At 37.2% G+C, this 72,089-nt stretch overlaps 2 protein-coding genes and 2 pseudogenes across 2 annotated transcripts; 3 read left to right on the top strand and 1 right to left on the bottom strand.

Annotated features, from left to right (window-relative positions):
• Positions 1 to 2,938: 2,938 nt before the first annotated feature.
• HYAL4 (hyaluronidase 4) lies at positions 2,939 to 21,755 on the top strand. Its single transcript, XM_039860781.1, has 4 exons — positions 2,939 to 3,020; positions 11,719 to 12,717; positions 18,892 to 18,981; positions 20,587 to 21,755. Exons 2-4 carry the CDS (start codon positions 11,764 to 11,766, stop codon positions 20,971 to 20,973), a joined length of 1,431 nt encoding a protein of 476 aa, XP_039716715.1. The 5' UTR covers positions 2,939 to 3,020; positions 11,719 to 11,763; the 3' UTR covers positions 20,974 to 21,755.
• On the bottom strand, positions 8,941 to 9,059 carry LOC120601275 (uncharacterized; annotated as a pseudogene).
• Positions 21,756 to 51,361: 29,606 nt separating the features above from the next.
• SPAM1 (sperm adhesion molecule 1) lies at positions 51,362 to 67,976 on the top strand. Its single transcript, XM_039860669.1, has 4 exons — positions 51,362 to 52,316; positions 52,774 to 52,863; positions 56,879 to 57,269; positions 67,795 to 67,976. Exons 1-4 carry the CDS (start codon positions 51,363 to 51,365, stop codon positions 67,974 to 67,976), a joined length of 1,617 nt encoding a protein of 538 aa, XP_039716603.1. The 5' UTR covers position 51,362.
• A 249-nt stretch (positions 67,977 to 68,225) lies between these two features.
• LOC120601059 (60S ribosomal protein L4-like) lies at positions 68,226 to 69,484 on the top strand (annotated as a pseudogene).
• The last annotated feature ends 2,605 nt before the right edge of the window (positions 69,485 to 72,089 follow it).

Genomic DNA, 72,089 nt, shown 5'->3' with positions numbered 1-72,089 from the left:
AATGTTGGTATGCTTGATATTGTCCTAGAGACCCCTTAAACTATCTTCATTTTTTCTAGATTCTTTTTTCTTGATTCTGTTCTAATTGGATGTTTTCTGCTACCTTATCTTCCAAATCATTGCTTTGGTCCTCTGCTTCATCTAATTTACTGTTGATTCTCTCTAATGTATTATTTCAGTTATTATATTCATTATTTATAACCAGTTCTTTTTTATGCTTTCTATCTGTTTTTATGTTTTCTGTCTCTTTGTTGAAGTTCTCACTGAGATCATTGAATATCCTTATAACTAATGTTTTGAACTCTGCATCTGGTAGATTGCTTGTCTCCATTTTGTTTAGTTCTTTTTCTGGAGCCTTGTTTTATTCTTTCACATGAGACATGTATCTTTGTCTTCCCATTTTGGCTGCCTCCCTGTGTTTGTTTCTATGTATTAGGTAGAACTTCTATGTCTCCCAGTCTTGGTAGAGTGGCCTTATGTAGTAGGTGTCCTGTGGGGCGCAGTGGTGCAGTCTTCCTGGTCACCTGAGCTGGGTGATCCAGGTGTGTCCCTTGTATGTATTGTGTGTATCCTCTTGTTGTAGTTGAGCCTTGATAGCTATTTGCACATCAATGGGAAGGACTGACCCTCAGGCTGATTGGTTGTGAGGACTGGCCGTGACTACAGTGGAGGAACTGTTGTTCAGGGGCTGATGCTAGGAAGCAGGATTTGCTTTAGCAGGGCTCTGGTGCCTGTCCAGTCTTCTCATTGGGTGTGTCACTTGTGGAGGTGGTTGGTTGGTTCTCTGGTGTGGTCTGAAGCTGGCCACCAGGTATATTGGTTCTGGGGCCTCTTGGGAGGGGCTTTGTTGCAGGCTAAAGTCAGCCACTGTCCATGTCTTGCCTCAGGCCACTTGGTATGAGCTACAAAGTGATCTGCAGATGGTTGCCACTTGTGCTGGTCTTAGAGGTGCAAACTAAAGCTGGCTGCCAGCAGTGCAAGGCACATCAAGGCCAGATGCTGCTTGTTTGGGGTTTGTGAATCTTTGAGAGATTTTAGGAAAGTCCATAGCATGAACCAAGACAGACCGTTTGTATGGAAAAGATACTGGATGCTGCTTGGGTGAACCCACAAGTTGGGTGGGGCTGGGTCTCAGGATCACCAGGGCCAATGACCAGTGTTAGTCAGGTTGATGGAGACTCAGATATAGTGCCTGCCTACATCTGCACACTGGGTGGGGGTAGGGTTCAACAAAGGAACATAGCTTCTGTCAACACCTCTGTCTGGGAGAGAACTGCCCCTCCAGGCCTGAAGCCAGACAATCCAGTTCCTCCCCATATATCCTTGGTGCCTTTCAAGCTGCTGTCCCAGCACTGGAGCTCAGAGCCAGTGAGTTCATCAGCAAGTAAGTCTGTGCACAGGTCCTTTAAGAGGAGCACTTGGGAGTCCAGCTGCCCTCTGTCTGTCTCACTTAGCCACACTCTCTGTTGGTTTTCATAACTAAAAGCTGTGGGGACTTCTCTTCCCAGCACTGGAATCCCAAGCTGGGAAGACTGGTGTGGGGCTGGGATAACCGCACTCCTCAGGGGGGACTTCTGCAGCCCCCTTATTTTTTACCACCACACGTGGGTATGGGAACAGCCCATTCAGTTTCAATATCCCTCCTACCAGTCTTGACATGGCTTCTTCTGTATGTCCTTAGTTATAGGACTTCTGCTCGGCTGGACTTCAGGAGATTCTCAATGATTCTATAGTTTGGTTGTAATTTCAAGGTGGTTGTAGGAGAAGGCAAGCACAACTTTTACCTACTCAGCTGTCTTGACCAGAGCCAACAGGATTCTTATATTGAATGAAGGATGGACTGTACCCTGTGAAAGGGGCTGAGGTGTGTTGATCACATTTCATCTAGAGCATATGAGTAGAAAACAGGTTGGCAAGAACCCTCATAATTATTAAAGTAAGGAGAAAATTGTCAAGGAAGAGAAATGTAATTCCATCAAGAGTTGAGCAGCCTTTCTTTTTTCATCCCCTTCATGCCTCTAGGGAGACCCAGCTGTATTCAATTCAGCTCTCTTTTAGTCCTTGGTCCAACAGCCAAACTCTGAACCGTATGTAGAAAGATCTTTCTCTACATTTAAATGTCCTGGGGTCAAATGTCTCTGTTACTTGTCATTCTACATATTCTGGGAAGTCGAATGATGTGAATGGTTCTGCTATACTGAAAGCAATATTTTAACTGATTGTTCTGATACTTGGTCCTGCATGTGTTTCTGTGTTTTTGTTTGTTTGTTTGTTTGTTTATTGTTTGTTTGTTTATTCATTTTTCTCTCCAATGGAAGGGGCAGTTCATACCTCTTGTGTAAGTTTCTATTGTTTAAAAATTTCCGATTCAGTTTAATCTGTTTTCAGTCTTTGAGTAATGTCACCCTTCTTGTTTTCAACTTTATATTGTACTTTTTCTAAGAACGTGTACTGAAGATGACACAGTAAATACATGTGCTCAATTCATTATCTTAAACCACTAATTCTAGTAAATCAATGTATTTACTCAGGGTGATATCAATACCTCACTAAGAGTATTTACTCAGGGTGATATCAATACCTCACTAAGAGTTATTTTATTATCATCAAGGATAGGACATTAGGATTTATTTTTTAAATAATATGTACTGTAGTACACAAAATACTTGACCCCTTTTTCTCCCTTTAATCTGGAAATCTTTTAAATATACAGGTTGTTTTTTTTTTTTACCTCTGTATTTTCCAACTCAAGTCTCAATCAAAGTTTTCTTTCTTCCCTCTTAAGTCAGTAAATTTAAATTGAGTATTTTCAGAAAGCAATGGTCACTTATACCAATATACTTTTAAAGAGAGTTTGACTTTGGTTATAAAGAGATTTAATGCAAGCCTCCAGTTTAACTTGGAGGACTGAGTCACTCTTGTAATAACATGTTTCTCTGAACCACCACAGGGCATCTTTTGCCATTCAACCTCTGCTTTGCATCAGGTGACTAAAAGACAAGCAGCAAACAAAAGCCAAGGTAAAGTACACTTTTTGTTCCATTTGAAAAAATTTAAGGAGTTTTTAGAAATATGCTTTTTTAGGAGCATCAGAAAAAAATTAATTAAAAACAATTTAATTTAAAAAATTCAATTTCTTGGAATACCCTAATTTATCTTCTGGACTATCTTTATTAACTTTGCAAATATAATACCTTTCAAAATGTGAGCTTGCTTTTATGTACCTAACTCCCTAAAAATACATTTGTCACTGATAGATTAAATTTCAGTTATTTTAAAATTTATTATAACTTTATATTTGTAAATGATTCTCACTTTAATAACTATTCAAGATTTGTCTTCATTTCTTCTCTACATGCACAATTTCTCTTAAAGCCCCTTTTTGCAGTATATTGCAGTATGTTATAAACTAATACTTGGAATAGCATCAAAATATAGTCCTTAAAGCAGGTTAGTAAACTGTAAATCAGCCATAGGAACATATAGCTTTATGAGAGAACCACACTTTAATATTTTTTATAACTGATAGTTGTGAAGAATTCCTCAAGCTAACTTTATAGACATTACTAATTTTCTTTAGAATATAAGTGCATGTCTTTTTTTAATAAAGATTTTATTTTTGCATAGTCTTCAATCAAGTATGTTTTTAAAGATGTGGTCTATAGTTATCATACCTAACATTATGGACAGTATTAGAGGACTAGGACTGTTATTTGGAACAAATATTGCATTTTTTAGGAAACATGGATCATTTCAGGAGATGAATATTTTTTGGTCATAAAAATAGGTTTTAAAATTTCTTTGCAAATGCTAACAAAGAGACCGAATATTTAGAGATGATAACCAACAAGCACTTCAAATAAGAAAATTTGTTAGTAATTGGAAAGAGAATCTGTACATATTGATACATATAGGCATATCTATATTTTCCAGAAAAGAAAAGAAAGTACCAAACAATATGAGAAAAATAAATCTTAAATAATTGAATCAATTGGAGAGAGAAATCTCAATCAAGAAATTTTCTAACGATGGAGAAAAAAGCTGTGTACTTCAGTGGCTATGCATATCAAAGATAAAGTGAAAGATTTGAAAAATTATGAGTTCAATAAGATAGTTTAGGCGATAAAACTTGATATCTCTAACTCCTTCTTTGCCAGCTCCTGAGTAACTAACTTTAATCTAGAACCTTTGTTAACTGAAATATTTATCTTACTCATATATACATTATTGCAGAAATATCTAAGGATGCTGAATCACATGATTTATTTCGGCCTTGCTAGTAAATTAAAATTCAGTTTGATGGTGGAAAGATCTCTTGTTGAAGTAATCATAAATTCTTAACATTTAAGTAGAGTTGCAAGCAGAGTCAAAAAGGTGTTAAATGGAGAAAGTTAAGAAAACAAAAACATAACAAGTTATAAAAATTCTTGTACAGAGATTCAGGGTTCTTATTCTTTTTATTTTTTTGAGAATCATAATGTATAATGTATTTTCTTAGCAATAAACTTCTATGTGAACTTGATTCTTGGGAAAATCTTTAGCAAATTTAGTAATTAAAGTTATATTTATACTTACATCATCTTTTATAATTATTTGCTGAAACCTTAGTCTCCTTAGTTTAGCATATTCCTTGAATTTTTCTACTTATAATAGAATTGCAGATGATGCAAATTTCTATCAGGAATAATCTAGTTATGTTTTTCACAGAATGAAGCTTTTCAGCTAAGGAGAGGTCTAATGTTCATAATAGGTCCAAATGAATGAATTCTATGTCCCCTCTTATCAATATATATATATATTGATAAGAGGGGACATAGAATTATATATATATATTGAATTATATTATATATATATAGAATATATATATATATTGATAAGAGGGGACATAGAATTCATTCATTTATATATATATATAAATCCACTCTTCAAGGAACAACATTTTTTTGATGTATTATATTGGGTGGTTCATGAATAAGCTATTATGCTCGAAATTGCTCTAACTTTGTCATAGGCATTCCAACACAGATTTATTACATCTTTAGTCTACCAGAAACTGTGATTGGAACATTTCTAAATTTCCTTATTATATTAAGAGACTCCCACAAGTTTACATTTGGAAATTAAAATCTATTTCAAAATATTTTCAAGTTATATAGTTTGTATCATTAGACTGCTTGTAATTAACGGTCTTGAACAAATAAACTTATTTTTAAGGAATTAAAAAGTCTTTGTATGAAAACATATTTACTTCACATTAGTATATGTTGCTATAAGTAATGCAGAAACACATTTTTCTTTGCTAATATCCAAATGCTACACAATTCTCATATTGCATAAATGGGCAACCAAAGTAGAGGATGAGTTTTCTAATTTTTAAAATGCACGCAAATTATTGATTAATTAGCTACTACATTTGGTGTTTCAACAGTTTATTATGTACATATGTATTTTTAAAACAAAGCATAATTCACCTGGTTGCACTATAATACATATTTCTTATTAAAACTTGGTGGAGTTTAGTCTAAACTGTCACAGTCAGTTGCAGCATCAAGAACTTCCTTATTCATCCAGGCTAGAGGCTTAGGAGGAGATATGATATATCTATGTAGCTAATCAAGATCTGTTGGTGAAAGGATGTCCAGCCTATAGAAAGTTTTATAGAAGTTTATTTGAGTCAAAATTTTGAGAACATGCCCAGAAGCAACATCCCAATGGACTGAGAAAATGCTCCAGAGAATGGCATTTTTATATATCAGAATTAGCTAATTTTATACATTAGAATCAAAAGAGGAGACATAAGAAGGGTTACATAAAATCCATTGTGGTAGATTAAGGAGGCGGGACAAAGCAAAGCAGGGTCATCTTTGGGAATAGTTAAAAAGCAAAATGAAGAAACACATACTTCTTTTACATTGACGGGTTCAGGATAGTTAATAATAAACATTTACAATACATAGATGGTATGTGAGGAACAAGACAACAATGAGGAGTTCCGTAGTCTCATGCTCTTGTGGTCTTATGCTCTGGTGCTGGTGGTTATGCCTTTGAGGAATAGGAAAAGAAAATTACTCTGACATTTCAAAGATGTTATCCTAGTTGCACAAGAATGGACAGGGCTCGCTTAAGGTAAAAGTTGATCCTTGCTAAGGAAGTTATAGGCCTGTGATGTGACTACCCATCATGACCTACTCAGTTAGGAATTTGCGATTAGAACATTCTGTGTGGTTACTTTTGGTCACTGAACCTGTCAGGCCTGCCATGTGGCCCCGATAGCTGGTCAGGTTTGTTACAGATCCAAAGCTAAAAAGTGTAGAAAAATACATGCAAACATAATTTTACCAGCTCGTACTTTCTTCATGTGCCACAGTCTTTTCAGATTACCTAATTTTGATGGGTTTGACAGTTTATAGTTGAGTTTATTGAAGGTTGACAGGAATACTTCAGGTAGGACACAGTATTGTGATATAATGGAAAGGCAAAGTAAAACAATAAAAATAAAAATTGAATAGATGTGATGAGACTTTTTCTAGTGTGCTGGTAATGGTAACAGGCCCTGGAGTCTAAGATTAACCTTAGCTCCATACTGTCTTCTGTTCAATTGCCCTGAGTTTGTATTAAAAACACAACACAGAGTAATGAACAGAATTCAAAGAAAGCAATAAGATTTGAAAAAGGATTTACAAGAGTAAAGTGTGAGGAAGAATAAAAAGAAATGAAAATAATGTCATAAACACTGAAGAATTTTTTTAAAAGGGTCAGATGTAAATTTTTATTAAAAGAGTTCACTGATAAAATATAATGGAATCGAAGTGCTTAAGAAAATCCATTTAAAAATGTTCTGATGTTGAACAGGTAAACTCCAGCTTCCTGAGTTATTTAAAATGAGGTTGGATATGTCACCCAAACTAATATATAGTCAAGGAAATAAGAAAGAACAACTGACGTATCTTTTCATATTTAATCCCTCTAAATACTTTCATTGTCATAACTACAGTTTGGCAATGTTTATAATCAAAGAAGGCTGATTACTCTATAGCATAGTTTTCCATTTGTAATAAATAATGTACTGCAGTTGTGTACTGCATTTTGTAGTACATAATAATACTAGGCTATTTCTTCTTCAAGCTTGTCTTCTGTGTTCCTACTGAATATCTACCAAACCATTAACCACTGTTAGTTTTCCTTTACCATAGATAATTAACCTATAATTAGCTCTTAATATCCATGTGTTAAATTAGAGTAGTAAAGCTTTGGCCGATGGTGTTTACCTCAACTACAACACACATACACACACACACACACACACACACTCCCCTTCCCCCAAAACCATCCTTCTCATAGTCTGTAAAGGGCTTTTTCTTGACAGATTGCAGAAAAGCATACTATTTTCTCAAATGATATTATAAAAAAAGACTTTGTAATAAAATCCAACTCAGAAATTACTTTCCTTAGGAAGTTATGCCTGATTCCTTATAGTCAGAATCAATTTGCATCTTCTTTCATGTTTCCAAAGAACTTTATTAGCTTTTTAATTAAAGTAATGATTTTGAATAGCTGCCATATTAACAGTACAAAATCTCAACAGAATTTGCCCCCCAAAGAAATCTTACCCAACTTCTACCTACTTTTCTCCCTCAGCCACCAGTTCTCCTTCCTGGAGGCAAGCAATGTAATCAATTCTTGAGAGATATTCCTCAATATGCAAATTGCATATCGTATATACATATGTATATGTGTGTATATATATGTATATATACATATATATGTGTTATGTATATGTGTATATATAATATATATGTATACACACACACACATATATATATATGGGTATGTGTATATATTCCTTTCTCAGAAAAATAATGTCAGCATTTTATACATACCTTGCTTAAAATTTTTTAAGCCTATGTACAGACACATATATAAAACAAATATAAATGTCCAGACATATATATATATATATAAAACAAATATATACCTTAAAGAAAAATTGTATCTGATGAATATCCATATCATGGATATCATGTCAGTATATAGAGGCAACCTTATTCTTTGTTACAGCTGCATACTATGCCATGTGTAGAAGTCCACAGTTCGTTTAACCACTCCCTTAATGATGGACATTTGTTACCAATCTTAGCAATTATAGGCAATACTACAGTGAATGACCCAGAAGCAGAATTTCTAGGTGAGAGGATTTGTGCATTTGTAATTCAAACAGAAATTTCCAATCTTCTGTTTCCACCAGGAATACACCACAGTTCTTTACTCTTTCTACATTTACTAAGTTTGGAGTCAGTGCCTGCATATTTCAGCTTGCTCAAATTTTGTGCCTTGCTAAGATATGTATGCATGTGCAGAGAGAGATGGGTGCTGTCTGCAAAGCCGGGACAACCTCGTTTCCAAGCCGTTCCTATCAGGACTGAGGGAGGATTTGAAATCAAGTCATGTTTACCTGAAACAAAACAATGTGATTTGGCCACAGTCTTTGGCATCCCAAGTGCCTACCTTTTCATTCCAATTTTGTTCCTTGACATTCAGATCTAGGATCCGGAGAACAGAATCAAACAACATTCCAGTCCTCGGATTCAGTTTCAGCTTCCATTTCCAGTTTTTGTCTGCTAACCCTGCCTACTATTCCAGCTCTTCTGCTCAAAATATGGCTTGGGTCATATTTTGGGAGACTGAGTATTTTAAGTTATAGACTTGACTGCGGACATTGAAAAGACTTAAGTAATATCTCAGATCACTAGATTGCTTTACAGTTGAAAAACTTAAATTAGAAAGCTAAAGATTTAAATCAACTTAATGGTATTTTAAGGAGCTTAGTTAAAAACAGGTTTACAGAGAGAACATTTTATTTAAAACGTGGTCCTAAGACTTTGTGTGCTTCTGCAAGAAAGCTGTTGATTTTGGCTGCAAGAAATTCTTTTTTTTTTTTAACGCCTACAGCACCTGGTATTCCTAGGTGGTCTCCCATCCAAGTACTTACCAGGTCCGACCTTGCTTAGCTTCCAAGATCAGACGAGATTGGGCATGTTCAGGGCAGCATGACTATAGAAGAAACTTCAAGTCTTAAAGGAGATGTAATACTTTTTGACAAAGACTAAGTATATACTCATATAAAGGCAATTATATTCTCTTTCAGATTATATTTCTTAAAATGCAAAATGTTCTTGCTTCATAAAAAATGTGGCCTTTCACACAGAAGAGTACATTCTCCATTAGCACAATTTACACTGAAACAGTTATTTTTATATACTTAACAAAAGTTAAGCTTATTTTTAAGAAGACCGGAAAGGAAACAGTTTTGTATAATTAAGATAATTCAGCAGTACTAAAATTTGTTCAGATGGAGGGATACCAGTGTTCTTTGATAATCACATGAGAATTTTAATAAAATTTAGTACCTAATGATGAATTGTTCTCAGAACAAACTCTACTCCTAAGAAGATAAAATTGGGTGATACAATTTAGAGGAGTAGTCCAGGTTAAACTCCTCACTCACCTCCTCCCTCAAAATCTTGCCAAATCTCCCTAAAATTCAACCAATTAGAGATTCGTTTAAAGAAGCCAACCTTCCTGGGCAGATTATGAGGGTCAAGGGAGAAAGAAGAGGAAGGTTGCTGTTGGTGCCCCTGGTTAAGTGTGGGTAATTACACGAGTTGTTAGGCTATAACATCTAGTTAAGATACAAGGAAAGTTCAGTGAGGGAGGCTTTTAACGGTGTGAGTCAGGTGAGAGGAGTCTAGAGGAAAACTGACGCAAAGGGCAATTTTGGAAAGGGCTGGCCTGAGGAGGTTCCCTGGCGAAGGAAAGAGGGTGGGAGAAGCAGACACTAATGATTGCCTGGTGTGGGGTAGGGAGTGGGGACCAAAACAAGTGTTTGAGAGGTGCCAAATGAAGGGATCTCCTCCCAGCAAGTGATGTTTAATTAAGAGAGTGGCAGAGGATGCGCCAGCCCCATGACCTGCCTGTGTGGGAGGTAGAAACCTGAGATGTCCAGCAAATAGAGGATGTAGGCACCGAGTTTTACTTATTTACTTCGCCTGTATTCTTTGAGTACCTGCATATTTTATCAGGAGCTGTGCACCTTCCATTAACCAGAGAAAGGAGAATAATAACGTTCCAGGACAGGAGGAGAGAATCACTTGGTAGTTTGTAATAAACTAATAAGAATGTTCTGTGGCAGTGATGAGGGGGCTGACTGAAGGGGAAACAATAATCAGTGGAAAGCTCTGTTCTGAATAAAACCAAAAGCAGCAAGTATTCTAGTAGAATAGGGTTTTTATATTTTTGTACACGCATATAGTGTTCTCTAATATGAACTGAATTTTAACTTTAAAGAAAAGCTTTTCTTCTTCCTATTAATAAATGGATGTGCAAATTCATTTTTTCTATCCTGAGACTATATATATATATCTATATCTATATCTATCTATCTATCTATCTATCTAGATATAGATATAGATATAGATATAGATATAGATATAGATATAGATATAGATATAGATATAGATATAGATATCTATCTCAAATATAAAGGACAGTTTTCAGGACCACAATTCTTATTGTTTTCATAAAATTATATTACCTTAAAAATACCGTTCTCTTTAAACCATCGTTTACACGTTCAGTGTAATATATTTTATGTTACTAAGTGGTGTCACCCTGTTCACTTTTATATTGTGGAAGAGCACATCATCAATGAATGGGTGAAGAAAATAGCTACCTCTATAGCTCTTAAAAACTGATGTTTTGTGTATAGCCATTTACTAAGGACTTCTAAAATGTCTTTGAATAAAGTTTTGTAAACTATTTTAAATTTTACTTCTTTTGTTTACCTCAGTGTCCTACTCCCAAGAATTGCTATGAGGTTTGGCTGGTGACACCTGGTGGTTAAAAATAATAATTATATACAACACGCAGCATAACAGGTGATCAGCTTTGCTGGTGGCAGTACTCAGAACCACAGATTCCATGTAAAGAACCACTGTCAGTCAGAGTTTCTGGTTATTAGCAACCAAAATGAAACCTCACTGGCCTGAGCAGCCAAGTGCTGTCCCATGAGGATGAAGCTGTCACTTAACATTGACACCTTAGATATCAGGTTCTGGATGCCTCAGAAGTCACTGCCACTCCTGAACACTGGGATTTGTCACCACTGACACCACCACATTTCAGGCTCTTTGAGTCCCCAAATTTCAATTCAAGATCTAGAATAGGATGCATCTAATTGGCCTGGCCATGGTCACATATCAGCACCCTAGACGGTAAGGAAGGATGGAAAAGCGACTGGACATCTCAGCTTATTTAATAAAATAATAAGAAGTTATTGCAGGATTAAATGAGATGAATATTTACAAAGTACTTAAGCATAGTGCCTAGGGTTTGATGAGTTTTCTAAAATGATAGTAGCTATTGTTTTACATCTTTATTTGGTCATGAGCTTTTTCGAGGGCAAGGACCATATCTTATTCATTTTGTATTCTGGACACAGGGTCTGAATCTCTACGAATGTCAATTGCATTGCTTGCTCCCGACTAGGAACTAGGTTACTACAGTGGTTTCTATATCTCATTTACTTATAGGCCTCTTTAAGACCTTTAAATAATATATGCTTTAAAAATATAAATATGTAACAATAATAATAATGTTCATCTAATAGTTGAGTCTTTTCCCTCAAAATTACCACTAATGGAAAATTAAATCTCTCCACAGGTCTTCCAAGTGCATTAAAGCTGAAGATAAGATTTTTGTCTTATCATGAAACGATTATCTCAAGGACAAGTAAGGTTTTGTGTTGTTCAGCCAACATGTCTCACATCATGGCTGCTCATATTTTTCTCCTTGAAGTCGATCTCTTCCCTAAAACCTGCTCGACTTCCAGTTCATCAAAGAAAACCTTTTATAGCTGCTTGGAATGCTCCAACAGATCAGTGTTTGATAAAATATAATATAAGACTGAATTTGAAAATGTTTCAGATGATTGGAAGCCCACTGGCCAAGGCCAGGGGGCAAAATGTCACTATATTTTATGTCAACAGATTAGGATACTATCCATGGTACACATCACAGGGGGTTCCCATTAATGGGGGTCTCCCCCAGAACATAAGTTTGCAAGTTCATCTAGAAAAAGCCGACCAAGATATTAATTATTATATCCCTGCTAAAGATTTCAGTGGACTTGCTGTTATAGACTGGGAATATTGGCGACCTCAGTGGGACCGGAACTGGAACACAAAAGATGTCTACAGACAGAAGTCAAGAAAGCTTATTTCTGATATGCAAACGAATGTGTCAGCTGCCGATGTTGAATGTTTAGCCAAAGCAACCTTTGAGGAAAGTGCAAAAGCTTTCATGAAGGAAACCATCGAATTGGGACTTAAGAACAGACCCAAGGGCCTTTGGGGTTATTACTTATATCCCGATTGCCACAATTATAATATTTATGCCCCAAACTATACTGGGTCATGCCCAGAAGCGGAAGTTTTGAGGAACAACGAGCTCTCTTGGCTCTGGAACAGCAGTGCTGCTTTATATCCTTCCGTCGGTGTCGGGAAACCTCTTCGAGACAGCGAAAACATTTTGCGCTTCGCGCAGTTTCGGGTGCTTGAATCCATGAGGATCGCCACCATGACACCCCATGATTACGCTCTGCCTGTGTTCGTCTACACAAGGCTAGGCTACAGAGAAGAACCTTTACTTTTCCTTTCTAAGGTAAGACATCCCTTGTCAGCAACAGAGGAATTTCTTCCCTATCTCTAAAAGAGACATTACTTTAATTGTGTTCTTTGAGGAATTCCTAATTAGCGATATGTTAGAAAGGAGCATAATTCTCCCTTTGACTAGTCATCCACTGAGATATTCATTTGTGCAAACTGAATTTTGATTATCTTATTATTACTATGTTAAGAAATGAAGTAAGGAAAGAGGAGATAAAAGTGCAATATCAGCAACTGCTACTACTTCCTGTTCCCCAACTTTGTCGCGCTCCCTTACAATTGGCCTTTCGGAAAAGTTATTGAAATGGTTGATAGTGGACAGGTTGGAAGATTAGAGAGAATGTCTGAAAATGGAATATTTTGCTCACGCACGTGGAAGTGGATTTAAAGGCATTCTTCCTCCTGACTTCACCATCTAAAATGTCAAAAGAAAAAACAAAGATGTTTTCTTTTATACTGTATAATACTAGCTCTGATAAGAGGTATAAGAGAGGCATATATGTGAATATACTTAACATTACTGAACTGTACACTTAGAAATGGCTAAGACACTAAGGTTTATGTTCTGTGGGGGTTTTTTAACCTTAATTATTATTATTATTATTTTTTTAATTAAAGGCATAAAGGAGTGGCAAGCCTGCTAAAAGTAGGTGAATCTATAGATTTAGCCATCTGGTTTATTCATACCTCTATGACCACAACTAATGGAAAATTGGTAAGAGTGGTACAAGTTTCTAAATTTAATAATAAATTCATCACTAGTTAGTGGTTTTGTAACCCTAGTTAAAACTTACAAATAGAAGTTTTATTCTGTTTATTTTACTTAAGTCATATATGTAGCCAAAGACTTCACACAAACCATGAGAGTAACTTTTAAAATAGATGAACTGTCAACCCAAACTTCCCTCCCTTATTTTCCCTTTGGTACTCCAATAAATGGCAACTTCTAAAGATGAAAACTTAAAAGCAGATGCTACTCTAATCTTTGGATTTGGGTAATTATGTGTAAACTTTCTATGATGAGAAGACTTGAGACTTGTTCAGGCCTTCTCATTTACGATACAATGGTGTTTTAAGATATTACTGGATACTATGGGTTTGTCACATTTCTTCTTTCTCCACCACTACAAGTTTCAATTCTCCAGTATGTATTCAGCACATAAATGTATATAGATGTTCTTGGTGTCAGGCATCCAGGGGCAGAGGCTCAGGAAACACTCAGGTGAGGACTCTACCAAAATGGATAAGTATCTGTGGAGCACATAAGGCGTACGACTTACTCCTCAGAGGGAGAAATGGCACAAACGTATCAGGGTTTAGTAAATTCTATGACTTTGGCACTGTTAATGAGATGAGTAAGGAAAAGAAAATCTGTATTGTGAGCTGATATTTGTATTACCTAGAAAAATCAGCAACAAATGATTGAGAATGATAGGACATCAGCACTATATGGAAAGTATAAAAAAGTTATCTAAATCTTTACAAAATAGTCTTGATTCTGGAATGAAGAGTTAAATATCATCTTCTATGAAACTTATTTTCCTTTTTTTATATTTGGCTCAAACATGTTTCTTTTTTTAGTGATAATAAATTTACTTTTGGAAGAAATAAACTTTAAGAGACAAAGTGTTCACTTCGATAAGATTACTTTAGCATACTAGTACATTCTGCACATTCTTCAAACCTAGGGTAAGCTACTTCCTCAGAAATGCATCTATTCTCTCTAAGAAGAAGCGACAGTTGGGGTCTCATCTAGAAACAGTTTTCTTTGACAGTCCCAAGGTTATAATTCTGTATCATTCTGAAAACTTTCTGAATGGCAAGATGTTTCCAAATGTTTTAAGACATTAGTTTACTCAGCAGCTTACTCTATCTTTCCTAAAAATCTGCCCACAAAGTTTTAAAAACCTGATATTCATTTATACTAACTCATAATTGACTAGTAATGGCTTCCATTCCCAATCTTTCCAAAGATTTCCACATTTTAGAGTCAGGATTAGAAAAAGGATTTATCAATAAGTAGCAAATGTCTTAACATCTCCAGACCTCAATGCCTCATTGTCTTAATCTACAAATGGGACAGTATTATCTTTCTTACCTACCTAGCAGAAGTATTATGAAATTCAAATGAGAAAATATATATGAAAATTTGAAACACTACAGAAACACAAGTAAAGCTATCACATTTTAACAGGTATCAAAGCCTTAAACTTGGAAAGGAAATATCTAAGAATAGAATCTCTTGTCAGCAGCCATAGGTTGGAGGGGTGGGGGGTGGTGGTATGGAGGTAGTAACACCTCATTTCACACAAAAGATTTCCTACACTACTAACATATAAATTCGATCTAGAAATAACCTGATGCTATGTTGAAAAATTAACGAAGGTGTTTTCTTGACTGTAGATTTAAAGATTTTTTTTTTTTTTTTTTTTTACCTGTAATGAATTAATACTCCCTCTTGGTAACACACAAAAGGGAGCTCGTTAGAGATGTTCCAGCTTCCCACCGTGGGCACCTTACTTACAGGCACTGTGGTAGAGTACCAGAGACTGGATGAAACCCAAGTGTAAAGAAAGTCCTCTGGGTGTCCCCACCCTCTACCTCCAAAACCTTAGTTTGAGCTAAGGATCATAGGTGGGGCAAGGCAGCCCTAGACCTGAAAGATTTGTTGGCTATTACTTTCTGGGCTTTTTCTTTATTTCTCCTCAATTATGAATCTAAGAAGAGTTGGTTTTTTAGTTTGTTTAGCTTTTTATTTGTGAAGATGGACTGGCAACTCCCAAGCTTCCATGATATCCTAGAAACTGGAACTCTCCCATGAACTCCTTTGGATTAAGGCATTGTCATCAGAGGGGGAAGGAGGCATAGGTTATTGATCCATATTAAATAAGGAAGCTACAGATGTTTGTGGTGAAAGGAACACGTTCTGAGGTTGATATCAAGAGGCAATGTTCATTTCTTCTCTGTGTCATTTAATGTCATTTTCAGAGTTTTATTGGGACTTATTCAAAAATGGCAAGTCTTCATGCACAAGCTGACTGGAGAAAAGGAGTCAGTAAAAGATGTTAATGCAAATTTCTGTACCTAGCTGAGAGCAGGGTGCTGAATGAATCACAGAGCAGCTATGTTTTGGGGACCAAAAAAGGCAAAGGTACTACTCAGTGAGGTAAGTCATGGGTAAGGTGACTCTGGGAGTAGATTGGGACCACCCGAAAGCATGAGACACATGAGCAATGCTTGGGAGTTGCCATTCCATCTTCACAAATAAAAAGCTAAACAAACTGAAAAACCAACTCTTCTTAGATTCATAATTGAAGACAAAGGGCAGATTGCTGCCCTCAAAATTGGAGACAGACAGGTGAATACAGAAAATCACAATTTACCAGGTCAAAACCCATGAGCAGAAACTTCTGTGGGAACCGCTGCTGGAGTAAGAAAACCTGAACTGAAATGGATGAATTACTGGAGGCACAGTGAGGACAGACAGGTCTGAGAGATAAAAACTCCAGTGGGACACAGTCATGGGTGGGAAGTAAGTGTCTTCACTTATGTGAGTTTTACCTCCAAGAGCTCATCGAGTCCTCTCTGTGAATATTGGAGAAAAAGCCCCTCATGCATCTGACAGGCAAAGGAGAAAAGGAACCATTTTGAATACTCTAGAGCTTTTTGTACTTACAGGGCATGCCTTCAAGAGAAGCTATTTAACCAGAGCCAGTCCTGCTGGGCTCTTATCAGAGACTAACTGACCTGGGGAAGAAAAATACTCAACTCCAGCTGGCTCTCACCTTCCACTAGCCCTTTTTACCCAGCCTTTCCCTGCTAAGAGGGGAAATAAAACAACTGAGAAGCATTTATGAAGTTCTCAGTCCAGAGGCAAAGTCTCACTAAAAGACTGAAACCGAATTATAGGACTATAAAACCTTTCCTTTCCCCTCACACCTTGCTAGCTCATTACTAAAGGCCTATTTATAGCAGTTCTTTTTACCCTGTATGAGCCCATCAAGAAAAAATAAATCATGTTTACTTATCAAGAAAAAAATTCCAAGACATACTAAAAAGGAAAAGCACAATCTGAAGAGACAGAGGAAGCCTCAGAACCAAACTCAGGTATCTCAGGGACTTTGGAATTATTGGACAAGGATTTAAAACAACTATGATTAATATGCCAAGGGCCCTAGCACATAAAGCAGACGGCATGCAAGAATAGATGGACAATGTAAGCAGAGAGATGGAAATTCTAAGAAAAAAACCAGACAGACATGTTAGAGGTCAAAAACACTGTAACAGAAATAAATATCTTTGATGAGCTTATTAGTAGATTGGACATGGCTGAGGAAAGAATCTTTGAACTTCAGGATATCTTGATAGAAACCTCCAAAACTGAACAGCAAAACAAAGAAAACAAATACTGAAAAAAACAAAAACAAAAACAAAAACAAACAGTATCCAAGAACTGTGACACAGATGAAAAAGCCGTAACATACACTTAATAGGAATTCACAGAAAGCCATTGGGAGACTTCAGCCCCAAAGCTTTGCTGAATTCGGAGAAGTTTCTAAGTGAGTGGAAGGAGAAGCTCTGCTTTCTTACGTCTTTGCCAAAAGAGGTGACGGACATGGACCCGGCAGAGGCCTCATTCTGGGCACTGCATGGCTGGCTCCTCCTCTACCCCATATTCATCATAGCGTGGATAATTTTCAAAACCTGTTCACTTCCACTATCTCATTTGAGTCTCACAAAAACCCGCTTCCTATCTTGTTAGCTCTGACCTATTCAGCAGACGCTAACATTGTGGGAATGGATGTGAGCTGGAAAGGGAAATTAGTTTAAAACAAATCTCTTTCCTTTTTGAAAATTTTCAGAGAATTACCCAAGAGGGGGAAAAACCTTTAAAAACTGAGGTTGCAAAATCTTTAATTCGAGTGGACTATAAAAATATCAGATAAAGAGATGATATCGCTCAAGTATTGATATTAATATAAAATGCCCGAGGTAAAATATAGTTTAAAGTTCTGCTTTTATTTGTCACCAAATCACCCAATTACATTTTCCAGTATATAACTGATGGAAGTTCATCCTTGGAGTAAAAGGTGAACGAATGCTTAGTATCCTAAATGTTGGGGGAATCTATTATAATTTAACAAGCTTACTTATGAAATCTATTGTAGAAACTTAATTTAGGAAACCAACTGCATACATTCAACTTTTAATTTCTCTTTGAAACGGCCTTTAAACACTAAAACGATAATCTTTTAGGGTTACAAAAGTAAATTCTTTCAGATGAAATTCAGTTTTCCTCTATCTGGACCATATTGACAAAAATTTCGATTGCCTTGCTGTGACTGGACCTTTAAATAAATATAGAGGACTATCTGGAATGGCCAGATGGGAGGGGGGTGTTATGGGGCTGGGAGAATGGGGTGAAAGGTTAAAGTACAAATTAGTAGTTGATAGATGGTCACGAGGATGGGGAGCACGGCGTAGGGAATGCAGTCAGCATTAATGTAATGGCTAGGTGGAGAGCCAGAGACTAAACTATATAAATGTCTAACCAATGTACTGTATACTTGAAACTAATAAAATAACATTTTTTTAGAAAGTAAATACTTTGAAATTAAACACAAATAATTTCAGGGGTCAAATGCAAGGGCTGTACCAAATTAGAGCCAGAATGTCCTTATCACTGTTACTTTGCCTGGCCTTGGAATCCAAATGACACAAAAGCTTCCTAGTCACTACAGAGGTGAAGTTCAGGGGAGTGTGCAATCTGGAAATGGAACTTAGCTAAGTAGAATGAGAGCTGTGACTCACATTTGGAGAAGAAAAACTTTTGGATTCTGCTTCTGGGTCATATACATATAACTGTATGTTATATGTTTGTGTGTATATGACCCTAGCCAACTTCAATTTAACAACTTTCAGTGGCTATTTACAGTCTGTCTTTAAAATAATATCCTGTTTGGCAAAATCAAAGTTTTTCTTTAAAAATATTTAATGTTTTTCCATATGATTATAGAGTGTGATTTTTAGCCTTGGTTCAATCAATATTTGTGTTACTTTAAGAAAGCAGAAAATAGTTTCATCATGTTATATTGAACTCAGCCTTTAATCCTAATTTCTGTTTTTTTTTTAATTCAAATAAATAATGAACCTACTCTCTTCAATGTAGCAAGATCTAATCAGTACCATTGGAGAAAGTGCTGCCTTGGGAGCTGCAGGCATTGTTATTTGGGGAGACATGAATTTAACTTCATCTGAGGTAAGATAGTACCTCAAAGGTATAGTTAATATTGTTTAAAGTATTTGCTCTGTTTTCCTATAGATCTCACTCTAATCAGAGCTCTCATGGCTTCCACAGTAAACCAGTTTTAGAAAAAAAGGTTACAGTGCCTGATACACAGAAGTGCAATAAACTATTAACTTTTGTTGAGATAGTAATAATAATACTGACATTTGCTAAATATTTATTATTCAGAATTGTGCTTAGTGCTTTTTTTGTTTTGATTTGCTCACTTACAACTCACAGTATCTCATGTGAGGTAGGGACTATCATCTTCATTTACAAATGAGGAAGGAAAAGAGGAAATCTAACCAGCATAGCAGCTGGTTAGGCTAGTTAGTTATGGAGCTGGCATTACATTAACCACAGTTTCACTCTGGAGTCCTCGCATTTAACCACTACATAAATATGTGTTATAGCCTATTTTGAGAAGTAGAAATAGATGGTAACTTTTTAATCACATTGAGTTTATTTTTCCTCTATGAAGAAATTGGTTGAAAATTAATAGCATTTAAAATAGGATTTGTATATCTCTTCACATTTCTTCCACTTAGATATTATTTACTCCAAGAAGACTTCTTATTTTTCCCCAATCCACATTAATCATACTCTCTTTTGTATCTATAGATGTTGTTTGTTTATATCTCTACAGTATAAGATATTTTGCCTTGAATTATAATACTTGCATCCTCAACACTTTTGTTAAATCGAAGATTTTACAAGTTCATGATGATCTGATATTCTTAGAATTTCATAGCCTCGACTTCTTGCTACTGAGATATTGTTTGTGAAACTATTTGTGACAATAAAAGGTTAACAGTCTCCTCTGTCCACATAGGAGAATTAGGCAGAAACGGAGAGGATCAGTTCCTGACTCTCCAGGTTAATATTTCTCCTCCAGTCCATGGGGCTCATGAGCATTGTTTCACCCGGAAGCTGACTATACCAGCCAGGTGGCAAACGTGTAATAGTAAACACACACACACACACACACACACACACACACACACACACACACAAATGACCTCATCAGTCTTCCGGGCTTTCTTTTGTTTGAATTGTGTACAGAAGGCTAGAACTTGGGGCGGTTGTTATTTGAGCCTAATTAACAAGAAAATCCAGAAGGCTACATGTCAACACAAATGGGTAGAATATGATGATTCAGGTTTTAACACGACCACGAAAGTTACCACAGACCTGAAAGGTGGCTGAAGGATGGCTCTGGCATGATTTTTAACTTGAGTCTGTTGCTCTTTTTTTCACAATCATTAATTTGGGAACGAGGAGGAGGAAAGAAAGAAAAGATGTAAATTGGAAGAAGGCGGGGTTCCATATGCGGACCCTGGGGCCCATTCCAGTTCGGTTGCTTAGCCCTACTGTGACATAGTCTCTATCTCCAGTCCCTTCAACCTGTCACCCTTTCTGATCTGGTCCCCTGTGCTATAGTGGGTGAGCCTGAGAACTAAGCTCTTAGGTTCCAATCAAGTCCAAAGAGCTGTTCTGCTGGCCTAGATGCTCTAACCCTATCAGTACAAGGAAAAAAACAACAACAACACTAAAAGTCATTTGTTTCTACATTTCTAGGGCAACTGTACAAAGGTGAAGCAGTTTGTGAGTGGCGATTTGGGGAGCTACATAGTCAACGTGACCAAAGCTGCCGAGACTTGCAGCCGTCACCTCTGTAGGAATAACGGGAGATGCGTAAGGAAGATGTGGAAAGCTCCGGATTACCTCCACTTGAACCCTGCAAATTACCACATAGAGGCCTCTGAGGACGGAGAAATTGATGTGAAAGGAAAAGCATCGGATATGGACCTGGCAGTGATGGCAGAGAAATTTTCCTGTCATTGTTATCAGGGATACGAAGGGGCTGACTGCAGAGAAATGAGGGCGGCTGATGGCTGTGCTGGGGTTTCCTCTTTTTCCAGCTTACTGGTAACGCTATGTCTGCCGGTTTTAGCAGGTCGTTAGAACTATTGAGTTTAAAGGGAATTGTGTGTTCTCTAGAGCAGGCACTTAGGGAAGAGATGAAATTTATGACTTTTTTTTTCTCCTGTGAAATCCATTGAGACGTAGTATCAGTAGATGGTACGTATGTCACTTCACATACATCATAATATATTACTTTATTTAGCTTCCATTTAGCTAAGAAATCAGATCCAGGGGAAAAATCGATGCACTCTTCTTTCTGACTGGGATGTTTAAGTTGTTTTTAAACTAGAGCTAATATATTTTAGTCTTTATATGAATATAGTATATACATAAAAATATACCTATGAATATTAAATTACTGATTTCAAAGACTGGTTTGTCAGCTACTAGTTTAGTTAAGGACAGCTTACTAAGTAGTTATCTGGTTCAATGGACAGAGCGTAACCTGGTCATCTGGCCCACTGAAACGGATCGGATGCAGAGTTCCTGTTTCAGCCTTAGGCTCCAACTAGGCTTCTGCCCCCTGCCTGGGCTCGCTGAGCGAAGAACCAGTTCCTGATGTGGCTTCTTATGAGGGTGCAGAGACTCAGACAAGGGGAGCTATTCCCTACTCTCTGCAAAGGCATCTATTCCAATGTGGTACCCCCTCACCCACTGTGAACCCTTCCCTCACAGACCCTGGCAATTAAATCCTGTGAAAGTCTTCAGGATAATATTAATACTTGTCTAGGCTGACATTGCTTGAGATTTGGAAACTGGAACCATGTTAATAAAAATGCAGTTGGTGTCTTTTGCAAACAAAAACCATTGCTAAATACTTAATATATACATTTAAGGGACCCAGAAGTGCTATTGAGAAGGGGATCTACCAAGAAATATTCAATATTTTTGGCCCCCATATATTACTTTTGAGAGTGGTTTACAATCAGTTTGAATCTAATTTGAATCATGATTTCACTACTCATCTGGCTGTATAACCCTGGGCATTACTTATATTCCTTGTTTTCTCATCTAAAATTTGGTAATATAATTCCTGTCTCGGTGAATTATTCTGAGGAGTAAATGGAATAACACATCCCATACATACTTTGGCTTTTGATACACGTTGCTAATCTTCAACTATCTTCCCTCGATCATCAAAGTAAAGGAAACACTTAAGATAAAACAATCTTGGGCAATTTTCTCTTTCCGATGTTATATTCTGTTTATAATCACTCATGCATTGTGCTCTCTTGAGGGACATGTTCAACCGATAGGATTTCTTTACCCTGGAGACAAACTACTAGGAGATAAACTCAAGATAGGTATGATGCTAGTTACAGAAGGCATGAGAATGAGTCAACCTCCTCTCCGATGCTTTTGTCTTCTATAAATATAGAGCATGCAGTCCAAGCGTGCTCTTTTCAACTCTGGGTCCCTGAGGTTGTCAGAGGTTACTGACATTGTTAAGGTCAATGTCTCAGTGTAAAATATAAACAACAAAAAAAGAAAAGACTGTTATAATACCAGGAATGAGAGGTAGCATTATGTAGATTAACTTTTTAAAAGTTAAGTTTATTTTTATATCAAATACAACATATCACATTATAGAAAATGTTTTAAATAAAAAAAATGACAAAAGAAATCATCAATAATTACTTTAGCATATACTGATGACTTTTAGTGTATTTCTTCTTAGCATGTCTTCCAAAGATTTTTTTCTTACATGGTTGTAATAATAATATACACATATTTTTGCTTCTTGTGTATTTCACTCAACCATACGTTATGAGTAGTTTTTATACTATTTTGTAATCCTGATAAATATAACTTAAATATCATTTTTAAGGCTACATAATGTCTACCAACTGAATGTTAACAATTTTCTTAAGTTTTGATTTTCAAATGCCAGCCTTTTCTATTTAGTCACCTCATCAGAGAAGACTTTCCAGATCACCCTCTTAATTCATTTTCACTGATTAATTAATTTGTACATGAATCAATTTACCAACATTGTTAAGAAGATTTACATCTTATCAGGCATGATTCAAGGCTTTGAAATACATCCTTGAACAAAACAAAGAGCCCTGCCTTCCTGGAACTTACATTCTAGCTGGGGGAGACGGACGTTAGATATACAAATAAGCGATTTATATCAGATGTTAGATCTGCATGGGAGAGATAATAAAGAGCAGGATGGGGAGGGTGGGATTCTCCATGTGATGGGCCTCGTTGAGCAGAAGCTGTTTGAATCAGGGAGAGTTAACCATGAGGACACTTGAGGGAAGGGCACTCCAGGCAAACCAATCATCTGGCGCACGTTTGGTAGTGGGCCTGGTGTTCAAGGAAGAGCAAAGAGGGCACTGGGGCCGGACGCTTCGCTTCACCATCAACTTTTCTCATTTCTTTTGTCTGTAGCATTTATCTGACATATATTATGACATTTATCTGACATGTATACATTGTGCATGTGTTTATTGTCTGTCTTCTACCACTAGAAAGTAAACCAGGAAAATGAGGACTCATTTTGTCCACTGCTAAAACACTACTTGTTACGTGCCCAGCACATAGTAGGTTCTCAGTAAGTATTTTGAAGGAATCAGTGAGTGATCCAGAAACCTGAATCAATGTGGAACCTATAAATATGCCATAAGGTTTTTTTTTTTTAAACTCTACATATTAATAGTAAGTTATTCAAAGTCGTTCTCAAACATTATTGTTCTATTCTTATCCTAGCTTATTAGCCTCTGAAGTCACATAGTTTAATTCTTCTATGAAAAGCTGAAGCCTGAAGAGAATAAAACAATGGCAAAGTCAAAGAGCCAACTTGTAAAAGAGCCCAGTCTGGAATCCGGGTTGCTAAATATCCTTCCCACCATAACTCTGGTTGTAAAGGAATCCAAATATATTCGTTCAGCTTTTGATTATGAATTTAATGCATTTTTAAATTAATTCGGGCTACTACTTCTGGTTATGTTCAGTTGGTCTCCAGCCCTTCCAGCTGTAGAATCTGTGGACTTAATTTGATTCACTCCTGCTGCTTTGTGTTCTCAAGTCTTAGGACATTTCTAACTTCCCTCTATGGAATCAGCAAGGTCCTCAGCCTCTCTAATCTTCTTTGTCCTCTTTTATAAAAAGGAGATGATAATGGTATCATTTGTCCTTTTATAGAGATTTAATGATATCAATTAGGTGACATATTTAGCATAAAACCTGGCACATAAAAATGTCAGCTATTATTATCAAGTACTTTCATTATTGGTCCCCATAAAAGCAGTGAGAGGTAATAGTATCTCTATCTTGAAGTAGAAGAAACTATGTATGACTCAGAGTATTGAAATGACTTAATGTCACACAGAAGTATCTAGGTCTTCAACCCTTTTCTTCTGAACCTTAAACTAATTATTTTTTCATTAGATCTCAGCAGAAAATACAGAACACTTATTCGCACCAAATTTCTTTTTTACTGATTTACAGAGAAACATTACCCACAAGTACAGTGATTCTGGTATTAGGCAGTTAATTTTTTTTTGACCCCATGGAAGAAAAAGTTAAACTAATTAATCAATCTACTAGCATTGTACCCTTAGCTCTCATAATCTAAATATCTAAATATCATTTACCCATAAAAGAAACCAGGGTCTCTTAGGAAAACGTCTGAGTCCAGGCCTAAGACAGGAAATGCATACGACGAGTCTGAAATATCTTATTATACCATAAAGCAAGGATGCTGCCACAGATCACTTGGATTGTGTCAAAAGTCTCATGAGCCAACTTAGAGTCTCCTATTGACAAAGACTGGAAAATTTGAGAATCACTAAATAAATAAATGTAATGGATTGAAGTGCATCAATTATATTTAAATCCATGTGGTCAAAATGATGCTAAAGAAAAATCTTCGTTGACCACCTTTGAAGAACTTTAAGGAACCAACTCTGAAAACAGGTAAAGAAGGGGAAAGAATCATCCATTTATTATACCTTTCTTCTATGAACTATATCTTCGGGTAACCAAATAGTGGGAGAGGGGAAGCTTCTTCTTATTCAAATCAATGAATGAAGAAGGTATGATAGAATATAACCGTTTTTCAATTCTTAATGAATACATCTAGGCACTGATCCTCAATGGCTACTCACATCACAAAAATAAATAAATAAATAAATAAAACCAGACATTACATACCACCTAATTGAAGTGTGTTAATACCAGCTAAGAATAAATCCTTACAGAAATCAACCCCAAATCTAATCAATCCCTAACAACACGTTAGGGATGTAATGATCAAAATTCAGATCCTAGGGTACTCTACAGGACAAATAACCTGGTTTTATCAACAAATAAATTGAAAAAAAAAAGGAGGAAGAACCCATATGTATATCAACATGGGGCTTATTAAATAAATTACAGTACATTTGTATAAGGGGATAACTTTCAGTTTTAAAAAAGAAGGAGGAAGTTCTCTATGTGCTGATGTCAAAAGATGTCTGAAATATAATCGTCTTGTTTAGACATTATTGTAACTTCTATCTAACTATGTTAAGGAAAATTCAGGAAAATTTTACTAATTATGTTAAGTAAAATTCATTATACATTGGAAATGTATTTCTGATCACATTTTAGAAAGACTTCCTGGAGAAGGCTAACCTAGATTTTCTTAATCATCTACTGGGTATAGAACTCTGAGGGATACAAATACGAAAGCCATAAATAATCGACCAACTAAGTTCAATGAAATGATAATCTCCTCAAGGAAAGGGGAACCAAAAGAAGTCATTACTAAGCTATGTATGTCAAATATAAGGTAATATATAGTGCTATCGCTGTTACATTTAGAATATTTGCTTATTCTAAACCTTGAGCATTAGCTCTGTTATATCATTATAATTTAAAATTATAGAATAAAATTTAATAATGGAAAAACATTGTATCAAAGTGAATATTTGTATTATGGTTCTTGTTTCTACCAGAGAACTAAATATATAAACTTACTGCTTCTTTGTCTTGAAGGCTAATCTTAAGAACTTAGAAAATTTTTAATGTTCATCGTGAGGTCGATACTTTGTTCCTCTCTATGGGACCAGGAACCATCAATTTTTCACTTCAGTATTACTTTAATTGTGCAGACTTAAAGCAGGGTACTCTGCTCATTGTGTCTGGAGAGTCTCAGTCATCACAGAGACCACTTACTGCATCGGTACTATTAAGGTACTGACAGAAGTAATTTTCTGCAATAAAATTTAGTGCTATTCAAAAGTAACTTACAATTACATACTCAAGGCAAAAAAAGATAGTAAATGTTGTATTTCCTACGTGTTATCTGTTGTACAGTGTTTGTGTACCAAAACGTCACAGGGTGCTATATTCTTTCACTTGGGGCATTTACTAATTTTGATGTGTGTATTCTTGCATTCTATAATCTATATTTCCCTCTGGACTTAAGCAATCTGCCCTTATTCCTTATTAAAAATTTTTAGTATATTTTGCCCTCTGGAGTAAGACAGTTCAACACTCCGCTCTACAAAGAACAAAGGAACTAAGGATTGTCAGACTCACAACTTGATCCCCCTGAAGGTAATGGAACCCAATCTACAATAATACACACACACACACACACACACACACACACACACGTAATGCCTGAGAGTGACATTTGGGACAGGGCAGCTCTAAATTGGGTAATGCTCTTTTCTGGAGAAGTCGGTCATTAAAAGAGTCATAAGATTCTTTCAAATGTTCTCAACTTGGTACTTACAAGATTAAATTTTATTTCACAAGAGAATGGAGAAAGACTTTTCCTTAGTGGAGCTTATGCATCCTCCAAGAAGAAAGAGTATGAGATGCTAATAAGAGTCAATAATGGGGGCTATTTTCCAATTACTCCAGAAATAAAACAAAGATATCCTTTATTAGTAAGGACACAAAACTAAATTCTGTTTTTCTTAACCAAGACCAAGTTCCCCCTTTTTAATCCATCACCTGTTTTCATAGACTCCCAAGATTTAATCTATAGTTACTTACTTAATCTTCAACCTATTGAAAACTGGACTTTCCCAGTAACTTTGGCACTACCAGGCCTGACTATGAAAATCCAGGAAGAGGTGAGGAGGAGGAGAAAACAAATTATACATGAATGACTAAGTCAAATGCTGGGTTTGAATTTCTCTATTCTTTTCTTTCATTGACTCACACATTGTTAACAGCCATTGGCTCACACAAATCCCCCAAGGTCCCCTTTATTGTCTGTCAGTCGTGCTTTTCTTCCCCCAAATTCAGCGTGCTTCCCCTGCCTCCCTCCCAGTCAGTCATTCAGTGTGGTTTTGCTTCCTGTGGCCCTTGGTTGGATCCCCTGTACCAACAGGCTAAGGCTGACCTCCGCAGGACCTTATGTGAAACTGCAACCTTTCTTGGCTTCATCCTGTTTGTTCTAATTCTTTCTTTCTCTTGAGTTTTTTTGTTTTGTTTTGCTTTGTTTTCCCTTAATAAACCACTTGCACATGAAACCACATGTTCAGGTCTACTACTAGGGAACCTGACCTAAGTCCCATTTATTCTCCGAATATTTAGAAATAAACATTTTTGAAAAAGGAGCTTGTCTTTTGCACAGAAACAATACAATGGACAAGTCAGAATACACACTGGAAAAACATGTTTGGAACACATGACAAAGGGCTAATTCCCCTAATATGTAAAGAGCTCTTAAGCAAATCAATTTTAAAATACCCAAACCTAGCGTGGAAAAAAGACATGAACATAAGATCACAGCAAAGAAAATATGAGTGGCTCAAATTCTCCACATAGAAGAAATTATGATTAAAATAACAATGAGATACCAATTTTAAATTTCTTAATGAAGTATAATAGTACAACATTAGCTTAGGTATGGGGAAACAAGCACTTGACTTTTGGAGGAAGTATTTTGTGAGACAATCTCTTTAAGAGCTAGCATGATATTATATATTACACTTTAAAATGGACATGACTTGCCTTTTCAACACTAATTGCTTTCTTTCTCATTCTTCTTTGCATAGTCTGTAAAAGAATTTGCTATAGTCTGAATATTTGTGCCATCTCAAAATTCACTGAAATTCTAATGCCTGATATGATAGTCTCAGGAGATGGGGGTCATTGGGAGGTACTTTGTTCATTCATGGAACCCTAATGCATGGAATGAGCACCTTTCTAAAAGAGGCTACAGAGAGCTCCTAGCCCCTTGCACCTGTAAAGATGCAAGAAGAAATCTGAGACCCGACCTGGAAGAGGGCCTTTGCCTGACCATGCTGGCACCTTCAGAAATGTGAGAAATAAATTTCTGTTGTTTACAAGTCACCCAGCCTGTGGTGTTTTGTTATTACAGCCCAATGAACTAAGACAGCATTTATCACTCTGAAACTATTTGTTTATTTACTAAGGCTTATTGTCTGTTTCCTCCTACTAGAACACAAGCTCCATAAGAGCAGAGCCTGGTCTATGTGATATCATCCATGCCTATACTTGTCATGTAATAAACACTCCACTTTAAATGGTTGAATCCATTTAAATTAAGTAGTTAATGCCTGTGGTATGGTTTGAGATACCATAGTACCTTAGCACATTTCTTTAATGTCATTCTATGGTACCTGAAATTCTCAATTTGGTAATCAGTGAAGACACCAAGGGAGCCTATTAAACCACTATATCATGAAAATCTAAATAAAAGTAAATTAGCTAAGGAATTGGGGCAAGAGAGAATAAATTTTACTGAGGTAATGGGCCAGGTAAGATCAGAATCCCAAAGTGGTTTTAACTGTAAACTAGTAGATGGTAGACTTCGGTAGTAGTGTGGGGAGCCTCACTTGGATTGTAGAGATTATAGCTGTTATGGCGCGAACGATTCTGAGACCCACGGAGCCAACTGAGATTAATTATGAGCCTTTATTAGCCTGCCGGTGACTGACTCTCTACCACGCAGGGCTAGAGATCAGCTCCGAGCTTTCAGAGCAAGCAGCTGATAAAGCTCAAGACCATATCCTGGTGGTCTCCTGAACAAGCCAGCAGATTACAGAAGTGGAAGTTGGCTGTTAGCATATCTTTGCCTGGAACAACACCCTTAATTAACAAGTAAATGGATTACAGAAGCAGACATTGGCCATCTTTATATCTTATGCAATACACTTCCTAAACCACACACAAGCAAGTAGGACAACTTCTGATATCTAAAGATATTTCTTCCCTGTAGCTGACTTAGCTAGTTTGCTCGCTTGAAAATTTCCATCCTTAACATTCTCCACTGGTTTTCAGGGGAATTCAAACCATTGAATCTTCAACCTGGAGTGGCCGGTAGTGAGTTCTGAGAACCATGAGTTTTACTGCCCGTACCTGCTTTCTGACATAGGCAGTTATCCAATTAATTACACAGGGCCCGAACAAAAAACCCAGTACAACTAGAATAAGAGGGCCTGTAATGGCTGTCAAGAGAGTTGTTAACCAAGGGGTATTATTAAAAAGTCCTCCATACCAAGATTCTCCACACTTAAGTCATTCTTCTCTGTCTTTAACCCTCTGTCTTATTAGTGCTAAGCTGTCTCGTATAATTCCAGAATGGTTAGCATCAAAACAGCAAGTTTCACCTAGTGCTATGCAAAGACCTCCTTGTTTTAGGAACAGAAGGTTTAGTCCTCTTCTGTTCTGCAGGACTACTTCAGCCGAGGAGTTAAGAGAGGTCTTAAGGTGATTGATAGATTTTTCAAGAGTTGATAGGTCTTCATTTATTTGTTGGCTTAAGGCCTTATATTTGGAATTTCCAGTAACAAGGGCTGCCGTTCCTACTGCAGTAGATCCTGCTACTCCTATTCCTATTAAAAGGGGAACTAAAATAGGACCGCTTTTTACTCTGGCCCCTAGATATTGGAAGTGTTTTCGCGCCCCCTCACCAGAGTAAAAGTAGACCTGAGGAACTAGGACACAAAATCCAGCATTTTCTCTCCAGTAGTTAAGGTTGATGAGGAATCCCTCTTACATTATTAATAGCAATTAATCAAATTATAATTAAACCCGCGAAAGTCTTATCTTCAGAGGGTCTCCTGTTGGGCGAACGCATCATTTCTGTCTCTGGTGGTGGTCGAGCAGCCTTGATGCGGGTGTAATGAATCCAATGGCGTTTCCCAGCAACTCTGACTGCGGTGGGAGTGGTGAGGACGACAGGAAAGGGTCTGTCCTAGCGGGGCTCAAGGGCGGCTGGCTGTGTCTTCTTTACCTAAATCCAGTCACCAGGAAAGTGGCTATGAAGTTTAAGTGACTGTCCAGGGCTCTCCAGGATGGCGGAGATTAAGTGTTGAATCTGCTTCCTTGCTAAGTGTAGTGCCTGTAAGGACTTAAGTAGTGAGAAATTGTGAATTTCAGTCACCTTTTCTACCCCCATTTTGGGTAGGAGAGGTGGCGGTCTCCCAAACATGATTTCATATGGGGTGAGGCCTTGGAGGTAAGGGGTGCATCTCACCCTAAGAAGGGCAAAGGGGAGGAGGCTCACCCAGTTATCGCCAGTTTCAAGTTTAAACTTGGTTAAAGCTTCTTTTAAAGTCCTGTTCATTCTTTCTACCTGGCCTGAACTCTAAGGTCTATATATAGTTTCCAATTAATACCTAATATTTTGGCTAAGGTTTGACTTGTTTTGGCGATGAATGCTGGGCCATTGTCGGACTCCAGTGTTAATGGCAAGCTGAATCGGGGTGCTATTTCTGATACTAATCTCTTAGCTACTACCTGAGCAGTTTCTCTGTTAGTTACGAAGACTTCAGTCCATCCTGAGTAGGTGTCGATGAACACGAGTAGATACTTAAATCCAAAAGTTCCAGGGCTTACTTCTGTAAAGTCTAATTCCCAATGTTCTCCCGGGGCTTGGCCCCTGAGTCTTGATCCAATTTGTACTTCAACAGGAGGCCCAGGGTTAACTTGGGTGCAAATATGACATCTTGTGTTACCTCTTTGGCAGTTTTGTGTAGCCCTGGGATATAATAGTCTCTTTTCAAAAGTTCAGTTAACTTTGTCCTTCCTAGGTGGGTGCTCTGATGGACTAGTGAGACTAGTTCTCGACCTAGGGCACTGGGTACTAGGGCGCGTACATCTGGGAGGTGGATCCACCCAGTGGGTCCTTTTACCCTCTTTAACTTACTGCTTAATTCAAGTTCCGCTGGGGTGTAGAAAGGTGAGTCTGAGAGCGTCCTGGGGGGCAGAACTGGAAGAATGTCAATAGGCCCCGCTGGTTTTCGGGCGGCTTCCTTTGTGATTCGGTCGGCAAAGGCATTGCCCCGGGCCACCTCAGACTCAGTTCTCTGGTGACCTGGACAGTGTATGATAGCTACTTTCTTAGGCAGCCAGATGGCTTCCAGGAGAGCTAGGATCTCTTTTCTATTCCTGATTTCCTTCCCCCCTGAGGTGAGTAATCCTCTCTCCGTGTAGAGTGCCCCATGAATATGTGCAGTAGCAAAGGCATACCTGCTGTCTGTATAGATGTTAACTGTCTTCTCCTTACCCCATCGGAGTGCTTGGGTCACAGCGATGAGTTCGGCTCGCTGAGCTGATGTTCCGTGGCTCAGGGCCTGAGGCCAGATGACAGTCCCTCCGGTAACTACTGCCGCCCCAGCATACCTGACTCCCTCTGCGACGAAGCTGCTTCCATCGGTGTACAGTGTGGCAGCGGGACGTCAAGTCAGTTTTGGCCTGAGGCAGGTGATGTTATCCAAAAGTTCGAGACAATCATGTGATGGCTGTTGAGGGTCATCATCAGGCAAAAGGGTGGCTGGGTTAAGAACAGAGGTTTTCAAGAATTGTACTTGTGGAGGGTTAACGAGAAGAACCTGGTATTGAGTGATCCGTGCATTTGAAATCCAAAGATCAGGGGGGTTGCGGAGCATGGTCTCCACCGCATGGGGGGCTATAATCTGGACAGTCTGCCCTAAAGTCAACTTCAGTGCTTCTTTGGTGAGGATGACCGTGGCTGCAGTGGCCTGCAAGAGATTAGGCCACCCTGCTGCAACACAGTCCAGTCTTTTGGAGAGGTGTGCAACAGGTCTCTTCCAAGGTCCTTTCTTCTTACAGTATGCACATTGGTCCTTCTCTAAGTTACTCTGATCCCGGTCTGCCTTTCCCTCGGGGAGTCGGCTTGGACCTCGGCCCCAGCCCGGTCCCATCCCAGCCAGATAGGCCCCATGACTTATCCTGTCCAACAAACATAACCTTCTGGACATCATCCCTGTTGTTGAACACCTTCTGGACAATCTCGAGAACCTTAGTAAGTTCTCTCCCTCAAACCCTTCTAGTTTTTGCAATTTCTTTCTGATATCTGGGGCCGACTGACTAACAAAGGCTAGATTAATGGCTCGCTGATTATTTGGGTCCTCTGGGTCAATGGGAGTATACAGTCTATAAGATTCTAGTAACCTCTCTAAAAATGCTGCTGGTGACTCCTCTTTAGTCTGAATAACCTCACTTACTTTGGATAAATTAACTGGTCGGCGAGCCGCTGTCCGGAGACCTTGGAGTAATAACTGGTGATACCTTAGGAGAGCCTCCTTACCTTGATCTGTGTTGGGGTTCCAGTTGGGTCGGGTGCTGGGAAATACAAGTTGTACCCGTGCGGGGTCAGTGGTGGGCTGCCCAGTGGGGTCGGAGACCCCCTTCGCAGCCTCCCTTAGAATGCATTCCTTCTCCTCTGTAGTGAACAAAACCTGTAAAAGTTGCTGGCAATCTTCCCACGTGGGTTGGTGGGTGAAGAAGATGGATTAAAAGGGAGGTCAAGCCTTGGGGTTTTTCTGAGAAGGATGGAGTTTGCAATTTCCAATTATACAGATCACTAGTTGAGAAGGGGACATACACCATGAAAGAGCTCTGGGTGTCTCCCCCAGGTGGGGCTATCTGTCGGAGAGGCGCCAGGACAGCTGCAGATTGCGACGAATCGGGGATGGGGTCAGGATCCTGTGGAGGGTAGTAGACAGCCCCTGTCCGAGTGTGTGGTGGGCTCCGAAGAGGGGATGCCTCCCGAGAATCAGGAGGCCTAAAGGGGTTACCAGGAGAGCAATAGGGAGGGGGATTGAGGATCTCCGGATCCTCCGGATGTGCCTGTAGAACAGGTTCAAGGGGTTTCTGAGGTGCTGGAGTGCTCCTTGGCTCTGCCAGAAGAATCGTATGAGAGGCAGGCGCCGGCAGAGAGTCAGCCACCGTAGAGTCTGACTTACTCTGACAATTTTTCTGATACTTAGGAGCATCAGACACAATGTCTATCCAAACATCTATGTATGGGGACTGATCAGGGTAACCAGGATTCCCATTAACAACACTTCTGACTCCGAATGCAGTCTGCAAATCAAAGGAACCGTCAGATGGCCATCCAACTCCGAAGGCCGCCAGTCCACTTGGCAGAGCCTCTGGAGATCAAACGGAGTGACTGATGACCCATAATCTCGGTCCCGTCACCTGAAATTCTTAAAATTGTCCACAAGGCACCACAAGGGAGTGGGCTTAGAAGAAGCCTGTCCCATGGCGGCGGGGATGGACGTGAATGAAAATAAAAGTCTTAGACAAACTCACCGGTGAGACAGGAACAGAAGGCTCGTGTCCAATTTTCAGGAATATTTGTCCACTGGTCTCTCCGATCTAGGGGCGCCCGGCGTCCGGGGCTGAGGAACGTCTCTCAGCGGCCGCCCCCTGGACGCGGTCGTGCCCCACCCGGAGGGACCGGGGTCGTGGGTCTCAGAGAAAACTCCCCTTCTCTCTCTGGGAAAAATTTCGCTGGGGCCTCCAAATGTTCTGGCGCGAACGATTCTGAGACTCACGGAGCCAATTGAGATTAATTATAAGCCTTTATTAGCCGGCCGGCGACTGACTCTCTACCACGCAGGGCTAGAGGAGATCAGCCCCGAGCTTTCAGAGGAGGTAGCTGATAAAGCTTAAGGCCATATCCTGGTGGTCTCCTGAACAAGCAAGCAGATTACAGAAGTGGAAGTTGGCTGTTAGCGTATCTTTGCCCGGAACAACACCCTTAATTAACAAGTAAATGGATTAGAGAAGCAGACACTGGCCATCTTCATATCTTATACAATACACTTCCTAAACCACACACAAGCAAGTAGGACAACTTCTGATATCTAAAGATATTTCTTCTCTGTAGCTGACTTAGCTAGTTTGCTCGCTTGAAAATTTTCCATCCTTAACATAGCTAAGAGCAGTGGTTTTAAACAGTACAGAGAAAAAACAAACAAACAAACAATCAAAAGCAAAGCAGGCAGAGTCGTGTCCATCAGAATGCTCTAAGCAGAGAAGAGAAAACCAGGGCACAGAGGACAACTGAAGGCATCAGAACAGATTGAGCAGCCAGAAGCAACAGGTTACAGCGAAAACCTAGAGAGAGACCAGTAAGCCCTAGAGGACAGACACAGAGGAATTAGGAAGAATCCATGGCATTATTTCTGGGTGAAGAGGGAAACATCTGTGGTGCCACCAATTGAGGCAGAAATATGACAATAATAGAGACTCCCCAGTTTTGCCACTAATGGGAATATGGAAGGGGACAGGGAAGAGGTGTGGGACAGTCTCCGTCCCTTCTGGCAACACCCCATGTCATAGTTCAGTTGCTGCCAGAGCTACACTTGACTGTAGACACCAATGCTACAAGGGACTGAAGGTTCCTGGACACAGACTAGTTTTAACAAACCTCTGGTTTGAGACCTTGATTTCAGCCACACTCCTCTGGGCACCTTCTAGAATTCTGTCAGATTAAAAAAATTTTATTCTAAATCTTTGAAGATAGCCAGAAACACCGCACACATCACTCAAGCCAGCCTTTTGATGAAATGGATCTCTTGAGCTGAAAATCCTATAGCTTCACTTCAACTGATTTATTTTTCTCATCTGAACTACTAAGCGAAGGCCCTCCAGGACTTCGTCAATGGAGTAGACATCAGTGGTCTAATCTCTGAATCCAAGGGATTCAACTCAAATTTGCTTAGCCTGAGGTTAAAAAAGTTGAATGGCATCTGTAATATAGGGGAATATTTGTGCCTACTTCATAGAGTTATTATTAGGATTAAATATGTTTATGTTGTATAGAGTGTCTGAGAGAGAGAAGGGGAGAAAGGGAGATAGAATGAAGTAAAGGAAAAAAATTAAAATATTAGTGACTATTCAACTCCCCCACCACACCTGGCCCATATTCTTTGTAGTATCTCTGATGATAGCTCTCTCTATTCTAAAAACAGATCTTTTACCTAAATTTTCTTAGGCAGTTAAAGGAGAAGTAACAAGAAGTTTCCTGAATCCTCTGTTTTTTTAAAAATAATCAGCCTAAATTAAACCTCATGCCAAAGAGATACATTTTGGGGTGGCAAATTTTACTCCCTTACAATTCCACCTTCGAAACTTCTCTTAAAAGTTTTACAGTCCAGAAGCTGAGCTTGTAAGTTGGTCCTTCTCATCGAACCAGTTAGTCCTGACAATAGATCAGTCCAGTTGAGTTCATTTCCGGAGGTGGTAATGCAGGTAGATTTTCAAAGTTAGGCCTTTATTATGTAAGCAAGCAACCAGGTATTTAATAAGAGGCATTTCCATGGAAACAAAGGGAAGACAAAAGTCAGTGGTTGGAGCAAAGTATAAACCAGTCTGGGTCTTGGCAGTAGCCAAGCAAGAAATTTTCTAGATGTCAGAGTTGGAACATCTTTTGCAATTTGGAACATCTTTAAAGTCATTGAGTGTTCAGGTAACTTTCTGAGTGGCTTCACGACAGGCATGAAGACTATCTAAATGTGGGGTACTGTGGTGATCTCGCCTAAGTTTATATCAGGTTGTTCAGCTTTAGTTTGTAAGGCTTCAGGAAAAAGGCAGAAAAACTGGAAAAATTAGCTTGGAGAGTTGTAGCCAAGTATTTGAGGAAACTAGAAGAATTCAGGATCCAATCCAGTTTACAGGTGGAAAACAAGATCTCAAAGACAATTAATAGAACTAGAATCTAATATCTACAAGTATATATTATATTTTCTATTAAAACATAATTTTAATAGACTAACATATTTGCATATCAAGTCTAATTTCAAATTAAAAAATAAAAACTACATTAATGCCCAATTACATTAATGTAACAAGACTAGCAATTGATCACATAAGCTCTTTTAAATCTGTTTGGCTAAAATTTTTCATACAGAATCTCCAGACTGAACTTTTAACAGCCTCTCGAAATTAAGAAGCCATTAAGCCATCAGACTTCGCCTGTAATACCTTTAGATTTGGATTAATTTTCTTTTCCTCAAGGTCCTCAAAATATCCTGTGCCTGCCAAGGACTGACCTTCCTTATTGACCTGGTAAGACTTCTGGGAACTCTGGAAGCTATGTACCAGGCCCATTTTTTCAAGGGAACTTTATTGGCCTCCATAAAGTCGAACTCAAAAACGGCATTCCACTCAAAGCTTTGGTAATATAACCAATATTTCTAACTTCTTAGGTCCCATGATATGGAATATTGGTAAATGTTAATATAGCCTTTTCATTTTTTTCTGCTCAAAACTGAGTAAATTAAGTCAAAGCTCAAAACTCCAAATTGCCCTGCTAACACTTTTAGTCATTTGGAGTAAATGCACAAAAAAACTACAGTTGAGTGAAAAAAATTAATAAAAGAGGTCATCATTCTGTTAAAGTTATCTAAAGCAAGAACAGACAGATGGTGTAGGGATGAGAGCACAATGGGCTCTAGTTAAACTCATACCTGTGAAGATATTTAGAGTAAGCTTTAATTCCTTTTTTTTTTCAAGTGCGTTTGATTCTAATGGCAAAATATGACAGTTAATTATAAAAGTAAAAAGATGTCCATCATCTACATACTGTACTAAACAATTAAAATATCCGGTCTCGCTTCTCAGAAACTGTCCTGTGTTTGTTTCATATTTTCATCTCCATAGTGATAGTGACTTGACAATCACAGGCCTTACAAAAAGCAAAAGCTTCAGACTTAGCTACAATGGGTTTTCTAACTTTGAGATGCTAGGCAAGTGATTTAATTATTTCTACTGCTTATTCTTCATTTTGAAGATGAGGATGATAATTCTTACCTCAGAGTGTTACTGAGACATTTAAATGTCATAATTAATTGTTTATTGAAAATCCTTAGATGATTTCATAATCAGAGTTTGCCTTTAAGAGTTGTTTGAAATAGTTTTCTTGTAGAGTGTCTCGATGACATTTAAATGAAAGCCTTTCTGTATTCTTGTAACATTTAAAATATAAGAAATATTGCACATTTGGTTAAAGCAATTTAGACCATTAATAAATCTTACCTTATCTTGGATTTTGAAAACTGTAGCTATTGCATGTTAAGAATTAAAAGCAAATAAGCCATACACAATGAAATACAACAATATTTTTGTCAAAACCATTAATATTTATGAAGTAGCTAAAGTACATTAGATGAAACCTCAAAAGACTCACTACTAGGTAATTATAGTGACAAGGGAGCATGAACCTTTGAATTTTCTTTTTTTTAAAGCCAAAGAGTAGTTTTTATAAATAAAATATAAATAAAAGTTGGTCCAAACTCTTCAAAAATTCTGAGGCAGAACGGCCTCCATTCTTAATGAATATTCCTGGATATTCTCGCAGCTGATTTCACCATCTACTCAAGAGTCTCCTCCTTTCTTGCACCTTGGTTGATGATCCTCAGGGACACTCCATCCTGTCCTAAACAAGCCTTATTCTCAGTTGTCCCTCACTCTAAGACTGAGTTCTCGTTTCTCTCGTCTCAGGTGAGAATCGCAGGGCACTCCTGATTTCCTCTGTTCTTAGTGAGGAGACAAACACAACTGCCTGCTCTTCTTATCTATAAGGGTAAAGGTGCTCAGGTTTTCATGGAGCAGTGTAGACAGGCAGAGACCACTGAATAGTAACACATCTTTATAATGGCATTAGAAAGTTGACGTAGTTAATTTTTCTTTTGGGATATCATCGGTCACATGTTTTGATACATGTGATGTGCTACGTGTATTGTTTATTTTAATAACAACAACAGTTATTAATGATTATTCATATCTAATAGATATAATAAACATGTTAATGGGCAAAGTAAGTTTGGTTCTGAGAAATAATCTTAACAATTAACTATGATTTCTTTGCTTTTGGTAACTGCTCTTCCTCTTCTTCTGGGAATTAGAAGCCGAACCAGCCTATTTGGCCAAACTAATATATATAACCCCCAAACATTGTAAAAATGTCTGGATTCTATATTAATAATTTGCTTTGCTACTATTCGTTTTACATGTCACTTATATGCCACTTATTTATTCTGCTAACCCAATTTAAAAGACTGAACACTGTCCAGATAAGTCGCATCTGGTGAGTCGTAAAAATATCTCGGCCAGGCTGAGGAAAGACAGTTTGGAGTCTAAGCTCAAATCGGTTGTTTTCTCAGTGAACTCCTCTGACGCAGAGAGGCGGCCACATGAAGCGAGGCACACTGAGGCCTAAGTCAGTCAGATTTGCTGACAGAGTTGCGATCTGCGAAGGCTTTCCTGTGTGTGAGTTCCCCCTCAGAGCACACAGTGTGACGATGAATGCCTTAGTAAAAGGCAGAGAACAGAGAACCATCATCAGATCTGTCTCCACTGCAGTGTGAATTTGCTGAGTATTTCACTTCTATCAGAACAGTTGCTTAATGGCTCACATATTTAGATTAAAAAAATTTTTTTAAAAAATTTTCTAGAGCAGCTTTAATGTTAGTAGGTCTATGAATCATTAAATGGTTTTGGCCTTTGCCTCCTTTTTTCACGCTTTCATATAGAAGAAGGTGGAGGCAAAGGATGATATCGTTAATAATAATAACAACAGGAAAGGCTTACATTTATTTGGTATTTATTATGTGCTGGGGGTAAGGGAGGAAAAGGAACTTTCCTTCACTTTCTTAGATTCTATGGCTGGAGCCTATAAATTGAACTGACAAAAGACAGATTAACAAGAGAATAACTTTATTTAATATTTCGACATGCACACAAGAGCCTTCAGAGGAAAAATAAAGACCCAAAGAAGCAGTTAGGACCGAGAGCTCATACATCTTTTTAACCAAGAAAGATATATTGTGAAGAAGTGACAAGACAAAAGAAAAGGGGTTGAAGCTTCTAGGGGCAGCAAATTGTGGAAAAGTGATTAGGGGTTATATGACAGAAACTAATGGAAAATAAAGGTTATTTTAGTAGGTCTGTTAGTACAGATGCATTTCAGGGGCAACTCTCAGTCTCTGGAGAGAAGATGTTCTCCTCACCCAGGTACAGCAAGTGCACCTATCACATAAGAACCTTATGTCCTGATGTAAGCAGAAAGGGCGAGGTCAGAGAACCAGAACCCTTATTGCACTGCTGTTGTTTGCTCCATCCCCTTTAGCTCAAAATAATCAACATGCAAAATTTGATTTTTGCATATTTAGGGGTGACCTGTTCTGAACCCCTTTACAGGCATTGTGCTAAGTGATATGTATACATTTCATTAAAATTTCACAACAGACCTATGCGATAGTGGCTATTATTATCATCCACATTTTTAAATTATAAAATAACAACACTAAAGTGCAGTGAAGTTAAATAGTTCAGGTAAGATCACATTGCTACTAAGGGGGGGTCTTATCAGGAAGATTTTGAAGGAAGCACAGTGGGGCAAGGGAGCTACTGGCAAAGAAAAGAAAGGGGTATTTGGGGGCCACCTTTTCTTTAGGGAAAAAGAATGGGAAGGGTTTTCATAATGAGGATGGCCTCTTCCGAAGAGGGTTCGCGTGACAGATTACCTTACTCTTGCTTAGCCAGAAAATTCCAAACTAGTTGGTTAAAATTATGTTTCTGGAAGATGTTAACATTGCAATCAGATCAGGTATTAAATCTTGGTTTGGTAGCATGAGCTTCCAGCACTAGTGATGCCATTTTGGGCCTGTGGTTTTCTGTTTAACACTATCTTTTACAGCTTATCAATATAACTAGCTAAAGGATTCAATAACTAGAATTCATGTTTAATAAGACTGATTTTCTAGCTTCATAGATTATATTACTTCCTAATTATATCATTACATAACAGGACAAATTCTGGAGGGATCAGGGAGGGAGAAAAAAATATTTCAATTGTGCTTACAAAGGCACAATTCACCAAATTGTTCTAAGTCCTATGACTTAGCTTTAGAAAATTTTTTTCTTATATCTGGAAAACAAAAATTAAAAAAAAAATAGCAATGTTTCAAAGTCATAAAAACTGTAACCATTCTCGTCAGTTCCTTCAGCCCCATGTAATTAAAATGTGTTCTGCTTGACTAGTTTTTCCATTAGTTCTCTTGACCTTGTCTGATAATTGAGTATGATAGAGTCAGTGATAATACCAAGAATTTTGCAAGGCTGTCTATCAAGGCTTGTATGATCTGCTTGCTGAAGTGGGTACCTTGAGCACCAGACATTGTGAAAGGTATACCATAAGTGGGAAACACATTTTCTAAGTTTCTATGCCTCTGTGAGGGCATGGGTCTTGCAGTAGGGGAAGTTTCAACCCACTCAGAAAACATGTACATAAGAACATGTTAATAACTCATGCTAAGTGGCAAGTGAATGAAGTTCAGCTTAAATGTACTTTGGTAGATGAAAAAGATACAAAAATAAAACAAACAAACAAACAAAAATGAGATTTGCCAGGGAGCCTGGAAGAACAAGTGCCATTGTTTACTCATACAATATACCCTAAAAGTTTATCATCACTGACTTTACAATGCTTCACATACAATTTAGCATACCAAATAAGCCTAATCAGTTTAACATTTGTCTTTTGTAAGGAGAGAAGAACAAATCTTTTGAGGTGTTCTAGGGGCTCTTCTGGAATACCTCAAAGTTGTTTATAATTTGAATTTTGGGAAGTTTGTCAAATTTAACAAAAGGTTTGGACATTTGGTTAAATAGATCGTAAGTCATTATGAAGCAATATTTAATATCCATTTAACATAAGTGAGAATAAAAGATTTCAAAGACAAACACTGAAGTTTATGTAACTGTAAGCAAAACCTAGTTCTTACTATTGAGGAGATTCAGTTTTCTTAAGTAATCGAGGACCTGATTAAGACAATATAAAACACAGAAAATTATTTTGATAAAGCACAGAATCTTTGCTTTCTAGATACAAAACTTTTTCACAATAGCTTATAAGTAGCTGACCAATAGTCCAAGAAAAGTTTATCCTTTTAGCAGAGAGAACCAAACTATTTTTGCATTAGCTAACTTTTGATACTTAAATTTGCTCACCTGATTAAATTTATCTTCATCTTATTTACCTTGACTACACAAATTTCTTTCTTGATTCCTTTTTTTATAAATTTTCTACAATTTTCTGTACCCCTTTTAGTACATACTCTTGTTTTCCCATACATTCAGAAATAATCAAGACAAAAATTACTTCATTTTTCTTAACAAATATACATCTCCATATTTTATTTCTTTTTTAAAAGCCAAATATATCTTATTTTTCATGTATGCATAGTTGTTTTCACTATTATTATTATTTTTTTATCTTTACTTACATAGAGATTAAAACCAGTAAGTCTTTTTATGGAATGACCTAGGGGGTAACTTTCCAGGTTTAGACCATGGACACAGGAGGCATCTCTGATGAGGGCACAGAAGGTGAAACGCCCATGACCCAAAAGAGTTTCACTCCTCAAAATAGTCTCAGACAGAAAAACAGGCAGTCAAGAGATGAACTCCCTTGAAAGCTTGGTACTGCCAGACAGAGAGAGCTCAGAGCCCAGTCTATTTGGCCACCAAATTGCACTCTGATAAGTGCACCCTCCAGGTGGTGGAGGCCAGGGAGAAAATATTCTCACTGGTCAAAAAAAAAAGAAAGAAAGAAAAAAAAAAGAAAAAAGATAAAGAAAAACCAAGTTTTCAGGACAAAAGGAAAACCTTCATCCAGTAGGTTTGGCTTGGTCTTCTCTAAGGATTTTCCTTTTTATGATACACAACACAATGGATGGAGACACAGAGAACAAAGACTATCTCAAAGAGAAAATGGATCAATAAAACCAACAGTACTCTACAAATTTACAAGAACTGTTAAATCTGAGGAACTAGTTCCACAAATATTTTCTCTTGCCAATATAAATTTAGTAAAGAAAAAAAGAGACTCTTACATTCTGCTTCCACAGAACTCTGCAGGTAGAGCTGTGAGAGTTTGACTAGGTAAGAATTCTTACTTTTAAAAGCTGGCATGCTAGAGGTCCCAGGCTCTTTATCCTGCAGCAGCTTTGGGGTGAACAGTGCCCTGCCGGCGAAGTTTACAGTGCCAACTGTGGAGGAGGACAGAAACTTTCCTTCATCCTCACAGTTCTTATGGCTAGTTTACTAATCAAATAAACCCGAGACAGATTAACAAAAGAAAATGAAAAAATTTAATTACATACATATGTATGGGAACCTTGCATACATGAGAGAGTTAGAGATGCCACATGCATGAGAGGTTCAAAGTCTGAAAGAGAAAATGGATATATATGGTTTTCTGAGTTAGGGATGCATCTTGGTAATGCAACTTGGGGGCTTCAAAGGGTCCTTGCAGGATGATAAGAAGAGCAGACATTTAGTAAACAGAAGTTTACCCTGCTCCATAGAGAGGTAAAAAAGTTATCTGATAATCTTTTATTTTGAATAGGGCTCCAAATTCCTCTAGATAGTTGGGGGTGGGACAGAAGTTTCTCCTGAGCCCACAGGATCTCAATTGCTTTTAGCTCAAAATAATACACATACCAGTGAGGCACATCTTGGAGTGGTTCTTTTGAACCTCCACAGGGGATACCAAAGATGCAATTATCCAGACAATGAATGGGCAAAGAGGACACTTGAGAAGCAACCTTAATAGGTATACATTGAGTACAGACCTTATACATATTAGTGAAGAGATAAAGTCAGGCGTTATCTGGAGTGGAGTCAGATAAGACTTTCTAGGGTGCTGAGGCTCTTGTATAAAGTTCTCTATTAGATGTTCTATTTTGGTGTTAACCTCTAGGTCTGCCCCCAATTTTTTGGTGTTAACCTCTAGGTCTGCCTCCAATTTTTTCCCTGAGGCTTTGTCTGAAGATGTATACTAAATAAGAGATACTTTGTTTCATAAAAAATGTTTTTGTACATATATACAAATTTTGTAAATACATACAGACATAACATCTTTCACTTATGAATTTACCTTTCCTTAGCAAACTCAATAAAACATAAGTTCTGTGAAATATAGTCAATGATTCTTTTATCTCACTGATGGTCTTTGGTTCTTTTGCTGTTCTTTATATTTGAACAAAAATTAAAAAAAATTTTAGGTTTAGATTCCTCTGTATATTCTTAGATCATTTAAGAAATTGAAACATATATATTAATATATTTCTGAGGAAAATAGTTTTAGAAAAATTTAATTCTATAATTATTTAACATTTATAAGGTTCTAGTTAGGAGTCATAAATTGAACTCAGAAAAAAGTTTTACATGGAGAAAAAAGTCAAATAATAAAATAGTTGGAATAGAGTTGAGAAACAGTCTCCCAAGTTTAGATTTTTAGATTAGAGAACTTAAGTTCTGTATTACAGAAATCTAATTCAAGGATCATATCTGCAAGATTCTGAACACAATTTGCCTTTCTCTTAAACTCTTTAAGAGGCTTTTATTTTATGATATTTTACTGGTAGATGTCTTAAAACAAGAAGATTCTATGACTTTGCCATCATTTTTATTTTCAAAAATTTTTACTTATATAAGACACAGTTCTTATTAGATATTCTCCTTTGATTTTTTTTTAAACTGTATTTAAAATTTGTCCCAGATATGTAGAAAAAGGAAGTGGTGCCAATGCTTTCAGTTTGATTTAATTTCTTATATATTTTTTAAATTTTATTATTTTAAAAATTAAAACAAGATAAGCTTTACTGATAGCTAATATACATTTTGACACATACACATGTAAATATTTATAATAAATATGCTTTATTTCATGTACTCAAAAAAATTTAGAGATCATTGGTTTGTTGTTGACTTTGGAATTAGAAATCTGAGTTCCATTAATATTCACCAAAATGATAATATATTTGATTCTAAATGTTGGGGATGTGTGAACACATGTGCTGTAAAAGAATTTCTTTAGTGGAATTTTGTTGATGCCTCGTCATCAAAATGGCACTTGTTGAGACAAGAAAATTTTCTCACTTTGAGTAGGACATTAAAAACAAACTTTACCATGTAAAATTCTGTAAAGAAGGTCAGACTTTTCCTCTACCCTCTCAGATTCTGTGGCTAGGCTTGAGAATTAAACCAACCAAAACCAGATTAACAAGAGAAAAGCATAAAAAAATTTGATATTAATATTTTTATGTGGCGTGGGAGCCTTTATAGCAAAAAAAGGAAGTCCCAAAGATAAGATAGGTCTGAGAGCTTATATATACCATTTCAACAAAGAATGATAAATTGTGGAGGTGTGACAAGACAAAGGAAAAAGGGGTTCGGACTAGGGGCAGTAAATTGTAGGAAAGTGATGAGAAAAATATATGGGGGAAACTTATAAAAGATGAAGGTTATTTTATCTCGGCATTATTTTCCCATCTCCGGTGATAAGAATGTTCTCTTCCTGCTACAGAGAGGGCGTTTCATTTGTGGGAAATTTTATGTCTTACTTTTAGGTAGAAAAGGGGAAGTCAGAGAGCCCTTCCTGTATCTGCTGTTTCCCAAAAGCCTTCAGCTCAAAATAATCAATATACCAAAGTAGAATGTTTTAGAGTAGCATGTTCTGATCTCCTTTAATTCAAACACAGAAGTAGAAAAATGACCTCCATGTACTCATTACCCAGTTTCTATAGTTATTAGCTCACAGCCAATCTTTTTCACCTAAATGCAAATCCTCCCCTTCCCACCTAGTACCCCCAACCCCAAATTATTTTGAAGCAAATCTGAATAGTACATACAATGACATTTTAAAATAGGTTTTTTAAAAAATATATCAGTTATCTATATTTTATTTTTTTAAAGAAATTTCACTTCCATTATCTTTATAAACTTTGTTACTATTTTTCTTACAAATGAAGGATTATGTGTATAAAGAAAGAGGTTGAGAGACTGTATTTTTGGTATTTATTTATTATTATTTATTTTTTTAATTGAAGAAATGATTTAAAATTTTTTTCCCTCGTCTACCTCTCCCCTCCTCCCACCTCCCTACTCTCTGGTAACCACTAGTCCATTGTCTATGTCCATGAGTCTCTGTTTGTCCTGTTCATTTGTTGCTTTTAGGTTTATATACCACATATAAATGATATGTGATTTTCAACTTTTTCTGCCTGGCTTATTTCACTTAGTATGATTATTTCAAGGTCCATCCATGTTGTTGCAAATGGCAGTATTTCATCTCTTTTATGGCTGATTAATATTCCATTGTATATATGTACCACAACTTCTTACCAATCATCTATCATAGGACACTTACGTTGCTTTCATGTCCTGGCCACTGTGAATAATGCTGCTATGAACATCGGTGTGCAAATGTCTTTTCGGATATGGGTTTTCAAGTCTTTGGGGTAAATACTCAGTAGAGGGATTGAATTACATAGTAGATCAATTCTTAGTTTTTTTGAGGAACCTCCATACTGTTTTCCATAGCGGCTGTACCAATTTGCAGTCCCACCAGCAGTATATGAGAGTTCCTATTTCTCCGTATCCTCTCAAACATTTGTTATTACTTGTCCTGTTGATTATAGCTACTCTAACAGGTGTGAGATGGTATCTCATTGTGGTTTTGATTTGCATTTCCCTAATAGCTAGTGAAGTTGAGCATCTTTTCATATATTTGTTGACCATTTGTATGTCCTCTAGGGAGAAGTGTCTGTTCAGGTCCTCTACTCATTTTTCAATTGGATCATTTATTTTTTTGTTGTTATTGAGTTGTATGAATTCTTTGTATATTTTGGATATTAGGCCCTTATCGGAGGCATTGCTTGCAAATATATTTTCCCATTTGGATGGTTGTCTCTTTACCTTGTTGATGGTTTCTTTTGCTGAGCAAAAGCTTTTTAGTTTGATGTAGTCCCATTCGTTTAATTTTGCTTTTACTTCCCTTGCCTTTGAGATCAAATTCATAAAATTTTCTTTAAATCCAAAGTCCTTGAGTTTAGCTCCTATGTTTTCTTCTATGCATTTTATTGTTTCAGGTCTTATATTCAGGTCCTGAATCCATTTTGAGTTAATTTTGGTGTGTGGTGATAGACAACAGTCTAGTTTTATTCTTTTGCAGGTGGCTTTCAAGTTTTCCCAACACCATTTATTGAAGAGGCTTTCTTTACTCCATTGTATGTTTTTGGCTTTTTTTGTCAAAAATTACTTGCCTGTATAAATATGGGTTTACTTCTGGACTCTTGATTCTGTTCCACTGGTCCGTGTGTCTGTTTTGCTGCCAGTACTACGCCATTTTGATTACTGTCGCTTTGTAGTATAATTTGAAGTCGGGCAGAGTGATGCTTCCACCTCATTCTTTTTTCTCAGGATGGCTTTGGCAATTCAGGTCTTTTGTGCTTCCATACAAATCTGATGATTTTTTGTTCCATTTCTTTTAAAAATGCCAATGGGATTTTGATGGGGATTGCATTAAATCTGTATAATGCTTTAGGTAATAAGGTCATTTTAACTATGTTGATTCTTCCAATCCAGGAACACGGAATATCTTTCCATTTCTTTGTATCTTGTTTGATTTCTTTTAACAGGGTCTTGTAGTTTTCATTATATAGGTCCTTCACATGTTTTGTTAGATTTATTCCTAGGTATCTTATTCTTTTTGTTGCAATTACAAAAGGAATTATTTTTTTCACTTCTTTTTCTGACACTTCATTATTAGAGTATAGGAATGTTATGGATTTTTGAACGTTGATTTTGTATCCAGAAACTTTACTATATTTGCTTATTATTTCTAGAAGTGTTCTTGTGGAGTTTTTAGGGTTTTCTATATAGAGAATCATGTCATCCACAAATAATGACAGTTTGACTTCTTCGTTTCCTATTTGGATGCCTTTTATTATCTTTCTCTTGCCTGATTGCACTTGCTAGGACTACCAATGTTATATTGAATAACAGTGGCGATAGTGGACAGCCTTGCCTTGTTCCTGATCTTAGAGGGAAGGTTTTTAGTTTTTCACCATTAAGTAGAATATTGGCTGAGGGCTTGTCATATATGGCTTTTATGATATTAAGGTATTTTCCATCCATAATGATGTCGTTAAGTGTTTTGATCATAAATGGGTGCTATATCTTGTCAAAGGCTTTTTCTGTATCTATTGATATGATCATATGATTCTTATTTTTTAATCTGTTTATGTGGTATATCGCATTAATTTTTTGCATACATTGAACCATCCCTGTGCCTCTGGGATAAAGCCCACTTGATTGTGGTGTATAATCTTTTTAATATGTTGCTGAATTCGGTTTGCTAGTAGAGAGATCATATTTTTGATTCAGTCTGGTTCCATCTGGCTGTTCAAACCAGAAACAAGGAGTTATAAATTACTCTGTTCCTGACTCTTCACATGCATTTTGTGACCAATGGCTGTCAAATCTTGTCCTCTTCCTAACCTTGTCGCTCTCCTACTCTCCTACTTATTTAAACTACTTTTACTTCATCCTTCTCTAATTGTCTCTTGTCTAGAGTAGTTATAATGTTCATTCTGAAACACATCTGATCATGTCACTACCCTAACAAAATGCTCTTTTGGGCCAGGGACTCCTGCTTGATAGTCCTCAGCTCTGTTTCCTGACATTGCCCCCTCCAGCTCCTACAATGTTTGAACACTGCCAACAGTTAAATTGATATTTCCACATTTAGAAAACATATTTAAAATTGATATTTCCACATTTAGAAAACTGATACATTAAAAATTGGAAGATGTGGCATCATTCCAAATAACTGCAGCAAACTGGCAGGTATTCTTTTAGGACAAGATTTTGTTACCTGCCAAAGGGCTGCAGTCAGAATTCTTTGGTATGGCATTTGTCATCTCCATATTATTTTTCCTTTTCAGCAGCTCCAGCTTCTCCCATACTGGATTATTGAATACATCACTGCCAATACTATGCCTCTCTGTCTAATCCTTGCCTCCATTCCCAGCCCTCACTCCTATTTGTTTTTTTTTTTTCAACTTTAGCTTTATTCTCTATTTGGAGCCATATCTCATCTACCCAGGTGTCTTTGATTTATTTTGCTGAGGCATGTCCTAAAGCACTATTCATGCGCTCTTCATATCTGGCCATTAATTTCTGCATTTCTTATATCTATTAACAAGTGTGTGCTATCTTCCTTTTTTTTTTAATTATCAGTGCTTGCCATAGTACCTGACATACAATAGGGTTCAGCGAATGTTGGGTGAATAATTGGCTGACTTAATTATCTTTAGGCAATAAGACCCCAAATGGATTGAGAGGTGCTTAGGGCAATTAAGATCACAACTAGTCCAAATATACTCTTTGTTACTTGTGAATCTCTAGGTTTATGCTAGTTCCTCTAACTGGGTCTCTGAAGTGAACGTTGAGCATTCCTAAGGTTGTGCTAATAGTCTAAATGAAATTCATTTAATTCTTTGACTTCAGCCACAAATGTATGACCTGTGATTTCTGAATCTTGCTTTCGCACTTCAAATCTGAGAACGTTTCTCTCTGCTTCCTCTGTTTTCCTTTCTTTCCTCTCATATATTAATTAACACTTACTCATCAATCTCTTGTCTGTTTGCCTAGAGAAATTAAATTTGTCTAGAGCCCTTACCTCTGGGACTCAAACCTGCATTCAATTTTAAGTTCAAGTGAGCCTTTTTGGCCTCATGTGCTTTTTTGACTCTGTTCATGGCCTTGGCTCACAGAGATATCAACTCTCTTGTTTTGTGTGACAGTGATATTTGAGGAAGTTATGTTGACAAGCATCAGGTGACCCATGGGGTGGAGAATTTGCCTTTTCTTCTTAAACTCTGAAATCTTCAGAAAGGCTTTATTCCATGTAATGAGCCTAGAGGATATGGGTTCTGGTTCTGACTCTGACACTGGTTTGATGTTTTTAGGTCTGTTTGGGTAAAAGAGTTGCATTATGATACATGTAAATATATCTGTCTTTCTCTTGAATTTAAAACAGGTTTGAGAAAAAAGACTTCTAGAAACTATGACTCTTTCTTTTACCAGTGGTGATTATAATGAGTTTCCTAGGGCTGTTGTAACAAGTTGCCATAAACTTGGTGGCTTAAAACAATAGAAATGTATCCTCTCACAGTTCTGAGGTCTAGAAATTCTAAATCAAGGCATCAACAGGGCCAGGTTCTCTTCAAGATTCCAGAAAAGAATCTTTCCTCGCCAATTCCCAGCTCCTGGTGGCTCCTGGCAATCCTTGGCGTGCTTGGCTGGTGGCTGCTTCACTCCGATCTCTGCCTCCACAGCTACACAGCGTTCTTCCCTGTATCTCAGTGTCTCTGTGTCCTTTTCTCCTCTCATATGGATACCGGCCATCAGATTTAGGCCCAACCCTAAATTCAGGATAATTTCATCTCAATATCCTTAACTATTTATGTATGCAAAGCCTCTATTTCCAAGTAAGGTCATGTTCTGAGGTTTCAAGTGGAAATGAATTTTAGGGAGGACACTGTTCAACCCACTAGAATGACTATCTACCTTTAAATATCACAGCCTTATAACTTTTTAAATTTTAAAATTTAAATTTACCATTTTTAAGAATAGATATGTTCATTCTTTTTTAAAGATTTCTGTGGTTGGAGATCTTCCCAATAGGCTCATTCTGCCCCATGTTTTTCTTATATAAAATGATCATGTGGAAATTAAATGTGAATGTTAACTATTTCAATAAGCTTAATCTACTCCTTCCCTGAGATACAGAGACATCTAGCCTTTTCTTTATTCCATTTACTTCCCTCACTCCCTTCCTTTCGGGCATTGGTACTGGTAGTTGGTAGTTGAAAGGAATTCGTTTCCATCACCACCACCCCACCCCCAATATTACTACAGGGGAAGATTTTCTAGGTCCTGAGTAAGGAAATGTATAAGGGCTTAAACTATGAAAAACTTTTAGATCCTTTACATGGTCTAAACATTTTGGGGGAAATCCATTACCTTCAAAGCATGAAACTATAATAGTTCTTAAGATTTGATTTTATTCTGTCTATGATGTTCTTAGTAAGAGTAATTACTTTAAAAAGTAAGAGTAATTACTTTTTCGGCAATGGGAATGAATGGATAATGCACTGCGGTAAGGAAACACACATTCCTGGGAAATATGGTACAATTCTCATTGTAACTTCACATAGCAGTATAGTACTAATCTAATTATAACAACAGGATCTAGTTTTCTCCTAGAATCACAGAACTTTTAAATATGTTTTCTTGTAGGTAGTTTTTGTAAATACCAAATAGTACATTGCTTAATTTCTTATTCTTGGCTCACACCATTTTATTGTACCACAAAATGTGCCATAACACTTCACATTGTGACAATCAAGATGACAACACCATCTCACTTGTACAGATTATAAAAGACCAAAATCTGTATATTACTTTTATTAAGCTAGGCCAGAATCAATTCTTTTAGTGAAAGATATAATGTCATAAAATGTTTTATTAACTTTAAACACGAGAATTCATAACTTTGAGATATGATGAAGTACTGTTTCAAATAGCACTTAAACATGTCCCTCAGTAGGAGACTATGGTTGATTCAACAGTTTTAAGCAAACTTCTGACTTGTCACCCCTAGCAGAAGATAATTTTGCCTTCTCTTCTGCCTGCTTCCCCCCTTCAAAAAGAAAAAAAGAGAAAATCTCACAATTCTCTTTTTGGCAGACCACTATAAAATGGCTTTTCAAGAATGACAAACAAGAATGAGAAGTTTAACTTGGAATTTATTTTCATTTAACAGGCTTTTGCTAACGCATTGCTTGGGTACAGCATTCTGCGCAACTGGGAAGGCAAAAAGAAAAATAGCTGCACACATCTCTCTGCGGGCTCAGTAATAATTCGGAAAAAGGAGACAAATGTCGGCTATTATAAGATTTGTTTCATACATAGGAGGAAATAATTTAATTAATTCAAACACAGGAGTCCTCCATCTTTAAAAATCGAATGAAACTTCCTGCACTTAAAGTTGATAACTTGGTAAAGCTTACAATCTCTGATACAGAAATGTAGTATAACAATAAATTCTTTCTTTCTTTCTTTTTCAGTTAAAACAGAAGTAACATGCAAAACTTTCCTGAAACATGAAGCAGAAAGAATAATATTTAAAAGTAACATGGTCGTTATATCTCTTTATCCATCAAACTGTCTTCATTCCACTATTCTTTCTTCAATATTATCCAAGATTGCATCAAATATTGGATAAACCAAAGAGCGTAAGAAGAAAGAAGTGATTTTCATAGTCATTACCCTTTGCAATGAAAGTGCTAAGGTTCAATCATATCTTCTTTAGGAGCTTTGTTAGGTTCAATGGAGCATCGCAGCTTGTGTTGACCTTCCTTCTGATTCCAGGTTGCTTGACGTCAGATTTCATAGCACCCCCTTTTCTCTCAAATGATTCTTTCCTCTGGATTTGGAATGCCCCAACTGAATCTTGTGCTACGAAGTTTAAAGTCCAGGTAGATCTGAGCCTCTTCTCTTTGATAGGAACCCCCAAAAAAGATACCATAGGACAACCCATTATATTATTTTATGTTGATAGACTTGGCTTATATCCTTATATAGAGAAGAATGGCACTGATGTGAATGGAGGACTCCCCCAGGTGGTTAACTTAGAAGGACATTTGAACAAGGCTAAGAATGACATTCCTTATTACATACCGAAGGACGACGTGGGCTTGGCTGTCATAGATTGGGAAGAATGGAGGCCTCTCTGGGCAAGAAACTGGAAACCTAAAGATATTTACAGGAATAAATCTATTCAGTTGGTTCAGGAACAAAATCCACAACTTTCTGTCGCAGACGCCACCAATTTAGCCAAACAAAATTTTGAAACAGCAGGAAAAGCTATGATGTTAGAGACCTTAAAATTGGGAAAATCACTTCGGCCAAAACGTTTATGGGGTTATTATCTTTTTCCTGACTGTTACAATCATCATTATACTAAACCTAATTACAACGGGAGTTGCTTTTTCATAGAAAAGAAAAGAAATGATGAGCTCGGCTGGTTGTGGAGTCAAAGCACTGCGCTCTTCCCATCCATTTATTTGAATTCCTACCTAAGGTCTTCTCCATTAACTGCACTCTTTGTCCGTAACCGTGTTCAGGAAGCCATTCGGGTTTCCAAAGCATCCAATGCTAAAAGTCCACTTCCGGTTTTTATATATACTCGTCCAGTTTTTACTGACAAATCTTCGCAATACCTTGGTCAGGTAAGTATATCAAGGTATGAAGGCTATGAAATAGTGCTCACAAATTGTGTTTTGTGGAGGTCAATATTATTTCGAAGGGAGTGAAATTTAGCTTTTAATATTCTCTAGAAATATGCACATAGGTAATTCAGCATCATTATATGAAGGTAAAATAGGAATATATTTTATTTTAATGTAATCATATTATATTGTAGCAACCATAGAAAATTAGATAGTACAGACGATGTATTAACTCAGTTTCTTTCTTTTTTTTTTCTTTCATGGGCCTACTCTCCTGCCAATAGCACTAATTAAAATAATAATAGAAATACCTGTATTTTTGTTATAATAAGGCAGTGGCAGTGTGAAAGATATAGTGGAGAAATATTTAAATTATTCTTAGCTTTGGTGTTACCGTACTATGTATAACACTTTAATTATATTCCTATCTGTTAACTCTTTCTGTCACATTTGCCAGGATGATCTTGTGAATACACTTGGTGAAACTGTTGCTCTAGGTGTCTCTGGAATTATAATGTGGGGAAGCCTCAATTTAAGTCAAAATTTGGTAAGTTGCATTGAGAGGACATAGATGAAACCATTTCTACTTTTAATGTTTTTGAGGATTGTTGTGATATTAAATAATAAACGAAGTACAATGCTTAGCAAACAGTAATAGGTGTAGCAACCATAGAAAATTAGATAGTACAGACGATGTATTAACTCAGTTTCTTTCTTTTTTTTTTCTTTCATGGGCCTACTCTCCTGCCAATAGCAGTAATTAAAATAATAATAGAAATACCTGTATTTTTGTTATAATAAGGCAGTGGCAGTTAATACTAGCTGAATCAAACTATCTTTCATTTATGTGGTTATATCCTCAGGCAGAAAATATTGTACTTGTTTTCTGGTGAGGAAACAAAAATTCAGGGAGATTAATTAAAATTCTCTAGGCTATTTGACTTGTTGGAAATATAGCAGTGAACAAAGCAAGATCCTTTCATCGTGGACCTACATTCTTATAAGTGGAAACACAACATATACAGATATGTCAGATAGCGAGAGGAATGGCTGAGGGAGTGGGTGAGTAGGATGGGTAAGAGAAGTGGTTAAAATGACTCCAAGGCTTTTGGCTTGAAAGAGTCGCCTCTGAGATGGCAAAGACTTCAGCAGGAGTGCTTTGGTGAGGGCTGAGCAGGGAACAACGGGATGGGGGAGTGAGTGGGAGGGGTGATTAGGAGTTACTTTCTGAAAATACTACTAAATTGTTCAAAGCTTCTCTGCAGGAGAGGAAAAGGAGTCCTTCTTTATTTCCCACAGGTTATATTTAGTAGTGTCTATTTTAAGTAAAATTCATTTTATGAGGAAAAAAATGTTTGTTTTTGTCTGTATAGTATGAATTTTATTCATTTTTCTCCTATTTTCTTTGGTTTAAAAGCCTTTAACTATCCTGACCTAATCGTTTGCTCTCTTCTTTTTCTTTCTTCTTTAATTCTCCACGTCAGGTCTTTGTCTTCTACGTCTTCAATCCTCTTGACTCAGTGCAGCAGTAAAACTGTCACATGGACACTGCTGAATTAAAACTGAACTTGTTCTCTGACATTTGTGGAAATACCAGTGATGTAGGTGCCACAAAGAATGCTCATGGCCCAGGGGTCTTATCCTAGGGACCCATAGAGAAGAGACTGTACGCTAAAACCAGATGAGAACTTTTGATCTCTTGTCCTTCAGGTAGACCAGCCATATTTTTACTTCCTTTATAAAAAATACTTAATAGCAGTCACCTTCGTGAATTTTTTTCACAGTAATCTGAGCCCTTCTACCTATTTGGTAGAGTTCTATTGTCTCTGGTTTGATCATCAATAAAGAAAAATAACAAAATATAAGTTCAGAGAAAAGTTTATATGTCTCTTTAGCAAAATCTTTCATATGTCAGGAAATTATAATTATAATTCCAAATCGTAATTTAAAATTATAATTCACCTAAGAAGATTCCTAATTTTCATTAGTCGTTTTTCCAGATCTATAAACTTCTTTCTCAAAGGTCTTATGATGGGTTATGATGGAATCATTTATTTTCTCGCACTACTTCCTTTTTTTTTTTTTAAGAACTGAGAACTCCACCCTACTTTGATGAAAAATGAATCCAGCATTCCCCAATTAATAGGATGATATAACACACTATTTAATTGTCATACTTTTCTTTTTTTTACATGCACTTTAATCTTAGACTCTTATTCTTCTATCATGGCTTGCAGATTGTTTTCAGTTATTCATACAGGGACAATCCTTCGACTTTAACATGACTATTTTCCGTTTAATGACACTGCCTTGGAATTGTTCCCTGTGGACTCTGTTATGTATATTTATACTACCTTTCCTAATTTATCATCATTCAGAATGCTAGTTCTATCATTACTTCCCCCTTTTTTCTGTTATTTGTCATCAACAGTCATGAATTCATTGACAACCTGAGAAACTGGTAATTGTAAATTTACTTGCAATGACTGGAGTTGACTTAAAATGATTGTTATCAAACAAATGCAAGGCAACCATTTCTTTCTATTCCATTTTATTAGCTCCAGTGCTATGTCAGAGCCAGCTCTTATTGGTTCCAGCTCATGAGACCTGCTTATTAAATATTCAGAAATTTTGTATACTGGTTTTTCAACACGGCCATTATTAAAAATTAAATTATAAAAACTTAGAATAAAATAAATTGTGTTAAAAACAAAGGAATAAATACTCAAAGCATATGTGATTTACTTAATTTATTGGAGTTCTTTCCCTCTTGTATCTGCATTAGTGGAAGATTATGTAGTGGTATGCTATTCCACGCTATTCCACACTATACAGTGTGATGATGGGGTACTTGAGTCTCAATTTTGCATTCAATGATGTCAGGTTGGTAGGTTAAAGTTTGCCACAGTAAGAGGATTTACACCACGGGCATTAACAAATGCCGTAAACCAGGCCTTATCTTTTAGAAATCTAGTTTTAAATCTTTCCAAAGACTACATTTGTGTAGGCTAAAGATTTTCAAACCTTTCTCATCCTTTAACTCCTCTTTTTGCCTAGCTCTTGTCTCTATAGACAACTGAAATGTCATCTGAACTTGGTATAAATTCTCATATATTCTTGGCACCTGGGATACAGTGTTGAAGTATATCGAAAAATTCCTGCACTCGTGGAGCTTATGTTAAATAAGGGATAGAAACGATACACATGCAAGAAAAAAATTTAATGTGATAAGTACTATTCGGAGAATTAAAATAGAGAGATATGAGAAAGTAGACAGGAAAGGTATCTGAGAAAAGCAATGTCTGATTAAAGTTGCTATCTGAATGATAAGATGAACCATTTTAGAAATTAGAAGAAAGAGTATTTCAAGTGGAGGAAACAGTAAGTGTACTGTGACTTGAATCTGTCATCCTCGTGAAACACCTAGTATGTCTAAGGCAGAGTGGGTGAGGAAGGGCCATTCACAAGAAAGGAAGAGTTGTAATACATCAGGCTGTAAACAAGTCGAGAGAAGTTGAACTTTATTCTAAACACCATGCAATGCTATTGGAAGGTTAAGAGGAGATTTTCTATGGCTGCCGTAAAAATTACAACAAGCTTAGTGGTAAACAACAGAAATTTATTATCTTACAGTTCTGTAGATCATAAATCCAACACTGGTTGCCTTTTTCTTTAGGAAAGGGTCCTCACTTGCTCATTTAGGTTGTAGGCAAAATTCATTTCCTCCTTGTTGCATTGAGATCTCTATTTTTTGGCTGGCTGTGGCTAAAGGACATTTCCAGCTTCTAGAGGTCATACTTTGCCGAATAAGCATATTTGTAAAAGAACTATTATAATTTACCTGTACCTAAACTATACATAACATTTAATAAAAAGAACACTCAGTTGAACTTGTTTAGTTGTTTGAGCTAACAATTTAGAAACTACTCTTTGTAATGTTTAAACTCGTCTGATGAATGTGATACTTATTACGTTTATTTATAATTTATAACTAATGATAGGCTGGGCCCTGTGCTAAACATTTTTATATTCCTCGTATCTCTTTATCTTCACAACAATCATATGAGGTAGGTGCTATAATTACCCTTATTTTACAGATAATGAAGCTGAAGCACAGCCAGGTTAATTAATTCACCCATGGTCACCCAGATAAGAAACCAAGACTTCAAAAACTTGAGAGATTCTCAAGTTTGCATAGCTAGTTATTAATAGAGCTGGGACTCCAATCAGGGCAGATGGACCCCCAGAGCCCATGCTCTAACTGCTGTACCATTCTGCTCTCTGCCCCCATTAGTTTATGAATTTTGAGAAAGACCGGGGCTAGGTAAGGTATGTTAGGCTTCGATTGGTCAATTAATTATTCGGTGGCATGTGAAACTTATAAATGTTACAAAAAACAGAATAATCTTAATTGTTAAGGTAAAAAAGATAAAATATTACCTACTTCTTTCTGGGTCTGTTTTTTGTGCGTGTGTGTTTCCTTAGAAATTCTCTGTCATGGTGAAATTCACTCACATATGAGCTAACTTGAATCTTGATATACTGACCTTATTATTTTACAGGACTCCTGCAACAAACTACAAAATTACATGAAGACTACACTTAATCCTTACATAATCAATATCACCCTAGCAGCCAAAATGTGTAGCCAAGTGTTTTGCCAAGAGCAAGGATTGTGTGTAAGGAAAAATTGGAATTCGCTTGACTATCTTCACCTTAACCCAATGAGTTTGGCTATTGAAACTGAACAAAATGGAAAATTCAAAATAAAAGGGAAACCCACACTTGAAGACCTGAAGGAATTTTCTGAAAAATTTCATTGCAGATGTTATGTCAACACCAGCTGTGCGAAGAAAGTTAATTTAAAAGGCACTCATACTATTAATGTATGTGCTTCTGAAGGTGTTTGTATTAATGCCACTTTAAAGTCAGAAAATGAACTATTCCATTCAAGTACAAGTTTAGTTCTCTTTTTTTTATTATTTTTAATTTTTTTTGAAAACGAATGCTCTGGCATACAAACAAGACTTTGATGGTATCAGAGAAGAATTTCAGGGGTTTCATCAAAAAGGCGTTTCTGTGGCTTTGAAGATTAGTAATTAGGTAATGCTGAGACACAAGACAAGAACTTCAGAAGACTGGAACACTGAGTATGGTTTTAGAGTGGTATACAGTAGATGATGGCCAAATGATGGCTTTAAAATAAAGACACTCTCAAACCTCTTGATCACTGCCCTATTTTTTTTCCATGCACACATATAGCAACACGATTTTTTACTCCCTATCACCTCCCTATAACGTAAGCATCACGAGGACCGGTATTTGGTGTGATTTACTTGCTGCTATATCTGCAGTGTGATGAATAGTATCCAGGACTTAGTAGGTGCCCAGTAAGTATTTGTTGAACAAACAAAAACCAATGGGGAGCCACTAAAGAATTTTAAGTGTGTGAGTTGTCATGAGCCCTTTTACAATCTGGATCCTCTTGGACCAATGCTGCCCTAATCCTTAGCTCTGTCCTTCATGCTCCACTCCAATTATTATTCTACTGTTAAAGCCATGTTCTCATATGTAAGGCGTGAAAAGAGACAATTTGATAATGGTCTGTAAAGAACATTTTATATGGACTAGTTTACTCAGAATGCATTAATGGCTGTCAGGAGAACAAATGGAAGCAGCAAGGTGAATTGGAACGGGCGTAGATTTTGGAGTTGGACAGTTATAAGGGCAAATTCCAGCTTCCAAAATTTACTAATGGGGTTCAGAAGAGCCATCCCAAGATATGTTTCTGTGGTATGTGAATATTTTGAGCTAAAGGCAATTTTAGCTTCAGGCTCAAGAGAAACTTTTGCTCCTCCCTTGACGACTTAGAAAAACTTGAATCAGGGGCATTAATCCTTCCAAGACATCTTACCTCAACCTTAGTTCGGGATGTCTTATATACCTACGTTCCCTTTCCATCTCTGAACCTCTCCTGCATGTGGGGTCTCTGACTCTCTCATATATGTGGGGTTCTCATATATATGTATGTATTAAATTTGGTTATTTTCTCTTGTTAATCTATCTCATGTTTATTTGATTATTTGACCAGCCAGAAGAGCCTTGAGGGTAGAGGAAAATTTGTTCCTCCCCACAACTAGCTATTGGAGCCTGAGTTAGTTAACCTGGCTCAGCTTCTAGTCTAATAGAATGGCAATAATATATTCCTTTTAGGGTCCTTAAGAGGATTAAATAGTATACATGGAAAGCATTTGGCCTTAGCAATAACTCAATAAGAGTCTGTGGGAGAAAGGACTAACTTTATCTGTTTCACTTGCAAAACTGCCAGGATTGTATCAACACAATCATTCTGCACAAGATACTGACATGTTGTTGACACTGAAATTTGACGTGGAGTGGTTAAGAATTTGAATATAAAAACCCATTGATAAAATTCATCAATAAAATTGAGAACCTGGATGTTTCTCTTTTCTCCTCTGTTTGCAAAGAGAGAGGGAAGGAAGGAGGGCTGGGGAGTGGGTGGGAGAGAAAAAACGAGGAGACAAGAAATAAGGGAAAAGAACTGAATTTGTTGCTTTCTCTGATTCCACTGAGGCTTCTAATTTGCACAGAATTGAGAAGAACATCTGACGCAGACACAATTAGCCTTTAACTCCCTGCAAAAGCCAAGAGTAGTTATACTTGAATGCCCTACCTTGTGTTAAACTGAAAAAAATTAACTGAGTCTTTTTTAAAAGAAAGGGCTTATTAGGCCATTGCTGGCAAAAAAAAAAAAAAAAAAAAGGAGTCTGCATGGAGTCTAAACCACCAGCAGCATGGCTAGGTGGAAGAGACAGCATATCTGTTTGTCCTGGAGTTTTGCAAGCATTTTTTATAAATCAGGTAGAGGGGGAGAAAGGTGTAAACCATTCTGAAAGAATTTACATTAGCCATAAACAAAGGAGATGGGAAAAGGTGAAGCAGGGCCTATTCTGGGATACTAGCTACAAGAAAGAAGTGTCTACTCCTGTGAATTGGTTGTGGGTGACAGATTGGAAAGTTCATGTGCAAATAGGAAGTGGAGGGTCCTGGGGTTGGAAATTAATCCTAAATTCCAACCAGATATACAGAAATGTGAGCAGCCTTTTCTCAGAGCTGGTCCGCAGCTGCTAACAGGCTAACTGACTCTTTCTCCCTCCGGCCACTATAGTTTTAATTTAGAACATCTCAGAACTTTTTCTTATCACGAGGCTGACCTGTCACAAGTCAGCCCACTCCTCCTTTCCCCCTTGCCTCATACTTCCTTTTAGAACCCAAACTATGAAGCCACAGAGTGGTGGTGCTGTTTGGAATATGCCCAAACCACATTCTGCTATGCACTCTCAAGTTCTGGTACAGGTAGAGTCACTAAGATCTTAAAACTAAAATTTCTGAGGCATTAAATTTGCTGTGAAGATAATGTGCTATCTGTTACAGACTATATCCCTTTGTGTCTAAACTTTATTCTTATGAAGTCCTTGCTACTCATGGTAAAATAATACAGTTACACAGTGGAAAACTAAGTCTTCTTCTTTCTTCTCTCTTCTAGTGATAACCCTTAGCTATGGTTTCTTGTATATAATTCCAGAAATGTCCTAGGAGTATGAAAGCAAACGTCTCTATGTGTGTGTGTTGTCAAAAGATAAGGCACATTAAAAACTTTAAGAGTTTATTTGAACAAAAATTGAATAAAACTGGGTAGCACCAAGCCAGAAGTGATTAGAAGCGCTCTGCCAACAGCAGTCGAGCTTAGGCAGAGGGAGTGTGGAAGGAAAGAAAATTATTTGACTAGCTGTAGCTTAAAGCCTTCTTGCTCATTTGTGATTGGTTGTCCTTGGCATTTGGATTTTGTAACTTCGAGGCTTAGATTTTGGTTTGCTTATACAGATTGCCATAGCAATAGAGCCACGTCAGTCTAACGGCTTTCTTATTTAATTCAACAGTATATTTAACACAAATAGGATATGGTGTCCATAAGTGTCTATAACATGCTCTTCCCACATGACAATATATTCGAGACTTCTGTCCGTATCGATATATTGTGTAGTGACCACGTCATACTCCTCTATACCACTATATGACAGTTTTTAAAAAAACAGTTAATTTATTTTTTATGGTGACATTGGTTAATGAAATCCAATAAGTTTCAGTTGTACACTTTAACAGTAAGGCATACATATATTTACACTGTGTGTTCACCTCTCATAGTTAGATTTCTTTCTGTCACCACATATTTGAAGCCCCTTTACCAAGTCTACCTTACCCCTCTCCCCACCCTCTGGTAACCACTAGTCTATAGTCCATGTCCATGAGTCTCTGTTTGTTTGTCCTGTTCATTTGTTGCTTTTAGGCTTATATCCCACATATAAGTGATATCATGTGATTTTCAACTTTTTCTGTTTGACAGTTTTTTAAAGGAAGTTTTTATTAATGGACATTTCATTTTCTGGAGTTTTTTCCTCCTCTAGCAATAATGTTGGGGTTAGCACTTGTATACATATATATCTTGGCACACTTTTGCCAGGATGAAATAGAATTGCTAATGCAAAGGGTATATATATTTTAATTCAAAAGATAAACATTGCAAAATTATCTTCTGAAAAGTATGTTCCAATTATGGATCTCACCAATAGTGAATGAGAAAGACAGTTTCTTTGTCAATACTGTGCATTACCAAATTCTGTAATTATTATTCATCTATAGGTGTAAGGGGCATCTCATTTTAAGAACTTGGTCCTTAAATAATCAAGTTGACCTTTATTTTCATAGTGTGTTAAGGGTATTCTTTTTTTCCTTGCCAAGGCTTTTTCTTTTTAAGAGTAAACCTTGTTTTGTTTCTCATTTATACCCAAATTCTATTTTTAGATGACTGTTGTCATTTCTGAAAATTAAGATATACCTTTACAGATATCAACAGATTGTACCATGAAACAGAAATCCAAAGACCAAGTTTAAAAAGAACATTTTATTTCTTCTGCCTTCATATTTCTTATGTAGCATTCAACTTTGATTATCACCATTTTATTTTTAAAGTACATCAGTCACTTGAAGCTACGAATTCATCTATCCATGGTATCTCATTTGTTTTCATGTAGCTATAGAGCCTCATAAAGTTTTGGCAAACAGCTCTTTTATAAGAAGTGAATTTTAAATACAATTCCAGTAGTTGTTCATGAGAAGCCTAATCCTTGGTAGTAGGATATAGGGAAAGAACAAGCCAACCCAGTTTAGTCATTTGCAAGTTAATTATCCTCTATGAGTTTGTTTCTTCAACTGTGGAAGGCCAACTGTTCAGAAGATTAGAGAAAATAAACAAAAGTTACTTAGCAGAATGCTTGTCATTAGAATTGTAGGCACTTAACAGATAGTGATGGTTATTTATTTGAAGACTTTATATACTTTCCAGAGTTTTCCCTCTACTGGATGATTTAGAGTTTACATTTAGAACATAAAACTGGCTTTAAAATTTTCATTTTGAGGAGTAATACATTAAGTAAAATGCATTTATAATTGTTCTTTACATGAAAGGGATAAATATGTTTCATTTTACTAAAAACCACAAATCATCTAATTTTGGCGCAATGCACTATTATACAGATGCATAAATATTATTAGAAAAACATTAATACTTCCAGAGATCTCTAATGTCTGATGTGCTATAGCTGTGATTAGACTTCATTAAATCTTTACATGTTGTGTTAATACAATTTTGGTTAATCTTTTTTTTTTTCAATCATTTTCATTACAATACAGAATAACAAACTTCAGGGTACTAGGTAACATACATAGTTTTTATTAAAACTTGCTTCACATCAATTTGCTAATCCTAAATAACAGATATAGGGACAATGGTAGATTTGGTTATTATACAATTATATAATTTTTAGGGAACAAATCATTATGAATGATTTTATTTTTCTTTGATAGGTTTTAATTAAAGACCACAGGTAAAGAAAAAAAAGATTTCTAGGTTAATCATTTCATAAAAGTAGAAAAAAACATTTAGACTGCACTATGTAGTATATAAATGTTTTTGAGAACTGAGCAATCTTACATTAGGTTCCAAATGTAAAAGATATATACTTTTTGTGTCCTATAGAAAACTTTAATCCATGAATGGTAAGGTTTCAGTAACTAATAATTTTAGTAATATCTTGTCCCCATATGATGTTGGAAACTAGCCTGGCTGAAATGGGCAGTCACTACTTTGCAACTCTTCGTAAATAAAAAGAGCTTTCATTTAATCATGTGCTTAACATTTAGTTACGTGCTTTGTGTACAACTTCTCATTGGATTATTTTTCCCAGATGAGAAAAAGAAGCCTTAGATTAGGTAACTCACCCAAGGTCACACAGATAGAGCTGGAAAGAAGACCCGAGTGCTCAAACCTGTGCATTCCACCTTTACACAATATTGCCCTCCCATAAAATTAGGAAATGAAATAACACCTTGGCACATAGAACTTAGAACTAGTTCTGATTTCTTCTTTTCACTCCACAACTGTGTCTGACTGTGGGTATCTGACAGCTACTGAGAACTTTTTTGGGTGCTAGACCATAGGGCGCAGGTGATCAAGGGGCACTTAATTATATCTACTTTCAATATGTAGCTTTTGTGGATCTAAGGAGAAACTGGTGTTCAAAGAAAGAGAAAGCATAGATAGACTACTGGAAGTTTGCATCATCCTGACCGACCTTTCTGGGGCTTCCTTCATGACACTGATGGTGAACTTTACATTTACAGCGGCAGAGGGCAGTAGGGGAACGGTGTCAACTCCCTGGGCTTCTCCGACAATAACATCTCTATGTCCTGGAAGCCTTTTGGCTTCAGCAAACAGAAATGGTAACTAGTCACATGCCAGCCCATTGTGTCACCAGAAGAAAATCAATCTGCTTATATTTCATTTTTTAAATGGGGTATTAAGATTCTAAAAATAGAATATATAAATAATGTTACTGATCTATGTTTTGGAATTTATATATCTTTGAGAGGTGACTTTTTAAAATTTTTGCTTATAAAACTGTTTTAAAGGTGACTTTTTTTTTCTTCAAGTAACAAATTTAATTTTGTGGGTATTTTGGTAGCGAGGGAAACAGTGGATGGGAAAGTAAGTGATCACAGCTTCCTTGTGACGATTTTATGTATTCTTCGTAGATAAGCTGAATAATTTTTCAAAATGTAGACTCTAATATATTTGTTCTGAAACATCATGATGTGTGTTGGGGGTTTGGGGGGGGGAAAGGGAGAGAGTGCATCTAGATTCTCCTAGTGGGATGGGAGTGGGACTTGGTAGGAGGTGGCAGCTGAGGGGGCTGGAAAGGGAGACAGGTGCTACATATAAACAGTCCTCTGGGCTATGCTAATGAAACCACAATTAGTCTTTTAGGCAGAATTGCAGGTGGGCAGATTTGTATTTAAATCTCTGAAGAAGATGAGTTGTAGACAGACAAGGTCTTTGAGGTCTGGAGGTGAGCAAACCAGTTATAAAGGCTGTTGCTATTACCTAGAGCAGAGATGAAGTCTTGAACTAGGGGAGTATTAGAAAAGGGAAGAAGAGGACAGAATTAGAAATCAATAGATTGCTTGGATGTAAGAGGGTCAAGGGAAAACAAGCAACCTACTGTGATACCAGGTTCCTGCTTGAGTGTTGTCATATACTGCTGAGAAGGGGTGTGGGTGGAGTGCAGCTTTGGGGGATTAGTTTGAGTATGTTGTATCTGAGGTGCCTATGGGGTATCCAGACAATTTTTTATTATTGTTTTTTTAAAGCCATATGATTTAAAAGCTCGAAAGAGAGTGTAGGGCTGTGTCATTAATAATGAATATTAGTAGTCAGAGAGACGTAGCATGCCTGATACTTTGAGAAGGTGGTTTCTGGAGCCAGATTACCTGAGTTTGGTTTCTAGGTCCATCATTTGCTGACCATGTGAGCCTGGGCAAGTTACATGACTTCTCTGTGCCTTAGTTTTCTCATCTGTTGTGAGAATTAAATGAGCTGGTATATATGTAAGGCTTTTAGATTAGTACTTGGCACATAGTAAGCCCCATATGCTGGTTTGTTGTATTGTTGTTATTTTGATCTTAGCTCTCATTTATTGGAAATTTGTTCTGGTCCCAGCCTGTACTAAGAGTTTACAGGTAATTTCTCACTAAATCTCCATGACACCTTGTGATGGTGATGCGGTTATCACCTAGATATAGTTTCTTTCTTTCTTTCTTTCTTTCTTTCTTTCTTTCTTTCTTTCTTCACATTATTTCTTTGATTATTATTATCTAAAGAAACTCAGACCTCAGAGAAACTAAGCAATTTTTCCAAGGTAACCCACTGGAAAACGATGGACAAATCCAGTATGGAAATTCAAGTTTGAGGGACAACAGGAGCCCAAGCCCATTTAGATGATATTTGAAACCACGAGAGTGGATGACACCACCAGGGTGGGGAAGAGAGTGTGTGAAGGGAGAGGCTCCAGGGAACACCAGCGTTCGTTCCTCCACGGGTGAGAATGAAAGCAGAAAAAAGCAACTGACACAACGCCTGTGAGAGGCGAGAAGCAGGTCCATTGCAGCCGTGGCCCAGTCAGGCAAATATTTCCTTTACAGTCTGCTCTGATAAGCCCTCCTCTTCCACTACCCCTAACACTGAAATTTTACATTTTAAACTTCTCTTTGTAAAAAAAAAACAACTAAAAAATTAAATAACACATAAGTCTTGATTTCTATACAAGAGGCATCACATTATCTAATAGATTTGAAGTGTGATAAAGGTGCTTAAAACTTCGAAGCTCAGAGCTTCCGACGTGCGTTAGGTCCTAAGAGTTTTCTCCCTTCCCTAGACAGTGACCGTAGATCAGATCAGTCATCACATGTGCGTCTGTGCCCAGCTCAGCGTTTCCTCCAGGGTCCTCTAACCTGGATTCGCTGTCTTTGCCTGGAGTTCCCTGGCTTTTAGTCTGTATATTTGTATTAGTTTGCTAGGGCTGCCATAACAAACTGTAGCTTGGTATCATCACAAACTGGTGGCTTCAACAACAGAAATTTATTTTCTAAGAGTTCTGAAGGCTAGAAGTGCAAAGTCAGGGTGTTCACAGGATTGGTTTCTTCTGAAGGCCTTAAAGGAAAAATCATCCCAGGTCTCTCCCCTTGGCTGTCTTCTTTCTGTATCTTCATCTGTCCCTGTTTATGTTCAAATTTCTCTTATAAGGACATCTGCGATATTGGAGTGGGCCCCGCCCTAATGACTTCATTTTAACTTAATTACCTCTGTAAAGACTCAGTTCAAAGAGGGTCACACTCTGAGGTACGATGGATAGGACCTCAACATATGAAATTTGGGGGGACATAATTTGGTCCATAACATTATTAATTCACTTTGCTGAGTTCAGTATAGAAATGCAGTACAAGTAAAAAAACATATTCTACTCCACTATTTTATGTTATTAACCAAAGAAAATAAATGTTCATTTTATGTCTCAGTCAGATCTTCCTTCTCCAATTCATAAGAAGATATTTAATAAAGAAGACTTTTTCTTCTCTTGATAAGGAATGAAGATGTGCATTCAGTTTTAAAGTTAAAATCAATGGATACACTTGTTCATTTAGAATATTGACTTGAGGTCGATATCCTTTAGGAAGTGGAAAAACCATGACGAACATCCCTGGGAATTAAGTGCAGCCGCTCTTCTAGGTGCTGTGGGCAAGATGGCCTTGAACTCAAAGTATATATAATTCCATGTTATTGTTCTTCACCTTTTCGGCATCATGGAGGCTTTTGGAATCTCACAAAAGTTAGAGCTTTTCTTCCCGGATATTTATGTAAGATTATAAACAAAATTATGTACACAGCTTATCTTGTAGCATTGGATCAAAATACTTTTTATAAAGAATTGTGCCTTTTCAATCCATTTTACGTGCAAAATTGATTTCAGGCAACATTCTAAAAAAAAAAAAAGGAAAGAAAAAAATCCAAAGTGTGCAAATAAATTTCAAAATAAACTTTGTTTTTGCTAAAAAATAAATTTCAATGAGAAGGCATCTCTCCTTTGGCTTGAATGAGCAGCTGAAATTACCAAGTGGTCTTTGGCATTGCAGCATAAGCACATTCACAGAGACTTTCTGTTTTCAACAAACGTTGAAAAGCTGGGCTCACAACAGCATGTTGTAGCAAACAGAATTCATGTTCACAGATGGCATGATAGGCTTGTGACAAGGGAACACCAAGATATTCTAAGACTATCTGAATTAGAGTTATGTCTTTTAATTTCCGTTGGCTTCACATCAGCAAGGGGATGCTGTTGACGTTAGCAAAGGGAGAACGAAGAAACATGTTTCAATTTTCAGGTTGTCTGAGCAGAAGAACGTTAAAGAGTTGTGTGGAGTTCCAAGTTGTCGGCATATTTCTGTATCACAGATTTGTAAACGAGAAGTTCCTATTCTGCTTTCATTTCATGAGAAAACATTTCGAAAAGTCAATGATTCAAGGCCCTGGCATTAACAAAGTTGACGACTTGCTGTAGTCAAGCAGACCATTGAAAGCAATGACTCCGAAAGCTTGCTGAATAAAGATACTTCCTGTAAGCTGTTACCAAGTGCCACAGGTGTTCTGCCTATTCACAAAGTGCCCCAATAAGTCTGGTTTGCAGAAGAAACTTCTCATTATTTAAAATGTATTGATGAATTTTAAATTTCAAAAAAGGCTTGCTAAATAGGAATTCTTTTTTGAAGGCATCTGGCTACATAAAGATGCTTCTGATTCCTCTATCACATGGCCCCAAATATTTTACAAAGTCAATCATGAAATAATTTCATTTCTTAGGGGCACCACTCTAACCTTCTCCTCAGACTCAGACCACACACTCATTTGACCATTTCTGGGGTACACAGCTTTTACCAGTCTTCTTGTTGCTATTTTAAGACTAGACTGCTACATCAGGGCAGACCAAATTTTGGTAAAGTCTTGCTTTTCAACTCCAGCCTTCTTTCTTGAAAAAGATCTACACTAATACATTTTTGCAACAAAAAGTATGAGATGCTACTTGAGCATTTTCTGCTTCATGCTCCTTCCATTGGTAAGAACGTTGCCGTGCAAAAGCATTGGATCTTTGGTGTTCCATTGCACCCAGTGGAAAGCAAAGCCAACAGATGTTTGATGTTTCTTCTCCATTATTTTCTTCGATAGTGTCTAACCTAAGTCAGTCCTGAAGTAAACAAGGACAGATGCTCATCATCATAATGGCAGGGCACATATTTTAAAATTTCTATCAGTGAATGGCTGTTCTGGCACATGTCAACACTGACGAGAACATGGTTCATGTCTACAGGAGCAGCCATGGTAGACATAAAAATATTGTATTCTCCAAGATATTCTGGAAAAAAGTCACATAAAAATTCTCTGCTGTGTGTGTCTGTGCATTTCTGTCTCCATGTGTGTGTTCACATGTGTAGCCATATGTCTGACTCACAGACCTCCCTCAGATGCACTTCCGTGGACATCAGGACAGTATCTTCAACCAAACCCCAGTCCAGTGTGATGTTGACAACGATGGATGTGAGCCCAATGGCAGGAGATCCACTTTTCTGGTGGCCATAGAAAAGGCCTCATGGGGACCCAATGAGATAATACTGGAGCTGAAACTTGAAGACTGAGTATAAGTTTATTAGGTTGAGAAGGGGAGAAAAGATATTTTAGACAGAAACTGAGAAGGGAGCTGCCATAATAGGAGAAATGTGGGTAGTGTGAATGGTTCCAAGAAACTAAGAGTTATACTGGAAGTGTCCAGCTACCAAGACAGAGGAAGCTACTTAGGTGTGAATTTTCACTCTGTTATTAATCTGTATGACCCCAGACAAGTTTCTTAATTTTTTTTGCCTTAGTTTCCCCATTTTTATATGGGTATGGCATTTGAGGGTCAGCTTGTCCCAGGATCTTGCATTTATTCAAATAGGATTTCTTTAAAGCCTCCTTGGCACACCAAGTACATGAACACCCTATGAAAAGGGATAAATAACAATAACGATAGCTTTTTCTGTGGAAACAGTCACGTGGAGGGGAGAATGGCCATCTCCTCTCCCCTCTGTGGCCTGTGCTTGTCCACAGATATCAGTATACTCTGAAAAGGGGGAATCATCTGGCAAAAATGTCACTTCACCTGCTGTGTTCAATAATCCCATTCAACCAGATGCTATAAACTTTGATAACACAAACTTGCGCAAAAAGAATAGACAGCCCTGTGCTCTCAGTGGATTAGGAGGTCATCAAACCAGTGCTGAGTCATGGGATGCTGGCAGAGCTGTAGCTTGCATTCCCAGAGTCAAGGAATCAGGACCCATCGTTCTGGCCAGGGTGCTTTTGGCAGTATGTGCCGTGGGGGCCACACGTTTGCATCAGCCCAAACCTGGAGCCATTGGCATCATAGAATGAACACAATGCAGAAGTGATATTCCATCTTTTGAGCCCTGGATGCCTGGGCCTGACTAGCACCAGTCATGTCTCAAGGTCATCAAATTAAGAAAGTTCCTGAACTTCCTGTGGCGGTTGAAGATAAAGTTGAAGGCTACAAGAAGACCAAGGAGGTTGTTTTGCTGCTTAAGAAACTGAAGGCCTGAAATGGTATCAGAAAGGTCTCTGCCTCCTGGCAAATGAGAGCTGGCAAGGGCAAAATGGGAAACGTCGCCATATCCAGCACGGGGGACCTTGCATCCTCTATAATGAGGACAACGGCATCATCAAAGCCTTCCGAAACGTCCTGGGATTACTCTGCTTAATGTAAGCAAAATGAACATTTTTAAACTTGCTCCCGGGGGCATGCGGGCTGTTTCCGCGTTGGGACGGGGAATGCTTTCTGTAAGTTAGATGATCGACGTGGCACTTGGAGTAGAGCTGCCTCTCCCAAGAGTAATTACCACCCTCCTACATATGAGACGTTCAGTACAGACCTTACCAGAATGCTGAAAAGCCCAGAGACCCAAAGAGCCCTTCGAGCACCATGTGAGAAGATTTGGCGCAGAGTCTTGGAGAAGAAACCACTGAAAACCTGAGAATCATGTTGAAGCTACACTCTTGTGCAAAGGCCGCGTGGTGGAACACCATTCTTCACGAGGCCAAGAACCACCAGCTGTCTGGATGGATAGCGTTTCATCTCCCTAACGCCTAATGTAGAAGCTGTCATTACATCCATGGTGAGGAAACCGAGGCCTAAATAGGTTAAGAGGCAGCCAGAATCTCTCAGGGAGCAGCCATAGAGCCAGCACTTAAATCAGGCTTTTGTACTTGATTTCAAATTTCATTTGGTATTTCATTTGGTCTTCAACTGTGGCCCATGGCCACTATGCCTAGATTCACATTCTCCAGCCAGCTCCCCAGAATGAAGCTTTCTGTTGGTGGTCTGCTCACATTTGATGGACTTCTTTCCCTAAGGATGCTTTTCAGATCATCTTCCTGACTGCACATCCCTTAGTCTCTATGCAAGTGACACATACTCCCCCTTGACCTGGTTTTGAAGGATACTGTGCTTTAGCTAAGGCCCAAGCCTGCAGGCCCCTGTTTATCTGAGAGAGGGTATTTGATGCACTAGTGACCTATCATCAAGCCCAAGTAAAATATTTTCTCTTGGAACATCCTAGAAATGAGCCGCTGTTACTTCTGAGTGACATGAAATTGTGTTAAGCAAAAGCAGTGACTGTCCTGGGTCTCACTTTTATATTTAGGAAACTGAGCAGGACAGAGAAAGAGAAAAAGGAACGCACGCACATATATGCACAAAACCAAAGATATTTGTAAAAGGTGCTCATGGAGTAAAGGCAAGGTTCTTCTTGGGTCTATACAAACAGGTGCTGGGTTTCTTTTCCTTCCTTATGAGGAGTGTCGTCAAGCTACGACGAATGGAAGAGCCTATTCTGTCTGAGGAAAATGACTCCAGATGGATTTAGCTTGATTTAACTCTTTACGATTCTGAATTTCCTCCCTCATTTCTTACGTTCTCAAATTATCTTATCCATCCAGCTCAAGGTTATAGGAAGAAAGAATCTTAGTGTCTCTTCTGAAGCCCTTTGTTTTCTCTTTAATTTTTAAATAAAACTCAAAAGAGGATTTAGTAATACATATTCCTTAGAGAGATTAAATTTAAAAACATTTCTGTAGTCTGATAAGCATCTGAACTACTAAATTTTTCATTTTATGGTCAGAGCAGATCACAGAATGTAATTCCTATTCAAATTTTAATATTTGAAAAGTAAGCAGAAAAAATCAATCCTGAAGAAAATTTACAATTCATCAAACTGTGCAGGTTAAGTTTACATTATAAAAGCAAGGCAAATAAAAAAATGAGGATAATTTTTTAAATTAGAAAGACCACCTGATAAACTTATTAGTTACTTCAAAAACAAAACAAATGTTATATAAATAAGATTAGTATACTAATAAATGTTTCCTTAATCAGAAATACGTAGAGTCCTGTTAGGTAATCGTTTTAACTGAAATTTAATGATTCTTTTGGATCACCTCCAGTTTGCAACTCTATTAGTTCATAATGCCTCAATAGATGATTATTACTATGATGTTTTTTCTTTTTTCATTTTTATAGTTGTTTTATGCAAATAAAGCATACATACAGAAAAGTGTATGAATCATACATTTATAGTTCAAAGCATTTTCATATTGAGACGGCTTTGTGTTTTTTCCCAGTCACCATTCTCTCCATCAAAGGTAATTACTGTCTGGCTTTCTATCATAGACATGTTTTTCTGTTTTATAATTTCATGTAAACAAAATCATCCAGTATGTATTCTTTTGTGCTTGCTTCTCTCCCCTCCCCCGCAACATTATTTTTGTGACATTCACTCTTATTGTAATAGTAGTTTGTTCATTTTCGTTGCTGCATCATATTCTGTGGTGTGGATATATACTAATTTATGTAATAAACCACTCCTTGGGCTATATCCAGGAGAAATGTATAGAATGTGTAACAAAAGACAGGTTTAAGGATGTGCATAGCAATGCTAGTCCAACCTAAACGTCTGTTCATCAGCATGTTTTTGTTCAGTCTGGTGGCTTGTCCTTGTTCTCTCTTAAAGATTTCTTTTGAAGAACAGAAGTTCCTTATTTTAATGTAGCCCATTTTATCAGTTTTCTTTCTCTAAGGGTTATGCTTTTGTGTCCTGCTTAAGAAACTTTGCCTAGACCAAGGCCATTAATAAAATCTATGTTATTCTCGAGAAGCTTTATTATTGTACCTCATATTTAGACCTGCAATCCACTTGAATTTTTTTTTTTTTTTTAATGATAAAAGGTAGGGTCAAGATTCATTGCTTTTTCCTTACATGGATTTCCAATTTAACCAGCATCAGTTAGGGTATAAGACTATTGCTCTTCAATGTCACCTTATCCTATTGGTTTTATTTATTTATTTGTTTGTTTGTTTGTTTATTTAAATTAATTATTTTTATGGTGACATTGGTTAATGAAATCTAATGTTTCATCTGTACATTTTAACAGTAAGATATATATATATATTTACACTTTGTGTTCACCTCCTATAGTTAGATTTTCCTCTATCATATTTGACCCCCTTTACCCTGTGTACCCCCTCCTTCCTCCTCCCACTTCTTATTAGTTTTAAATAACATTAACAAAATAGAATAAAACTTGAGAAAAATGTTCTTTTCCATCACCTATATATCTTTCTGTGCATATGAGTATCTGGAATCTGTGGTAAGAAGTTTCTGTAAATTTTTTTTTTTTTGCTAAGGCAAACATTTTTT

The sequence above is a fragment of the Pteropus medius genome, unplaced genomic scaffold, assembly GCF_902729225.1.
Source record: "Pteropus medius unplaced genomic scaffold, Ma_sr-lr_union100, whole genome shotgun sequence".
NCBI classification, from domain to species: Eukaryota; Metazoa; Chordata; class Mammalia; order Chiroptera; family Pteropodidae; genus Pteropus; species Pteropus medius.
This window is presented reverse-complemented; position numbering and strand designations above follow the sequence as displayed.

Coding starts and splice junctions, on each gene's coding strand:
- HYAL4 (XM_039860781.1), top strand. CDS start 11,764: ATGAAACGATTATCTCAAGGACAAGTAAGGTTTTGTGTTGTTCAGCCA. Junction 12,718..18,891: donor CTTTACTTTTCCTTTCTAAG/GTAAGACATCCC, acceptor TCTTCAATGTAG/CAAGATCTAATCAGTACCAT. Junction 18,982..20,586: donor TGAATTTAACTTCATCTGAG/GTAAGATAGTAC, acceptor CTACATTTCTAG/GGCAACTGTACAAAGGTGAA.
- SPAM1 (XM_039860669.1), top strand. CDS start 51,363: ATGAAAGTGCTAAGGTTCAATCATATCTTCTTTAGGAGCTTTGTTAGG. Junction 52,864..56,878: donor TCAATTTAAGTCAAAATTTG/GTAAGTTGCATT, acceptor ATTATTTTACAG/GACTCCTGCAACAAACTACA. Junction 57,270..67,794: donor AAATGAACTATTCCATTCAA/GTACAAGTTTAG, acceptor TCTGACTCACAG/ACCTCCCTCAGATGCACTTC.